At 38.8% G+C, this 72089-nt stretch overlaps 1 protein-coding gene across 1 annotated transcript; it reads left to right on the top strand.

The window, feature by feature from the left end:
• The first annotated feature begins 44125 nt into the window (after window positions 1-44125).
• On the top strand, window positions 44126-67508 carry UFL1 (UFM1 specific ligase 1). The gene is made up of 19 exons (XM_051614688.1): window positions 44126-44228; window positions 45059-45204; window positions 46265-46293; window positions 47039-47136; window positions 47969-48083; window positions 49594-49724; window positions 50394-50452; window positions 52669-52815; window positions 53988-54163; window positions 54860-55039; window positions 55420-55540; window positions 58272-58394; window positions 60194-60311; window positions 61298-61461; window positions 62992-63122; window positions 63265-63345; window positions 64106-64191; window positions 64636-64816; window positions 65525-67508. The coding sequence occupies exons 1-19, from the start codon at window positions 44152-44154 to the stop codon at window positions 65735-65737; spliced, it is 2376 nt and encodes a 791-aa protein (XP_051470648.1). The 5' UTR covers window positions 44126-44151; the 3' UTR covers window positions 65738-67508.
• The last annotated feature ends 4581 nt before the right edge of the window (window positions 67509-72089 follow it).

The raw sequence follows: 72089 nt of genomic DNA, 5'->3' as shown, positions 1-72089 counted from the left end.
TTGCAGCAACCCTGATTGTCCAACCTGTTGTCTCCCCAATCCTGACACTTGCATTCATGAAACCAAGTATTCAGATGAGTGAGCTGATCTAATTCAGCCTAGTTTTGTATAGGTATATATTGTGTGGAAAAAACAGCTATATAGTCAGTTTTCCACACAGCTTCCCAAGCACCAGCTGCACCAGAGGGGAAAGTGATAACTACATGACTGCGGGGTGAAGATGGGACCTTGGCATACCTACTATGACTAGTTTAAATTCTGGTGGGAAGACTTCCTGAGAGCCTGTTCCAACACAGCTAAATGCAACAGAGGAAAAGAATGTACAATATGCAATGGCAATTCTAGGTACATAAACTATTATGTTAAGCATTGTTCACATCCTCTGATCATGCTTGGAGAATAATTGGTCTCCATCACATATTACTTTTTCTAGGGTGTCTAATTCTTTTCCTGTTGCTAACATAGCCATGCTCCCAGTTGTACAACTAAGGTCTTTCCCTGCAATAATGAATAGTTCCTTTGTGATTTATGTGCATGGTTACAAGGTCTGGATAAAAGAGGTGTATTCTTTGATTCCCAGTCACACTTAGAGGTACAGTATAATTTTATTTTTGTATTTTTTGCATTTAAACCTCCTGTGTTTGAGCTTGTGCCCTTTACCTCTGGTCCTATCACTGAGCAACACTGAGAAAGCTTTGCCATCTTACGTTGTCACATCAGGTATTTATACACATTGACCAGAATCCCCCAAGTCTTCCCTTCCTCAGGCTGAACAACCGCAGCACTCTCAGCCTCTCTCCACTGGAAAGATGCTTCAATTCCTTGATGATCTTTGTGGCCTGCTGCTGGACTCTCTCCTGTCTGTTACTAGATGGAGTCATAATTTTTTTACATATAATATCAGAGAGGCAAGCTTAGCACACCTTGCTTTCCATATGGAAAGGCACAGAACAGGAGACTAGAGGACTGTGATCCACAGGAATTCATGTGGTGTTTGTTGGGTTTTTTTTCAAAATGACAATATTCACTCCCTCTCCTTATGGATATCTGCAAGTAGTTGTGGGGGTTTTTTGGAGGGGAGCTTTAATTTCAAGTCTTTTTTCATCTGTGGTGCTTGATTTAGGAATGATGTATCCACAGCTCAGTGCCATAGAATTGTGTAGAGCGCAAGGCACCAGGTAAGATAATATAGGTGGGATAAAACACGTTAAAGGTTTTTCACTTTTACATTGATGCTTTTATGATGAGCCTTGGAAACTCAGCTCTCAGTGCCTGAGGCTGCAGCTGCTGAGCAACTGTCATCCTCTCAGGCAGCTGGTGTGAAAGGTCTCAGGTTTAATGAGCCTTTTCAAATGACAGGCATGAGAAAGTTGTTCGTAACCATGGGGACCCATTGCAGTGTGGTGCTTCTGCCATGAAGACCCGCTCCTCCTTTGCTCACTCCTTCCCCCAGCAGTGCCCAGCTGCTCACCAGGACATGCTGCAAAATGTTTCCTGCCTCCCTCTTAGGCCTTGGAGAATGGAAAACCAAACAAGAATAACATTATACAGCAGCTTTCTAAGTGCTGTCCCAGATGCTTGAGTACAACTTTTCCAGCTCTTTCCATCTCACAACAAACCTGAAGCCAGAACTAGTAGGTCTGAGCATGGTGGCTTCCTATGGCTCTGTGCCTTCTCCTTGGATGAGCCAACATGTACTGAAAATGTGAATTTGGGTAAAAGCTTTTCCTGCAGTTAATTCCTACCTTCTTCTCCCATGCATATTTTTTGCTTTGTTAAGTTCATCTTTGACTTCACCCTTTTCTTTAGTGGAGAACCATTCTGCTTCACCTTCTTCTTATATTTCTACTTCATGGCAAGTACAGGGGAAAAATACCTTTCAGACTTTTATCTGTCTGTTTAGTTAAAAGGGGCCACAGAGATAACAATTTTTTCATGGGAGAGGCCAAGAGCAGCTGACAACTAAGCATTTTCTGTATGGAGTCTGGTTAGAAACATCTAAAAATCTGTAATACTCTCAGGAACGCTAAAGATAGATGATGGAATTAACTTATTCCTATTTTTTTAAAAGAACATTAGGAAAAAATCTAAATGCTCCAATTTCCATAAGCAATTATAATTTATTTTATTTGATGCCTGCAACTGTTGAGTGAAGCCACATTGGCAGGTTCATTTTAAAGGTGTTTGGGTTTTTTTTTCCCTGTCTTAACCTAAACCATGGAATGCTACTGTTGTTAGAAACCTTTATCCTTTTAACTTCAGCTCTGATCCAGCAGTCAAAACTGCAAATTGCAGACCAGTTACAAAAACAGAACTCTAGACTGCAAATGTTGAGCTTTTTAATCTCTGCAGTGTCACATTGCAGTTCATGCTACTATTCATTAAACAGGAGCTGTTAATGTTATTTGTTGACAGAAAGTTATCATTATTTGACAGTCATTATCCTGCAGCAAGGCTCTTCAGACCTTTCTGGATCCTTTTTCTGTGATTATGCTGTACTACACTTTATTTTTTTTTTCTGTGTGCAGTAGCTCATTTATCATTTCAATTGGGAATAACAACAGAAACCCAATCTCCCACTAAGAATTACTGGTTAGGAAGCAAAAGGCAAATAGCAGTTTTGAATTAAGTTTGTTCCATCATATTTTTCAAATAGGAAAAAAAAATAAATCTATGTATTCTCTATCTAGGCTGACTTAACAGAGCTTCAAAAGTGGCTGTGTTATCTCACTGACCAAAGGATTTTTTTTATAAAGGGAAGAATGAAAGGAAGAAAGGCAGGATGCCTGATGTCTGCAAAATTTATCACTTAAACAGTTGGAGGAAGACAATGAAAACAACTGGGGGGGAAATAAATAAATATACAAATTAGTGGGATGATGGAGAAGGAGGGAATAAGATGAACTAAGGGAGTCTGAGTCAGGCTGCCCTTTCAGTGGGATTTTCTAGCCCTTGGAGTACCACATTATGCTGCAAAAATAATATAAGCAAAAGTTTGAATTTCTATTCCTTTGGAAAAGCATCTTCTCATCCCAAATCAATGTCAAAATTTTGAGGTTTTTTCTCACAAAAAAGTTCAGAAATCTCTGATTCAGAAATAGCTAAATATTGTGTTCTGAGTCAGTTTGACATTAAACTGGATTATCTGCCATCCCACATGGTCTCACAGGAGCTGTATCATCACCAGCTCATAATCTACTTCATAAGCAGTGCTCACTATCAGAACTTCATCCTTCACAATGCACTGACACTTAGGAATCTTTACATATTTCAATCAAAAGGCTACTATGTGGCATCAGGAGAGTTATAATCCATCTGGGGAACATAGATTACAGACTGTCTAGAGGCAGGCCTCTAAGTACCTAATCTACACATGTTATAAAATTTCAGTGACAGGAGGAGATCCAAGCTGATGCTGAATTGAAGCTAACATTTCAAATTGGGCAACAAAAAGAGTGTTTCAGTATTCCTAAAGGATTTTTGTTCTAAATCACCAGCATAATAACATGGTTTTATAGAAAATTTATTTTGTGTAGAAGTTGGTCTCCTCTACCTAAAAGAAACAAACCAAAAATTCCCTGGCCATCTCTTGGTGTGAAGCACGTTGATGATTTTAGACTATGCAGGAGAATGGGAGATTATTATAAAGAATTAAAGAACTTGTTCTCTTTGATTCTGGCAGGAAATAATTGTGTAGAGTCTTTACAAGAGCCCCTGCCTCAGAAAGGCAGGACAGGCATTAATAGCTGGACTACTAAAAAGAGTCAGATGGCAGGACATAAGGCAACATGGAGTATTCTGATGCTTGATAACTTTGTAACTGGAATTATCTATTTCAGGCTAGACTACTAATTGATTTAAAGCAGCTAATTCATCTGAGCAACCAGTTTATCTGAGCTATACAGAATCACATCAGCAAAGAACTACTACATATCATAGAATAATAAAATTCAGGGCATGCTGAGAGCCAAGGGTCACTTTATGTTCTTGGTGTTTTCATCCTCTGTTGCATCATGTTTCCTATTTCATGTAATAAAGTAACTCATAATTTCTTACTCACGCCCCTCGACTTGCTGTTGGAAAAAGGCTGGAACAAGATGCAAGTGAGAAAGAATTAAAAGATAAGAGTACATTTAATGTCACTTGGTGTGGCTACAAGTAAAACAGGTCTTGTCAAGTAAGATTTCATTCTGGCTGAGATTACAGGTTTGACTGATGAAGATAACTGCAGAGCTATAATTGAATAGTTAAGTATTGACGTCTAAAAGTCTGATTTTAAAATTAGCTGTCTGTATGATCAATGAATTGAGAATCATCCAACTGACAAATCTCAAAAAGTCAGGAGACATCATCACTTACTGTTTCTACTGGAAAAGACTAGAAAAGATTTCCCCGTATCTGACTATTGCAACGCAAAAAGCTTTAGCATTTTGTGGTAGAAACTGTTGCTCTCATCAGAGAGGACTTTGCCCCTTTCACCCATTGATCAGATAAAGCAAAGAAGAGGTACCGAGACCCTTCCAAGAATTATTCCAGTATAGTGAGAGACTTCATCTGGGATGTGGGTAATCTAGGTTGAAATACAAACCTTTGGCTGAATAAAGAAAAAGAGAAATCTCCACTTGGACAATTCAAATTCCAAAGAGGTGTAGTTCTCATTATTCTGGAAGAGAACTGTGCTATCTTTAGTTTTCATTACACATTCCTGAATCTGAGAAATCTCTCTGTAAAATTAGAATCATAGAATGGTTAAGGTTGGAAGGGACCTTAAAGATCATTAGGTTCCAACCTATCTGCTATGAGCAAGGACAAATCCCATCAGACCAGGCTGCACAAGTCTCATCCAACCTGTCCTGGAACATCTCCAGGGAGGGGGTTTCTACAACCTCCCTGCGAAACCTATTCCAGCACCTTACTACCCCTATAGTGAAGAATTTCTTTCTGATGACTAACCTAAATCTCCCCTCTCTTTCAGTTTAAAACCATTATCCCTTGTCCTATCACTGCTCCTTCTGGTGAAATCTCCTCCCCAGCTTTCCTGTAGTCCCTTCAGGTACTGGAAGGCCACTATAAAGTCTCCCCAGAGCCTTCTCTTCTCCAGGCTGAACAGCCCCAACTCTCTCAGCCTGTCTTCATAGCAGAGGTGCTCCAGCCCTCAGATCATCTTCATGGCCCTTCTCTGGACTCTCTCCAACAGCTCCATGTCTTTCCTGTGCTGAGGGCTCCACAGCTGTACACAGTATTCTAGGTAGGGTCTCACCAGAGCAGAGTAGAGGGGCAAAATCTCCTCTCTGGCCACACTTCTTTTGATGCAGCCCAGGATGTGGTTGTCCCTCTGGGCTTCAGCACACACTGGTGGCTCATGTCAAGCTTCTCATCAACTACCACCCCCAAGTCTTTCTCCTCAGGACTGCTCTCCAGCCATTCTTCCCCCAGCCTGTATTTGTGCCTGGGGTTGTGCTGACCCAGGTGCAGGACCCTCCACTTGGCCTTGTTGAACTTCATGAGGTTGGCACTGGCCCACCTCTCCAGCCTGTCAAGGTCCCTCTGCATGGCACCCCTTCCCTTTAGGGTGTCAACCACACCACACAGCTTGGTATCATCAGCAAGCTTGCTGAGGATACACCAAATCCCACCTTACATGTCTCCAACAAAGACGTTGAACAGCACTGGTCCCAGTACTCACCCCTGAGGAACGCCACTCATCACCTTCTTCCACTTGGGCACTGAACTATTGACCACAACTTTTTGGATGTGGCCATCCAGCCAATTACTTTTCCACTGAGTGGTCCATCTGTCAAATCCGTTCTCATTGAAATTCTCATTGAAACTAGCATAATCTCTGAAAGATTATTAATTCCAACATATTGATATAATCCAGTCAAAAAGACCTCTAACAATATCAGCCTAAGCCTATTTTCCATGGAAATTCTGCAGGGTCTGACAAGCCAGCTGACACTAATCAGTATCTTCTTCAGTGGCATGAAAATAACGTAAAGTCACTGCTGATAAAATCATATTAAATGATGCAAAGGGGAGTGGAATGTTAAATAATGATGAAGAAACACCATTACTCTTGGTAAAGTGTTCAATAAATCAAATCCATTCAGGCAGGATTCATTGCACTATAATGTGTAGGAGGTGCAATATATATAGTACAGAAGGAAGGACTATTTTGTGGACAGAGCAGCTGTGAACAGGGCTTAGTATTCCCACTGTCTGAATCAACTACTGCAGTAGAGGCTAGATGCAGACCCTGTTCAGATGGCAGGTGACTATTTCAGGCTGCATGTTTGTTTCTGAATGATACCAGTTAACAGAGATCTCTCAAATCTAACAGAAAAAGCCAGTCACATTCAAATTGGAAAAAGTCTTACAGATGTAACAAGCTAAACCCCAGGGAAATTGTGAATTCACCTTCCCTCACTCTCTTCAAGTGAAGATTTTATGTCTTCAAGAACAATAATGTTTCAGTCCAACAATTTCCAAAGTTTTCTTAGATAACATTGCTTCTGTGTTCCTGATCTCAACTTGGATTACACTCCTTTAGCCTAGAAACCACTGAGATAGCTAAAAAACTAAGTAAATAACCTTCAACATTTCCAGCAGAATGAAATGTATTAGTTTGTAAAATACAGAAGCTTTTATGAGGTTCAGTTCTTTGAAGTTTATCAGACACTGGAAGTATATCATGTGCTTCAGCAGTCAGTTCAAGTGACAAATGTAGCACCTCAAGCTGCTCCCCAGGATAGGCACTTTGCCATTACTGATATGTGTAATTCTGCCATTCTCCATCACTGGTGTCAGCTAATGATGAATCAGCCTCATGACAAAGCAAAAAATCACTCCAAACCAGCACGTATTTCCACAGGCTCCAGCACTGAGGCCCCCCATGAATCTACGTCATAAGACTTTAGTATGTAAACAAATGCTAAAGCCAGCTGGAAATTCAATCTCCTTCCCACTTGAATCGTCCAGTGACTCCACTGGGTGAGCTCCCAGAGGTGCTTTTGTCTCGGGTATTCCATATATAAAGTATTTTTCTTTCACTTTATCTACCTGTTTTCATGAAACTGGAGGACTACCCTGCCATTTCCACCTCAGTTTTAGGTACCCAGTGATGCTGTTTAAATGCTTTAGCACAATAATCATTGAATGGAAAAGTGAGTATTTCTGAAGGCGTTTAGAAGCACTTTTTGTCCAACTAACATTCATGTCTAAACTATGGTCATCAAGGTCCCTCCTCTTGGAGATCTCTGAAGACACCCACTCCTCTGCCTTAACACTGCAGGGAATTCAAGCAGCTGCTTTAAGAGCACTTCTCTGCTAGAAGTGAAAAGATAAACACATTATGAGTTTTCAGTTGAGGAGACTTGACTTTGAATGTTAGTCATCATCAACTCTATGAAAAATTATCAGAGAAAAGCAGAACACCAGAGGCCATATTATCACACAAATATGCATATATTGGAGGATCCTAAGTCTTTTTTTTTTATTTAACATAAAATGTCTGATTTTTAATTTCTCCTTTACTTTTATCTCTAAAATAAAAGCTTCAGCGTATTTTACGGTAGCTAAAATCCAAATTTGTAAACACATTTCTATGGTGAGGAAATTTGAATAAAAAGATTTTCCCAAAATCTAGCAAAGTTTTATTTTATTATATGAGATTCTTATTGATGTATTTATTTGTCCAGAGTACAGTGCTTTATAAACATCAACACTATTTCATAATTTTTTCTCAGCTAACATTAGCACCTACCATTATCACTGAGATGATGTTAGATCTGGCTGAACTATCCAGCAGGAATCTAACTCATCACCCTGTTGGTCTTAAATATGTCAGTAGAATCACTGGCAGCAAAGTCTGTGCTCTGAGAACATACAGATCTGGTAGAAATGCACCTCTGTGCATTATAAAGCTCCACATTTTTAGTCAATGTACACAGAGAATTGTTTATCCTTGGGCTACCTGCAGTGAAGGATTGTAGTCGGATTTGTTTCCTCCCTATTCTGTGTGATAGCCCCAAAAACAGGTCTTCTTCTTCCCAAATTTTCTTGCTTTTTCCAGCATACTAGCCTATGAGGGCTATTTTCTCCATTATTCTCTTTGTCTTATTTCTTGTCTTCCTTTAGTTTGATACACCTTTTCCAAACTGATGGCTATTTTATTTCTCTACTCTCCCTAAAATTCAATTGAAGACATCTTTATAGAGATAAAGCTGCTCGTCTCATAAATCTCTCTAGTAAGTTGGATTCACACACTCCACAAAAAGATTCAGCCTTTGATTAGGGATTCCTTCACTGTGCAAGTTTTTGGAATGTCTTTTGATCTGCAATTTTTGTCTCAGAACTCATCAAATTGCTGTCTCCTATTTTATCTCATCAAAATACTTACAAAGTATTATCTCAATAGTTTTTCAATCTTTATCATGGGGATCTCTGTCTACAGACTCAATTCACACACCAATTGCTTTTATGCATAGATATTTGGTGGTTCAGGCTGAAGCTGTTTAATTTTTTTTTTTTTCCTCAGGACTGCAGGGTTCAGCTGTTAATCAGTCTCTTCCTCAGCATAAATATCAAAAACCTGAATATTGCTACTGTTTTTCTTGCATCACACGTTAAGTAATGTATAAGAGGATTCTTCTTTCTATTGTCCTGTTGTCTGTTTGTCAAGACTTAGAGATATCCTGCAACTGCAGCTAGCAGTCCAGCCATGTGTTGGCCTCTCAGTTTCCCTTTCAACAGCTTGATGCAGCAAACTGGATGGTTTCTTTCTCAAAGAATTTTCCAGAATTTGAAATTAATGCAAAGTTTACTAGAGAGTGAACAAGCAAGCACTGTCAATGTTCTGTACCTTTGGTTCTCCTTATGGACCACTAATTTAGTAATCATCCACATTACCAGTACATGACTTCCCCTCTGTAGTAGCAGCTGAAGAACAGAAAAAAAATTTCATTGAACTTTCCTGGAAATGCCACAAATCATTCAGAAATGTGAGTCTCCAAATAACAGATCCATTAAATTTATGACGTGAAGATTTATCACGGATCAGTCTCTCAACATCATTTAGTAGATCTACAATTTCTCTTGCTATCTCTGCACTTGAAGCACAGATAATGTGGACTGATTCATAAAACAACTCTAAAACTCTAAATCGCAAAACTAGCAGAAAAGGTGAGAATATGGGATTTATGATTACAGCAAACATTTGTGAGGTTATTATGTGTAAGATAATGAATTATTGTATCAGTATTTGAAACTCATACAACTGTTTGAAACTGCCAACACTTTGAACCTTAGGTATTTGTAGTGTTAACTAATAATTGCAAAGTACCTCAAGTTACTACAAATAAGTGCAAAGTATCTGCAGTACTTTCTCAGTTCCTGTCTCAAATTGATGAAACAAAGCATATCTCAGACATTTGAAGAAAATAAACATTAAGTACAAATTATTAGTAGTAGAAAGCCCCAATAGTGCCAAAGGGGAATGAAAGAAGGTAAAATACTAAGACTTGCTAGGAACAATGTTTGTTTGTTCAAAGGTAGGATCTAATTTGAGCTCATAAAATTGTACTCACAGTTAGGAGGAACGTGGAGCTGTCATTGGCAAAAGATATTTCATTAAAAGCAACAAGCAGCCATATGTGCAATTTGTTGCTTCAGCACATCTGTACCCTTTCTCAAGCTGATGGTGCCCATTTGAGTGTACGGCTGTGAGACAGCAATACACATCTTTAAAATGTTCGCCCAACTTCGAAAACAGTAATGCAGCAAGTCAGCTCCTCAGCTGGGATAAGCCACTGGTGGTCCTTCTCTGAGATCATGTTTTCAAGCTAGTGGCTGAAAATCCTCAAACTCCTTCATTACCAGAAGTTAAAAAATATTTGACTTCATTTCCATACCTCAACTTTATCCACTTCCATGTTTGAAGATGGGCAGAACAGAGGGAGTGGCAAGATCTTGCCTTATCTCCTTTCTGTTTGCTCTCTCTAGGTTTGCTCAACAATAATATTTGTTGTTCTTTAAGTGAAACCACAACAATGACCTTTGTTCAATAAGAACCACCAAACTTATTAGCACTGGTGACAGAAAAAGAGCCTGAGATGTAGGTTTTAGAAAAAAAATCAAGATGTATTGCTTGTTCTGTTTTTTTCTCTTCACTCCATTTTTTATCATAAAATTGTCACATCATATGTCTTTCCTTAAAAATAGTGCTTTTTGCCTCCAGGAACCCACAAATCACAAACGTAGATTGCTGATGGTGTTTCTGTCTTCCTTTCTGCCCCTCAGATGTAAACATTTTGCCTGATATTCTCTCTCACAGAGAAACGATCTTTTAGCAAGTGTGGTGTGTATTTACTCTGAGATAGTCTTCTCCTATCATGCACCTCTCCCACAACTGATTTTCTACTTGGTTGACTTTGTTTTTTATGTCTGTTAGGACTTCTGAGGGCTTACAGTAGGCATTATGACTTTTGCATGAGTGCAAATGCTGGTGGCATAAATTACATTCAAATCCCCCTGCTCAGCATTTTCAGTTCCCAGCTGGTAGGTGCTCAGAGATGAGTGGCTACCAGAAAGCAATGTACAATGAGACTGAAGTGGAATTCAAGTTGACAACCTGCATCTTTATCCTTACAAACCTGAGGCCTCAAGAAAACTCTTTTGAATTGAGAGGTTTTTGTACAGAAGTATAATAGTTAGCACCCTCCAGATCTACAATTAGCTTTAAATGAGCCAGTAACCTTTATTAAATTATATGACTTTTCAGGTTTCTCAGGGCAGATTAGGAAGGAGTACTCAACTGTTCAGTAACTCATCAAATGCCAGTTCCATTATCCCCACACACGCCTGTGTGGAGCATTGCTGAACCCTTAAGATCAAGCAGACATTTGGTATGGATTCATTTAGTGATGTAAAATATGATTGTGGGGCAAGTGAGACAGGAGAAGGAATTTTTATTTACTGGTCTTGTGCTCCTCGTAAGAATTGCTCCAACTTCTGCAAAGAAGATCAGGAATACAGCCATATTTTTGGTTTTCAAATCATCTGTAGTAGTTGGACAAGTAATTTTCTGCAAGGGCTCTCAGGAAACCAGTTTCTTTTTACAACATACTGGGTTTAAAGGATATTCAATTCACCACAGCACTTAAAGTCACTGAATTGGATGGAACTTGCTGCTCAGAAAGCTTGCAGCCCTACTGACTGAGAGATGGCTCAAAGAAGGAATAGTTTCTAATATTTTTTTTTCTTTAGTTATTCACTACTGGATAGCAGAAACAGGACTCCAGGCAGCCAGTCCATTGTTTTGGCCACTATGTGCACTTTAATTGTGAGCTACCTCCATACTTAGGCATCCTTTCAGCTTCTTAAAGCTTTCAACATGTGAACTGGTTTAGTCTGGTATGAAGTGGTTTAGTCTGGTTACTGACTGTTACATGAATGTGGTGGGCAAGATTTACAACAGAAAAAAGAAACAAGGGTCACATCTTAATAGAAGATTGCCACTTCTATCAGCTGGACACAGTGGGTTGAATTTATTTTTAATACATAGCAGATGAACTGTTGTTGGGGTTTTTTTCTTGTCATTCCTTGGTTGGTGGAACAGAAGAAAGTAAACAAAGAGTGTCAATTAATGAGAGGACATAGAATAAATTAACACTTGTGGTAAAAATAATAAAATTAGTGGGATCTGCAAGACTTTTCACACATACTGAAAATTCCTCATTTCTTGCAAATATTTAACATACAAAGCCACACCTAATACTTTATTCTTTGAAGTATTTAAGTATTTGAAGTATTTGTGACTTTCTTTTTAGAGCAGCAGAAGCCATATATCATGTTCCATTAGAGGAATTTCAGCATGTACATTTTTCATTTTGGGGTAGAAGATTGTTACAATTTTTCCAAAATCCCACCCTCACCAATACTGGTTGCCCAGTATCATGTTCAGATGTCTTCTGAGCATCTCTAATGGTGAACATTCCACAACCTCTCTGGGCACCTGTGCCAGTGCTTAGTCATCCTCACAATGGAAAAGTGTTTTCTGATGTTCAAGGGGAACTCCTCTGTTTCAGTTTGTGCCCATTGCCTCTGGTCCTGTCACTGAGCATCACTGAAAACAGCCCATTCCCTCTCCTCTTTGCACCCTCTCTTCAGGCATTTCCTTACATTGATGAGATTCCCCTGAGCTTTCTCTGCTCTACACTGAACATTCCTAGCTCTCTCAACCTTTCCTCATAGGAGAGTTGTTTCAGTCCTATAATCACCTTTGTAGCTGTCACTGGAGTCTCTCCAGTATGTCCATGACTCTTCTCTAATTGGCAGTCCAGAACTGGACACAGTATTCCAGATGTGGCCTTACCAGCATTAAGTAGAGAGTAAGGATAACCTACTGGCAGTGCTCTGCCTACTGCAGCACAGGATGCTAATAGCATCCTTTCATGACAATATTGAATAATACAAGAAGGGAATAGAGTCCTTGTGTTTTCTCCATGGCATACAAAGTGTTAGGTACTTCAATACTCTTTAAAAAAAGGAAGCATTATAGGAAAAAACAGCTCATCAGTGGTCGTTACAAGTGAATTAATCTTCTTTATTACCATCCATAAATATTGCTAATGCACTCAAGTTTCACACATTGAACTCAGAGATGTGAAAACATAAATCTTTAATGCATCCAGTATTTTCCAGACACCTCATAACACAAAAGCCTCGTGTATCTGTACAGTACCTTGCAAAAAACTGAGACTCTCCACTTCCCACAAAGCTGAGAGGCCTATGAGAGATTATTTGCAGCAGTCAGCTGGAGGACTTCTTAGTAGATTCATTTCCCAAAGGACAAATTCTTCAGTGTTCATAAGCCTTGTGGCATTAAAAAAAAAAACAGTTTACTTCTCCATATGGAAAAGTATTCTCAGGTATGGAACCACACAGGTGTGAAGTGTACAGCTGTGCTGTGTTTAAGGGGGACACATGTCTTAGTCCTCCAGCAAAATCATGCAGCTATCCATTTTTCACTTTCATCTCAGATCTGGCTCTGCCTCTGCCTGTTACACCCCTTTTATGCTCTTTCTACTCCCTTCCGTATTTTTCCTCTCTCCCTGGGAACTGTCAGCTACTCCTTTTTGGTGGCCTTTTGCTGAGCTTTGCCCAGCTGATGATTCAGACAGATGCAGCAATCCAAGATCTGGCTCTTCATTTTGGCCATAAGTAACATGCCAAAGGTCTGGATTTAATAAGAAAAATGAAACTTAACTTGGAACTCCTGCATGTATTTCATATATATCCGTAGTAACAGAGCTCACAGAAGACTTTTTCACCTGGTCAGCCACCCTGACAGTGGTTGCTATGGGTGTTTTGATAGGTTCTTTCTGACTACCTTGCAATTAAAAGATTTTGTAGAAACTGATTTCTTTGACAGTATGTAATTTCCCTGAGGTGAATTTCACATTTGACTACATGCTATTCTGGCATTCCTCTAACTACCACAATAATCATTACACATGCACACAAATATAGGCACAAATCAAAAAGCAGAAGATGCTTATTTCAGCCAGGAAGTTTCCAGTGTGTAGTTAATGAAAACACGTCACATGCAGCTAATAACCAAAAGTTAATATGGGAGGTCTAGTTCAATGTAATTGCAACTCATCTTCACTATAATCACTGTCTGCATGGCAACAAGGCATCACACAGCCTTGCAGTAGGTCAGAGCTCTAACCATGCCTCTAAAGATGAAAGAAAATAAAAATAAGACATTGCTTATAGCAGCTGATACCATGACCACATTATTGTGTAGCACAATGGGACATTTTGTGGCTTTTCATTCCAATGCAGAAATTAAACTGGAGAATGGTAGTACCAAAGGATGTGTTGCAGATCTGGAGCACTTACAGATGAAAAAAACCAGTCTATATGGCCTTTGGATAAAATGAATAACACCACAGCTATAGAATACTGTCATTAAAAGGTTAGTACACCAAGAGCTTAATTAAAATTTTATTTTACAGAATAGATACCTTTTATTAGTTGAAATCTTGCCTGATTTTATTCACTTATTTCTAGATATCCAATTTAAATAATATGAGTACTTAATATTAACCAGATAAAAGATTTTAATAATTCAATCAAATAAACCTTGTACATTTTCCCTCTTCCTAATAGGTTCTTTTAATGTTTCAGCTGAAGAGCACAAGAATAATTTTGCATTCAACCTTTGCTTCACTTACATGTCAGGAAAAAGTGAATTTTTAATAATAAATAAAAACCCATTACTGTTCACAGATATAGCAAAAACAACTATCAGTCATTCACGTCATTATGCAAATAAGATTATTTCCTCACCATTTATATTTTAATCATCCAAGAATAACTACAAACATCGAGCATAACAGATAATCTGGACACAGATGACATTTTAGTACTGTAAAATCCAGCAATTTCATTATCACTTGTGGTCATAAACTGATAATGACAACAATAAATTAATGATTGCTAACTTCCATTTTTTATTTCCATTACTGTATTCATCTTACTGTGTCTCAGATACATATTTGCAAACCATGTATGGAAGCCAGAGCACACATCAAACTCTTTGTGATGAAACTGAAATGTACTCTATACTGATACAGAATCACAGAATGGTTTGGTTTCCAAGGGATCTAGAAGACCATCTAGTTCCAACCCTCCTGCATGGGCAGGGACACCTCCCACTAGACCAGATTGCTCAAAGACCTGTCCACAGCACGCAGAAGACTGACTTAGAGGCATGCTGCTGATTTCAGGAGCCAGTTATGGAATGGCTTCATTCATACTTGGAAATTAGAAAGGACATGGGGGAAAAAAAGTCAAACTGAAATTGGTTTGAGGAATCATTCAAACTGGGTAGTGTAAAAATAGCTATTATGTGGTTTAACAGAACCTAAACAGGAGTGAAAAGTAATGGCCTACTGATTGGCTTTGGAGATCAGTCAGTGCTGGTTTCAGTGAGCTCTTCAGGGATGATCAGGTAGATAGAGTAAACAGGACAGTAAATTGAAAAGAGTCCTGTTGAATGGAGCTGTGAAAAGTGATGTTAGATGACATGACACAAAGAGACCTAGAGAGATTAGAAATCTGTGCCAAAAGGTGCAAAATGAGTTTCCTCTTCCGAAAAAATTGCAAAAATAAAAAATTGTCTGGTGGAGAGGTCTGGGTAAGATTAATGATAAAGAAGTCCCATAGGTGAAAGCTGAAAGTGAATGAGACAGGGGCTGGCAATGCTGTATAGCTGTAAAGCAGATTTATGCAATTTAGGGTTGTATTCACAAATGCAACACAATATGAAACATGGGATAGAGACATGGGATTTGGATAGCACATGGTGTACTCCATGCTCATCTCCCAGGACTTTACTAAAAGAGATGCTGACAAGCAAAAAAAAAAAGAGCACCTGAAATTAAAGATTTAAAGAGCGTAACAGGAGACTGTAAATACCTTTGACAGGTTCAGGTTTAAAAGGTTGCAGTGCCCATTCTTTCACACTCAAAGAGAGGTAACTTAACCTAGAACTACAAGCAAAACTTAAAACCTAAAGAGACAGTGTTTCCACATACTCATACCATGCCCTTTTTTAGGACTGTTCTCCAGTCATTTTTAGAAACATAAGTAATCAATTAACTCTTCCTATGAAATAATTTGATAAGTAAAACAAGACATTATTATTACTCAAAAGTACAAGTGTTCATATGTGTGCATCACACAAACATATAACACATATTTCCTGTGTAATAGGAGATACAAATTTACTCCAAAGCCCTGTGATAAAAGCACTCTCTGCACACACTCCTTGCAAATGTAGCCCTGGAAGTGGTAGTGTCTTTTTAATAGATACAGAGGTTTGGTTGGTCACCTATTATCTGAAACTATTCAAATATTCGAGTCATCTTATATGTGAACTGTAATTCTACAAATAATATCTAATTAATATTTCAGGCCATGAGAAATTAATAGCACAGCATATATTATTATATGGACATAATTAGTGCGATAATCATTCTCCATATTATGCTTGAAATCAAGAATATATTTCAATTTTTATAACTAACCCCTTTGTATTATCAGGTGTTGCAGAATACAGGTAATTCAAGTGTATAAAGTCCTATGGATCCTTGGGAAAAGGGGAGGATCAAAATGGAACGTAGAGAAGGCTGAAATCCCCTCTGCCACATTACTTAAAATTATAATAGTAATTTGTGTAAAAAGTAAGTTTTCCTGAGTGCAATCCTGGCTAATCAAAAGCAGCTTAAGTTCTCAACTCCAGACACTGCATGAAATTCACAGTGTAAATCTTTCATACCAAGAGAATGAATGTGCCACAGTGATATGGCACTTTCATTACAATCTTGAAACATTTTCTAAGGGAAACAATATGCATTTGTAGATTGCTTCCCTGAACAGATTCAATACACTGCAAGGTTTCATTGAGTTATATCTATTTTGTGATGAAATCACATCTAATATTAAAAGTATCACAGCAAAAGTTGTCTCGGTGAAAGCTTCAGATTGTCCTACTTGCTTGTCAAGTGTTTGATCCAGCTTATAAATAAGGGAAATCTTCAAGGCAATGAAGGATACAGATATATATGGCTTATGTTAATTTAGGTTTGATTTTCATTTGAGAATCCTTAAATAAGATTATGTGGAAATGTAGCATGGAGGAAAGATACACAGCATTCCCAGTTTCCAAAGACAAAAGTCCATTCTTCTTTTGCATTCTTTGAACTAGCTTTCTTCATATAAACATTGACATATTTTTCTGTGTTTCCATGTACCTGCTAACAAGGATAAACAGCTCTGTCTCACAGTTGAGACAGTGTATAGAACTTGCAAGGGTCCACATAATTCAGGAAAACCACCTACTTGCTCAAAATAGTCACTTCTGCCAAGAAGATAATGCCACCTGGAAAAAAATAACGTATTAAAATATGCAGGCATCTGAACAAGTCCTGCAAGCTTAGGAAGGGGTGAAATGACAACTAACTTAGAAGTCACCTCACTGTTGCTGAAATGCTGACTCCCTTACAACCATGGCAGGCAACTACTGCACTTCCAGACAGGGAGATTGTATTTTGAAGGAATCTAAAGGGATAGAGAAGAGGTAGAGAAGGGAGGCAGGAAAAGGGAAAAAAAAAAAATCCTTGTTTAATCAGCCATATTCTCTTAAGTTCTGATCAAAACTCCTGCTGGCACTACTGAGGGCTCAAACAGAGATGAAACTACACCCTTCCTTCAGTAAGCTTTTAACAGAATTTTATTCCTGCCACTGACTTTGTCTAATGTTTAAAAGGAAAGCTTTAAATATGCCATCTGGCACTGCCAACAGCCACAGTCCAACTCCTAAGCTTCCAAATAGTCAAGCCATTTAAAGAAAATAAGACATTGTAGTTAGCTATGTAGCAAAGAATAAAAATAAATTGCAAAGACTATCAATGAGGTGCCTAACCAGAGAAAAGTGTTTTGCAGAACATTATTTTGATGCAATACAGAAGAGAAAAAAAAGAAGTGTTGTTCTGTACTCCATTAAAAACTCATCCCCCCAAGTCAAATTGAATATACTATAGATTCAAATTTATGGACACTTAATTTTTTTCTGTACTGACAGCCCTACAGGTCTGGGCTTTGTGCAGATGTGAATGTAACTTGCTGGGAGTTAAATGAAAAGTGCTATTAACAAACAATTTATCAGTGGAAAACCACTCATAAGCAGGTAACAAAAGAAGCAAAAAGAAAATAACTAGGGTTTTTTATTTTAAGAAACATAGTTTCATACTTCTCTTCCCAATGTATGAAGGCAGCAAGCAGTGTTATTACCCAAAAAAAAACCAGCACCATTTTCCCCATTTCAAAGATGGCCCTTATAACTGAGTACTGCAGCATGCTGGCCTTATGACTGACTGATTTAAGGACCTTGCTGGAGCTGTCGAGGGCTCCCAAAAACCCCACATGCATGTTTGTCTTTCCTACAGATTGCAGTCCATAATGGAATTCAAAGACAGTTTTTCCCTAGGGGCAGAGATGCCAAACCCAAACAAAAATCTATGCTTCTCTCTCAAATGTTTCTTTATCCAGACTCCTCAAGACGGTATCCCACAGTTTTTCTTTTTCTCTTAATGGTAATTTTACTTCTAAATACAATCCCAACCATAAAATAAGCCTAGACACTGCCTTCCTTCATCTTACCCAGTAGAGGATTTACTCAAGGGGGAAATCTAGCCTACAGGATTTTCTTTTCAGGCAGCCCTTCTCCTGCACCACTCAAGCTGTAGCTCTAGGCTCTTCCACTCAATCATTAGAGAGCTGTTAAATGAACTGAGTGGTGCAAAAATAATTGTTTCCTTAGGAATTTTTCATTTTCACTGGCATGTTTTTTCTAAGGTTCGTTTTAGGGACAGGGTTAAGGTTATTTTTGACTGAAAGTCCACAGCAGCTGACAAAGAAACCCATGAGCATACTCTAATATCTTCTTCGTCCGAGGAAGCTTTTGGCATATGCATCAGCCAAGCATTTGTGATAGGGCTAGAGGAGGTTAGAGACAAAGGGAATCCAGAGATGAAGTTGTAGTGGGGCTGCAATGTATCCTCCACTGTTAAATAAGAGCTGGTGCAACAACTGGAGAATTGCATCATATTTATCTAAGTATATTTCTGAACGGAGAGGGGTTTCTCTCCTATGGCCCAGGCTAGGCATCGGGTACACAAAGTTAGGTTTATTGAGGAAAAGAAGTTCAGAGCTACAGAGGGACAAGGTCTGGAAATGAGCTTCCAAAGAGAATGTGATACTGAAGCATTCAGCCAGATGCAACTGGAAAGTTCCTCAGACTGTTTGCTTATTGCCTAGGGCATAAGATCGAGGCGAACATAGATATGTGGCATATTTTGTTGTTCTTCCTGCATAGGAATCCAGGGGATTCCAGTCTGTGAATCTATGCACACCCTCCCATGTGCTAATCACAGAAGAAAAATTATCAAGATGGAAAGTCTAAACAGATGTTAATAGCTGGAAAAAAAATTATGTGCCATTTTCAAGTCCTTGCCTGCTTGGCATTAATGAGAATTAGAGAGATCTCCTGAGATAAAAGAAATTTTTAAGGACAGATATGAATTTTAGCAGAGGCTATATTTCATATTTTATAGGTTACAGAGAGTAACTTCCTATTTACAAAGATGTGGAGATAGGTGAGAAGGAGTTTTGACTGACGGTAATCAAATTTGAAGAAATTTTCCTCACATAACAAGCTCACTCCCTTCTCAGTGCCCATTCTGGAATCAAGTGAGTAAATTCAATAATCTGTTTTATTTTATGTGACTGTAGTGTGTATACACATGTGGATAAAGGTTTGTATTGGTGTCCTATTTACACATTATTTTTTTTTATTTATTTTTTCTGAGTTCCAGTAGTGCAGGGTAGTGCAACACCAGATCACTACAGAAAGATTATTTTGGGGCTGTAGTTATTGCACCCAGGGATCCAATTGTCCAGGCTGAAGGCAATATCTGTACAAATGCTCTAAAGAAGCAATTTAATCACTACGCAGTATCACTGGAAAAAATGCCCAAAAGAGATTTACCCAGGTAGTGAGAGTGGTCATGTTTAAACTGTATCAGGCCACAGGCTTGTCCATGTATTTGCACTGTGGCAACAGTGCTATAATTAAAACTGTAGTGGCTGGGTTAAAAGAGATGCTGTTACACTCAAGCTCTTGTTATTGGCAAAGGGGCACATACCATATAAAAGAAGCTAAGAATGTATTTTTATTCCAATAGAAATTTTAGTAGTCTAACAGTCTGAATTATGTAATGAATTATCATGGCCCTCAGTGAATCAACAGGTTTTGATTGCTTTGACTGCCACTCACGTCCACTGGGCCGGCAACTGCAGTTGAGCTCCTTGCTTGAATTATGCTGTAAGTAAGTTTGTGCTCAGTTCTGTTTCTAGCTTGTTTTGGCTTGCTGCTTTGTGTATCTCAGACCATCACTAGACTGTAAATGGGTATTCAAACGATCACCACCCTGACACTTGTCTGCTCTGTGCCTCTGTTGGAATGGATGCTGCCCTTCTTCATATTGCGGTTCCTGGCTTGTTTTCTCTTGTGGAGAAGCCCTATGCTTCTTATTCCCCAACTGTACTACCTCAGTCTTTTCCATAGTAGTCCTAAAATTATTTTTTTTTTAGACAAAATACATTTCTGTTATCTCATACTTTGCTGTTATTCTCACCCTGCTGATGTCATCCCATATCCTAGAAGTGAGGAGTGAGTGACTGGATGAGTGCCCAGCTGCTCGCTGGGATTGACCCACCACAGACAGAAAAGGAAGGTCATGTACCAAAAGCACAGTGCATTGCTACTGCTCTAGCTTAATCATGTGTCTTTAAAAATGTTTCTAGCCTTTTTTGGTAGCTGCTGGTACCCAAGTACACTTTGCACTAGTCAGACCTGGTTCTACATCAGATAAGACAGATACATGGTGAGAGCTAAGAACAAAGGGAAACTTTTTTCCCATCCCAGAAAAAGCTTTGCATACTGGGAGGAAAGGATGAACATGGAAAGAGATCCCTGCATCTGTAGTTCCAGTCAGCTTAATCCCTTACATATTCCCTAAGGCTCTTTCTTAGAGGAGATCAATCACCTGCCCAACCTAAAATCAGGACATAACTGTGGCTTATACTGTGCAAAAAATAGGCCTCAGACATTCTCTAACCCTCCTTCACTTCCAGTATGCTTAAACAGAGACAGCTAAAAAAGCCCCTGGGTATTGGTCTTTGTGGTGGAAAAGACTTGCATAGACATGCCCTGGGCCTTCTCTACTCCTGACAAGGCGTCATCTGCTACAGCATAAGCAGCTATTGAAGAGCCAAGGCACAGAGATGCACTTCACCTTCTATTTCAGCAGTAAAAATGCACATTCTCTACCCAAGCCTTGTCCACTCTGTTCCAGACTAGGATGGCTCAGTGCCCTGTGCTGCCCTCCTTCATGTGGGCCTTGGGCTCCAGTAAAGAACAGGAGTCTGCTCTGAGCTGTCATGAAAGCTCCATTAACACGTCAATCAGAACTCGTTCAACACTTATACATTAAGTACAGTGCTGGGTTTTGTAGGATGACAGTAAAGACTAAAAGCAGCAAACAGTAAGTGGTTTTAAGGAGACTAGTCCACAATGGTTATCGACCGAGACATGTTTGAAATTTGTAGCTTAGCACAAACACCGAATATTCACTCACATATGCTGCCACCTAGAGTCCAACGTTGGGACATTATGAAAACAGGGTTGGGAGGCTAACTTCGAAGAAAGATTCTTGTATTCATGCGTTTATTTTAAGAAGTATAGGAAGTTGGAGGTATTTATATTCAGGGGAGTACATAGCAGGAAAATGTGAAAGAGTGGACAAGCAGGCAATCTTAAATTTTGCAAATGTTTTCCTTACTAAATCTGTAATGGACAAATTCAGATCTTACCCTGAAAGGCAGAACGGTGGAAATTACCACAGAGAGCAAGTCAGAGCTGCCGTTCTATACATTTATCAGAATAGAATAATAGAACTATTCAGAGAATCATAGAACTATTCAGGTTGGAGAAGACCCTTGGGATCACTGAGTCCAACCATCATCACTACTCTACAAAGTTCTCCCCTAAACCACATCCAACACCACATCCAAACAAACCTTAAACACATCCAGGGATGGTGACTCAACCACCTCCCTGGGCAGCCTATTCCAGTGTCTAACCACTCTCTCTGTGAAAATTTTTTTCCTAATGTCCAGTCTATACCTCACCTGTTGCAGCTTGAAGCCATTCTCTCTTGTTCTGTCACTAATTACCTGTGAAAAGAGACCAGCACCAATCTCTCTACAATGTCCTTTCAGGTAGCTGTAGAGACTGATGAGGTCTCCCCTCAGCCTTCTCTTCCTCAAACTAAACATTCCCAGCTCCTTCAAGTGTTCCTCATAAGATTGATTCTCTAGGCCCTTCACCAGCTTTGTTGCCCTCCTCTGTACTCGCTCCAGCACCTCGATATCTCTCTTGAATTGAGGTGCCCAAAACTGGACACAATACTCCAGGTGTGGCCTCACCAGCGCTGAGTACAGGGGGGACAATCATCTCTCTACTTCTGCTGGTCACACTATTTCTAATACCAGCCAGGATGCCATGGGCTTTCTTGGCCACCTGGGCACACTGCTGGCTCATATTCAGCCACTTGTCAATTAGAACACCCAGGTCCTTTTCTGCCAGACACTTTCCAGCCACACTTCCCCAGGCCTGTAGTGTTGCATGGGGTTGTTGTGGCCCAAGTGCAGGACCCAACACTTGGCCTTGTTGAAGCCCAGACCATTAACATGAGTCCAATGATGTAATATATCCAAGTCTCTCTGTAGAGCCTCCCTATCCTCATGCAGATGAGGATAATTTAAAAACATATTTATTTCCAGTTCAGTTTCCAGGTCTGCAAAATAAGGGCCAGCAGACAAGAGATGTTCTAGTTGAGCAGCCTTGCCTTCAATTTTAATGAAAAAATCCTGCCAGTTTTCAAGAAAGCCTTAAAGAAAGTATATTTAAGCTTCTCTCTCTCCAGCAGTAGAATATTGCAAAAGACAAAATATCCCCATGAGGTACCCTAACTGGAAATCCAAGGCACACTGGGAAATCGGTTATCCTGCTATGCTTTAGAAATTGCAAACAGCAGCAACCCAGTTTCTTAGTTAACCTGAAGGACCTGGCAGCATTTGCTACAAGATGCCTAATTTAGTGCCTGGACACTCATACTGTGTGTAATTTGTTTAGAAATGAGCTATGAACTTGGATCTCAATTGGCACAACAGGATATGGTTTGATTAAATGTGTCCGGATGCATTTGCAATGGGATTATAGATTTCAATTAGGAGTAAGTAACAATCATTACAAGCTGAATCGGGGCAAGAAATAGGAATATGATGGAAAAGGCTCCTGTTTCTTTCTCCCCTACACAAGATCATTACTGCTTCTTCATACTGGTTTTTCCAACATTACTTTATCTTTCTTCCCTTTCCCTTTGTTGGCCTATTGTCAAAGTGATGGCTTCTAGGTCCCCTGAGCTCTGAATCACAGAATCACAGAACTATTCAGGTTGGAAAAGCCCCTTGAGATCACCGAGTCCAACCATCATCACTACCCTACAAAGTTCTCCCCTAAACTACATCCACCAACACCACATCCAAACGACCTTTGAACACATCCAGGGATGGTGACTCAACCACCTCCCCGGGCAGCCTATTCCAGTGTCTAACCACTCTTTCTGTGAAAAAAATTTTCCTAATGTCCAGTATAAACTTCCCCTGTTGCAGCTTGAAGCCATTCTCTCTTGTTCTGTCACTAATTACCTGTGGAAAGAGACCAGACCAACCTCTCTACAATGACCTTACAGGCAGTAGTAGAGACTGATGAGGTCTCCCCTGGCCACGCTCCCAGTAACAGGCTGGTCTGACACTCTTCTGTCTGCTAATGAATAACACTGATTAGATATTTTCTGTATTTGATTGCTGATCCAGGAGGCTGAAGGCAATTGCTTCCAGGCAGTTTCCATGCTGGGGTACTGCTTGACTGAACTGGTCACTATTCTCTTACCTGGGCTTCTGTCTACACTGCGAGGTGGAGAACAGGCTTGAGAAGAAAGTGTCTGTTCAGTGAGTTCCATGATCCTCACAGCTGGTGGCAGTGGAATAAGAGAGCTGACACAGGGCAAAATCATCCTAGAAAGAGTATTAACAGTGCTGGATTTTTTTTGGAATTGTGTTCTGCTCTTGAGTAGTTTTGTGTCCTCAGAAACCAGGAGCTTAAGGCTGAGGTCAAAGTTGGTATACAACTGTTTCTGAATAGGATGCTGTTCCTCTGTTAAGAAATAGTTTGTTAACTGGTTTAAGTGCCTTGATTCCTTTTGTGAAAATCAGGAATACTCAATGGAGAAGGTGAAAACCAGGTAAATCAGATTATTCTGCTTGTTTCTTTCTAGGAGCTTGATAAATAACCATTACCTAGACAAATAATAATCACTCATGACAGGCAGGAGAGTAAGTTTCTAGGATATGTTTTACGGGCATGCTGTCAGGAAATCCGTTCAGTTCCATACAATACCATCCACAGGTTGCTAAGAATGGGACAAGAAGGCAGGCATTTATCTTAATAAACTGTCAACAATTTACCTGATATATTCCTTACAGGACCTGGGTGAAGACAGGATGTCAGAGACAGCAGATATTCCTTTATCTTTCTCCTTTTCTCATAAACTCTTGGAAAACTAAACTCCCTAAGACTACTAAATGTAAGAAATCATGCAGGCTGATACCTAAATATATATAGAGAGAGATACAGATATAGATATACATTGACATAGATATATATATAGATATATGCTTATTCTCCTGACAAAACCGATACTGCCACTGTCATTTCTGAAAGTCACATCTCACCTTGAGAAGTACATAAAAACCAAAGTGCAACAGATGTGTCTGCTCAGTTACACCACTTACCTGAAAAACTCTTATCCTCACTGCCTCATAGAATGTGTGGGGTTGGAAGGGACCTTTAAAGGTCATCTAGTCCAGCCCCCCTGCAGTGCACAGGGACCTTTTTGGCTAGAACAGGTTGCTCAGAGCTTCGTCAAGCCTGGCCTTGAATGTTTTGTCACATCTCTGGGCAACCTGTTCCAGTGCTCCACCACCTTCATTGTAAAGAACTTCTTGCTGATATCCAATCTAAATCTACCCTGCTCTAGTTTAAGACCATTGCCCCTTGTCCTGTCACTACACACCCTTGTAAACAGTCCCTCCCCACCTTTCCTGTAGCCCCTTCAGGCACTGGAAGGTGCTATAAGGTCTCCTCGGAGCCTTCTCCTCTCCAGGCTGAACAACCCCAACTTTTTCAGCTTGTCTGCGTAGGAGAGGTGCTCCAGCCCTCTGGTAATTTTTGTGGCCCTTCTCTAGACTAAATGAAACAGGTCCGTGTGCCTCTTGTGTCAAGGGCTCCAGAGCTGGACACAGTACTCCAGGTGAGGTCTTACAAGAGTGGAGTAGAGGAGCAAAATCACCTCCCTGAGCAGTTAACTGTATAATTTCCTTCCTTAGAAAGTGTATAAATACACAGGAGAAACTTTAAAGGACATGGCAAAGAGTCTTACTTTAGCAGACTCTTCATTCTAGATAATAAGGCCCCCAGAGAATGGAGAGGAGAAAAAGTGAATAAAAACAGGTTTGGCTGGGCAATGATTAATGCACATATCTGGGTAGAGTTATCTTTTTTCCTTCTATATCACTGTGGTAGTTTGATGATATTTATTATTATACAGACACCTGGCCTGGTCATGGCATAATGGATTGCACATGCTCAGACTCAGTTCCAACCCACAGAACCAGTCTGCATCAGTTTGCACTGTACTGGAAAACACCATTTGCATACAGTGCCAATGCACTGCCACAAACACTATGAAACTGATTCATAGACAATGCACAAGTGCTATTTTTGCCAAATGGAGCAAAAAGATTGGCAATTTTGTTGCATCTGCCATAATATTCAGGCCAGCTTTCTCTCCCACATAGGAAAGCAAACAGTCTTCCACACCAGATTAATTTTAAAGGCAATGTGACAAATTCTGCTCATTCATTCCATTCACATTATTTCTGTTCACTAGTTACAGTATATTCATCAGTATTTTATTTATATCTTGTTCCTCTTTGCACCAGACCTGTGTTCTGGATAGCTATTACCACCCTACAGAATTGAGCAGACTGAGATCAAGCTACTTTTCTACAAGAACAGCCTTACTTAGCCTGTACAGATCATCTAGTCTCTTGCCAATCCTTGATTTGATGGAGTCCTAATCTGAGTACATTTCATTCTCTGAAATGCAGAGGAAAAAATTGGGAAAAAGGTTGGAATTAAGAGTATAGACAGAGAAACAGCCAACTGAGGAAAGAAGGACAAGAGAAAGTGAGACATGGAGGTAACATTTCCAAAACCTCTCAGCAGATTCTCAGGAGGAATTATCATTAACTGTGAAAGGAACTATCTATATCCCAGAGATATTTTCAAGGATCACAGAGCACATAGATGCTAGAGATACTACTTTAGACATGATTGTCCGAGGCCATAAGCTAAATGAGTTTTCGTTAAATATAGGGTTATTAGATTAGACAATATTACTGAAGGCATTTTCTTCAGAGGGTATTTCACTTACATCTGAAAATGAAACCTGACCTGCAGATCCTTCATTCTGCCCAACCTCCTAACTTCTTCTAGCCATGTTGTCCAGTCACAGAAACCCTGCAGGAGAAGGATGTCAAAAGCTCCCGAAGCAGAAGGAAGCCTGAGTGTTTGACATGTAGTGTGGCCAATAAGTTCAAAGGAACTCAAGCAACAAGCAGACTGATAGAGAATGCCTCCAATGGCCTGTGTGATTCAATTTAAACTAAGCTGTCTGCCTTAGCTCTGACACATCATCAGGGAAAGATGAGAGGCAATGGATCCCACCTGGACAAGTTCCTGTGTGATGTGCTCCAGGTGACCCTGCCTGGCAGGGGGTTGAACCAGATGATCTTTCGATGTCCCTTCCAACCCCTAAGATTCTGTGATTCTGTGTTATCCAGTCGAACAGGTATGAAAGTGACCACTCCTCCTCTCCTTTTCCTCTTCATCACCCCTCTAAACTCCTATTTCCTATTTAGCATTTTCCTAAGACTTTAACTGATAATGCAATACTGTTTGTAACAGATGTTCTCACACATTGTTTATAACACACACTTCATATTCAATTTTTTTCCCCAGAGTTAAAACCAAGAAACAGGGAAGTATAAATATGATTAAATTCACACAGTGACAGAATCAACATGTTAAATCCAAAAGGTAGGTGCCTTGGACAATTAAATGCCAACACTGGTAAATTCTCAAAACACACAGACAAGCTTTAATCCTTTACATCAGAGTACCTTAAAGTTGGGTTTGTTTGTTTGGGGTTGTTTAGGGTTTTTTTGGAGGGTGGGATTTGGGGATTTCCTTATTTGTTCAAAGAAAATAGAAAGTATTTCTAAGATTGCATGCTGGAAGGAATATTAATTTATCTTCAACTTACAGGATCAGAGAAGAGTCTGTGTTCCCAGTAACTCTTATCTGCTTCCACTGAACAATGCCAGAGATGCTGTATTCCATGTGTAAGTATAATGAAGTTTCTAGAAACTCACATGGTTCATATTTACTTCAGCACATCATTTTTTACTGCTGTTCTAGATAACAGTTTTAATCTATAATTCCCTGGGTAGTTAATAGTCTTTGCTCTTCTGATGTTTTTCACTAGCAGTTGAAATCAGCTAAACCATCAGCCACTCTGGTGTGTTTGTCTAGATGCACAGCTGGGTTGTTCTTTCTTCAAGGGATTGGAAAGCAATTTCAGTGGGATTGCAAGCATATAAGAGAAAACATAGCTGTGCTTTCTCCAGAAATACAATGAACAGGTTATGTGTATAGGATATTTCATGGACCTAGATTCCCTCTGCACTCTACCCTCAAGGAAAGGGTTTCACTGCCCACATGGCTAGAACAGCAGAGGCAAATCCTATGCCAGGTTTATAGAGCCAGCAACTCCCCAGTAAGTCTACACCTGTAAGTCTTAGTGTGGGCAGGTATGTGCATATTTAATCTAACTACAAAAAGGGCTGTTTTCTAAACATGTCCTTACTAAAGCATTTTAATTGCTCTTTACCTCACATGCCAACTACTTCCAAAGGTTAAAAGATTTTAGCACACTTATTCTTTCTTCCTATTCACCTTTGTTGAAGTTCTTTATTCAATAGAGAACTGGAGAACAAACAGCACAATAACATCAGTGCCTTTTGGGCTTGCCATAAGGGGAACTGATATGATCAGTATTATATTCCTGATGAGCACTCTGTCAAGAACGGGAATACATTAAAAAGAATAACCAACATTCTGCTCTAGGTCAGCTGTGCCTGTTCAATGGTCACAGCTTTACTACTTCTGACAATGCAGTGCTAACAGGAAACAAACAGTGCTACACGCAGAGCATCTCTTCTGTGTCTTCTGTATATCTTTGTATAACTTTAGACTGCATGATCCAGATCCATTCACTCCCACAGGGACATAATACACCATTGCAGAAATTACAAAATCTAACTTTTGATCCAAAGGAACTTCAGCTGGAGAGCAGTCCTGAGGAGAAGGACTTGGGGGTGGTAGTTGATGAGAAGCTTGACATGAGCCACCAGTGTGTGCTGGAGCCCAGAGAGCAAATTGTGTCCTGGGCTGCATCAAAAGAAGTGTGGCCAGCAGGGCCAGGGAGGGGATTCTGCCCCTCTACTCTGCACTGATGAGACCCCACTTGGGATACTGTGTCCAGTTCTGGTGCCCTCAGCACAAGAAAGATATGGACCTGTTGGAAAGGGTCCAGAGAAGGGCCACCAAGATGATCAAAGGCCTGGAGCACCTCTGCTATGAAGACAGGATGAGAGAGTTGGGGCTGTTCAGCCTGGAGAAAAGAAGGCTCCAGGGAGAACTTACAGCACCTTCCAGTACTTGAAAGGGGCTACAGGAAAGCTGGGGAGGGGCTTTTCATCAGAGAAGACGGTGATAGGACAAGGAGTAATGATTTTAAACTGAGAGAGGGGAGATTCAGGTTAGATATTAGGAAGAAATTCTTCGCTATAAGGGTGGTAAGGAACTGGAATGGGTTGCCCAGGGAGGTTGCTGATACCCCACCCCTGGAGGTTCTTAAGGCCAGGTTGGACAAGGTTTTGTGCAACCTGATCTAGTGGTGGGGTTCCCTGCTCATGGCAGGGGGGTTGGGACTTGGTGATCTTTGAGGTCCCTTCCAACCTTAATGATTCTATGATTCTAACTTCTGTGACAGGTGTCACATTCTAAGTATTTCTGAAATTTTTCATTTCTCTTCATATTTCCATCACATGTTCATCTTTCCATCATACTAATGTAAGATTTTGCCCAATATCTGTGGCATTAGATTTCCCTTTCTATTCTTCTAACACAATGTCAGTCCATGTGATTTGGCAGTCATACTACTCACCTCCAAAGACATTCTACTAAGGCAGTTGATTGGCCATGGAAAACAAAAGAAAAATAAAAACAGCAACCCAAAACCTGGAACGGAATACATCCTACACAGGCAATGCAACTGAGATGCACAGACTGGGAGAATCCAAGCTTTGGCTCCAATTTGCAGATGTTGCCTCAAGCAGAAAAGCAAGTGTATTTAAGTGGATAACTATTTGATTTCAGAATCAATTGGTGTCAATTTTTCTCTACTTTTAAGCAGTCTTCCCTATTGTGAATTTATTCTCTGTAATACATATATACCAGTTTCTGAAAGGTTTGGGGATGAAAAGGTACTATCAGTGTTGAACTGCAGCTACTCAAATTCCTTAGCATTTAAGTTACAGCTTTTTTTCTGTGCAAAATCCAGGAATAAAGTAGTGGAACTTATTTATAAACCATCCAGCCTGCTATCAGTTGGATGGTTATAGGCTATGCCTTTGGTTTCTGTGCCCTCTGCACTCCAGTCTTTTAAAAGATTATTGCCTCAGCTACCTGGAAGCTGCATTCCTGTCATGTCACCTGCACATCTCATAGCCCACTGAAGAATAACCAGAGTTTTATAAAAGCATATTTAATCCTTTGGCACACATATTTTGCTTCATTAGGTATTTCATACCTCATGCTATGCATTTTTTTTACTATATGAAACCAGAGTGCCTGCCTTAAAAAATGTCAGGGTCCCTGAATTAATTAAATAAACTTTGTTACAAGGAGAAGAAAAAAGGTTTTAAAAAGTCACAGCTGACTTCTGACATTTTGAAGTGGCAGCAAACAGATCTGAGTTTATTTTAGGGCACTTGAAGTGAAATATCAGATTTTGCCTCCACAATTAGGGTTCTGCAAGATCCACTTCACTTATTTTCTCCCTTAACTTAAATTTCACTCCCTAAAAGTTCTACCACTAAATGGTTTTGCCTTCACATGTATTTTCTTTTTGAACATGAAAAGTTGGTACCAACACTACAGGGAACCCTGTAGAGGCTAATGGAGGTTTCCTCTACTCAGACTTGGTGAGGCCACACCTGAAGTACTGCAACCAGTTCTGGGCTCCCCAGTACAGAAGAGATGGGAGCTACTGGAGTGAGTCAAGTAAAGGGCCATGAAAATCATGAAGGTACTGGAGCATCTGACAAATGAGGAGAGGTTGAAAGAGCTGGGATTGTTCAGACTTGAGAAGGCTCAGAGAGGATCTAATAAGTGTGTATAAATACCTGAAGAGAGACAATTAAGAAGAGGAAGCCAAGCTCCTGTCAATGGAGCACAAACTGGAATACAAGTGATTCATTTAACAAAAGAAAAGCCTTTTTACTGCAAGTGGTCAAACTTGAGGATCTCAAGAGGTCTCTTCCAACATCAACCATTCTGTGGTTCTGTGAAGACACCTGCCACTGAGATGGAGGAAGCCGTCCTTAAAAAGCAGTCTTTAAAAGAAGTTTGGAGTTTCTCTGTTGCTTCTGACTTTAGAGTCCAGAACCATGAATGCCATGAAATCTGGCATCTTACTTACACCTTAACTGCATGAGAGAAAATTTTTATTCTTGGAAAACTATCAACCACCATAGCTCTGACCTCCACAGCTTTCCTGAAAACATAAGGAGTGAGCCAAAAAGACTGTTAACCAAGACAGCAGATAAAGAACTAAAAAAATAATAAATAAAAAAATAAAAAAATTAAAGAATGGCATTAAAAAGAGAAAAATATAGATAGAAAGGTAAAAATCTTAATTTGGGGACTAAGCTTGGGTTTTGCTGAACATCAGGGACCCCTATTGCTTGCCCAAGCCCCTGTGGCTCCTGTCAGCTCTCCATGTTACTGCGCCCTTGAAATGCCACTTAAAGAGCAAACAGAAGCCACACACATGGATCTCCCACTCTTGTGCAAGACTTCCCCTCAGCAAAACTAAGCATGTCCCCCACAAGCCTCCTGGCCACAGCTCACTTAGCTCATGAGCACCATTACCACCACCACATGCTTCTTCTGCCCATGCTGACTTCACAGCAAACTCAAGTCTAATAACAGGAATTTCAAAGGAAGGGAGGCATCAGTTACAAATTGAATGGACACTTCTCAATTTTTATCTGGTGTGATAGTCTCAGGGAGTGCTGACTAATCAAACACAATATTTTATTTTTCCAGAATACATTTAAGCTGTTCTAAGCAGCTTTGTTACGGATTCTCACGGCTGAGTAATGGACAAACTTGAATAATTTCCTGCGATACTGCTTTGGAGGCAATACCAAAAGACCAGGAGAAACATCTACCATCTGTAAGCTAAATCCAAGCACTCAGTATCAGTGCAGCTTTGATGAAAAGCCCAAGATCTTGTCAGCACATTCTCAGCTGTGCACATTCCAATTACAAAAGGGAAGATAAATATCATCAACTTCAGGCACCTGAAAGTTAGTTGACTACTTCAAAATGAGTAACTTTAAGCCCTTTATGTGTCAAAGGAATGAATGAGATACCTCCAGAGGGTAATTCATCTCATCCTAAACCTGGTGTTTTAGACAAGATTAGTGTCTCCCCACAGACACTTGATTAATTTCACTTACTACAAAACTCAGAGTTTAAACTCCAACAACTTCTAAGATTGTAAGTCAGGTAGGTTAAAGGTTGCATAGAATTTCATTATTTGAATTCTGTTATATCAGACATCTACATAGGCATTTTCATCAGGAATATTTGTCCAGAAATGCCTAGAAAAGTAGGCTCCATAATGACAAACAGGTTCTAGGTGCAAATGTTCAAGAACTCAGCAGAGTTATTACACAGCTAGGAGTTCCTACTATCTGAAGACATTATATAGGACTATATAATATATATGAACCTTCAGAAAAAAAGCACTATTTTTCAGAAACTTTTCAAATATCCTGTTTCAGACACTGCCTAATGAGCAAACATAAATTTCCAAGGAGAGGAGCTGGAATGCTTGGATACACAAGACAAGGTCATTTTCCAGTCTTCTTATACAGCAAATGATAAAAGCACTGATACCATAAGCATGTGTCATGAGAGAAGGAACAACCATGTAAAAAACCAAAAGAGTACAAAGATGTTATGGAAACAGTGTGGGAGTTGGCTCATGAACCCCTCAGACTGAAGCTGTTAACTTGTTATGTTACATTAACTGGTGTTATCCCTTCTGTTAAAAGGTGGACCATCCTCCCCAGTGTTTTCATCAGTGCCCACTGACAGGAACTGAAAATTTAATTCTGATTGCCACATTTTGGGTCCATTTTAGGAAATGTTTTTCTTCTTGTCCCTGCATATAAAATGGAGATTAAGGCTGGCATTAAGCTTCAGATTAAAAAAGCTGGAAAGTAATTCAGTTGCCCAAGTGCAGACATCTAGTGCACAGAAAATGCTTTCAGCTGATCAAAACCAGCATAGGGCTGATAAAGGTGGCATGATGCTTGAGGAAGACACCTTCTTCTAGAGAGAGACCAGAGGAAATATCCCACAGAGCCTAAATGACACTAGGCATGATCATACACACAACTGAATCCTTCCAAATTGTAGGTACCTACAAGAATGCTGTTTCCTTAAGCTCTCACTGCAACCAATAAAGATCTAATCAGCATAATCAAGGAAGCCTCACAAGCATCATCTCATTGAGTAGATACTGACAGCTTGATTTAGTTGCTCATCTGTAGACATCTGGTATTATTTCAGATGTCATAAGGTGTTTAAGACTCATGCTGTCAAACATGATACAGGACTTGAGGAAGACCAGTTTCCTCTGGAGTGGTGGCTGGAGGCCAGCAGGGTAGCTCTTAGTATCACAAATAGCACTAAATGTCTGTGCAACCACCCTCACAGCTGGTCACCTGAAGCTTGCTCTGAGCTCCATTGACGGTATTGACTAGATGCTCACTTTAGTTGCCTAAGCATAATAACCTAACATCATTTGAGATGTCTAAAAGTCTTCCACGTAACTTCCAGAAATGCTTAGGCATTTCGTCATATTTATCAGATTCGTGCAGATATTCTGGATACTTTATACCATCTCAAATACCTCTTCTTCCCCTTATTTAGGTAGCTGAACCAAGCCCTAGCTGTCCACTGACTACAGAAGTAGCACAGCCATCTAGGATACCTACAGGTACCTACATGCAAACGACAAATTTAGGTATGTTAATCTCAAACTGAATTCAATGCAAGGTCCCTTAGCTGATACTTAAAATTAACTACCTGAAAGGTTGTTAGAAGACAAAAAAACCCAAGCATTACATGATCTGTCTTTCAGTTGAGGGCATTATTCATGAGCATTATGCTGTTACTAGTCAGAAGAGTGAAATTTGCACCTGTTATGGAGACAATGTTGTGCACAGAGCTCCAGTTGCACAGCAATGTAATTGTTGGCTCTTCTTTAGACAAGAGTGCATTCCTTCATTTCTAAAACCCCAGTAACATTGTTTTCCTACTTTACACTCTCACAGTTATTAGGTAGCCTTTCCCAAACCATTTTATTATGTGATTAATATAGCCAACAAAAGAGAAAACCTCTGCTCTAGGAATTTGTAATCAATTAATAAGATAGGAGATAGCAGGTGGAAACAGGCTGGCACAGAGAGGAAACACAGTGACACCATGACAGTGGAGAAGACTGAGAGGGAATCTTCTTAATGTTTACAAATATCTAAAGGGTGGGTGTCAAGAAGAATGGGCCAGACTCTTTTCAGTGGTGCCCTGTGATAGGACAAGGGGCAACAGACAAAAACTGAAACACAGGAAGTTCCACCTCAACATGAGGAAGAACTTCTTCACTGTAAAGGTGATGGAACAGGCTGCCCAGAGAGGTTGTGGAGTCTCCTTCTCTGAAGACTTTTGAGACCCATCTGGATGTGTTCCTGTGTGACCTGCCCTGGGTGGTGCTGCTGTGGCAGGGGGGTTGGATTAAATGATGTCCAGAGGTCCCTTCCAACCCCTACTGTTCTACGGTTCTGTGATTCTATGACAAAGCTTTATGAGGTCAAGTGCTCTCTGTATACTGACAATCTAATCATTAAATTCTGTAAGAAAACTGAGAAATTCTTAATTCCTAAACTGATCTAAACATTTTGTCCTTATTTTAAAGTAGATTTAAAAAAAAAAAAACAACAAAAAACAAAAAACAAAACGACCTCAGGAACAAAGACACGAAGTTAAACAGATGATTTTAAAAAAAAAAAAAAAAAAAAGGATTATCCAGTTTGTACCAGAAAACTCACTACCTTTACATGATTTCACACTCCAGAGTAAAGGAAAAGGTAAAATGAACTCATGAATTCTGAGACTGGGGTGAGGCTTTTAATCCTCCTATCAACTTCCAGCAGCAGTTTCCTCTGTGCTCTTTCATGAGGCCGACACTATGGTAAAAGGATGACTTCTGTAAGGGAAGAGTTAATCATGTAATATCCAAAATACTGAGAGGCTATGACATGGTGAAAATAGAAGAGGAAAATCTCTACAAATGAATTTTTTGAGATCTAAAGTTTACATCAGTCCTGAAAAAAAAAAAAAAAAGAAAAAAGAAATAATAAATAAACAGTGCAATAGCAAACACATTGTGCAGAAAGCCAAAATCCAAGAGACATTTTTCCTACCTATATATCTAACTCTTTAGCTTCAGTGGTTATCATATGAGCACTTAAGAATAATTTTTTTTTCCCCTCAAACCTAGTATTTGCAGATGGAAATTTAACAAAAGAAGAATTGGATTTTTTTTTCTGTGTTTTTTTCTAATAGAAAGATAAATTTGCATCTCAGAATGCACTGGCATTTCATAAAGAGACTTTTTTATCCTAGCATATCTGTGCTATCTGCAGTGTGTGCAAGATGAAGGCACCCTGTAACACAATGATGCAGAATAGAATGGATTAATATGTTGAGCTAAAATAGAACACAGTTGTTCTGCTCGAGCACGCCTGTAATTTCAGGGTCTTGGTGCACGACTGAGTTGAAACAAACAAAAAATCCATATAAAAACAACATTAACCCTTTGAATGCTTTTTCCACAATGACTTTTATTTCTTTGAGTCTGTTTAACAGTTTTCTAGAAAGATGTTAAAATTAACTTTTTCAAAGAATTTCATTGTTGTGTTCATAAAATGAAAGCCAAAGTGTAGGACTTCTTATTTAACTCACAAATGTATATGGAATTTTGCTAAGAGCAGTCAGGATTAGCAAATAAGATACAAGAACACAATCAGAAGTCATTTGGGCAACTGCAACTTGGCAAGTTATTACACATTAGCTGAGATGTGATGTTTCACCACTCCTGGCCTGTCCCAATTGCAATGTAAGATACAGTTGTTCCAACCCCGAGCTGACTTTTTCCAGTTGGATTGAGCTGGAGCACATTCATCCATGGATTTAATCATGGAGTTTCATTGTGTCTCCACTCAAGGAACCTGATTTAAATATAACATGAAGCTATGCAATTTATTTATATAATTATATTGATTTACTAGGGAATTCAGTCATATCACATTTCAAATAATCATATTAGAAGAGATTTTGAAATGTGTTGATCACCTTCAATTTCCTTTACTCACATTTACAAAATGATCAGATCTCGTAACAGCTCTGAATCATTTGTGATTCCTTTTTCCTACAAAACCACTTAATTGCACATAAGACCACATAGAAAAAGAGAGATCTCCTACAGTGATCTAGAGCCTGAATATTTTAGACAACCAACTCTCATAATTCTCCCTTAGAAAATTTCAACTGAAAACCAGTGCAGCAATTTGCCTTATAACTCATATCTTGAGGTGGTTCCAGAACCTCATTGTTCTTGGGTTTTGTGCCAATTTTTTTTCTAACTTAATTATAGCTTTTCCCCTATGTATCAGTTGTTTACCTTCTGATTAAAAGCTCAGCCATATTTCAGCCTTTTTAAATTAGACAAGACAGATCTCTCTTGTAAAACAGACCCTCCATTCCCCTGTCTTCATAAATTGTACCTAGACGTCCTATAAGGTTGTTTTTTTCTTTTTAACTTGGTCCCTTAGAACTGTCCATGATTCTGATAACCACTGTCTCCCTGTAGCATTAATATTTCCATCTCTACCAGAAATATCTCACACCAAGCACCTTGCATCATACTGATCCTTTTCACAAATATTACACATTTCTAGGCCACACAGATTCCGTGATTGACTAATTCAACTACAGCACTATGGTGACATCAACACTAATAATGCTCATAAATTAATTCAGTCTGGAAATTAGATGATTTCTAATCATCTATTATAGACTGCCTCCAAAACAGCTTTCCAGAGGGAAGAGAGCATGAGGGAGCAGCCTAATTACTATTCATAATTTGAGATGAGAAATCTGTGAAGTGACACAAGAGAAAGCAAACCAGTGATCCAAGTCCCTCTTCTCATTCAGGGCTGAAAGCAACCCAATAAGGTTGGGAGAGAAAGAGAAATTGCAGTCAAATGCCTGCTCCCTTGTAAAGTGATGGAAACTACATGGTTCAAAAGGGCAATTCCTGAGGTCAGGAGGTGATATAGAGGCAAGCAGGCTTGAAACCTTGTTCCTTTCTTCCCATTTAAATTCCCTCCTCACTATGTGAAATAGAGAGTGCTATACTTATATGAAGTACCATTCCACTTTACAGTAATGGAATTCCAGCACCTTTAACAGCTAACCCAACAGAGTGCCCTGAGCTGGCAGCTCTGCTGATGCTTCAGTGCCTGCCAAAGATATGCAAACCCTCAGTTCACTGCTGCTTTGGGATGAGATCGAGGACACCTCAGCTGCAACATAAGCTTAATACAGAGGAAGCATTGTGAAAAGCTATTTGAAAATATATCACTGTAAAAAAAAAAAAAAAGTATTCTGGGCATAAATATATGTTTGTTTGGGGTTTTTTTCATAGAATCATAGAATGATTTGGGTTGGAAGGGACTTAAAGATCATCTAAATCCAACCCCCTGCATGGGCAGGGACACCTCTCACTAGATCAGGTTGCTCATAGCCCTATCCAACCTGTCCTTAAACTTTTCCAGGGATGGGGCAAATTTCCTCCTAATGTCTAACCTAAATCTCCCCTCTTCCAGTTTTAATCCATTACACCTTGTCCTCTCACTACAAGCTTTCCTGTAGGCCCCAGAAATCTTCTACTCAGAAATCTTCTTCCCTTCTGCCATAAAAACAAGCCAAACCAAGCACCTAACAAATGGTATGTGTTAATTCTAAGACATGTGAAAGAAGGAAGAACTGACGTTTCTATATACATTTGTTAATAGTGCATTTTTAAATTATTTTTTTAAAAAAGTTGTACTTTCCTTCTGCCTTTATGTATCTTTATTATTTTGGTCTTAATTTCTGCTCAAGTGTTTGCTTGGCACTGTACTTTGAGAATGTCTGTTGACAGACCCCTTAAAGGTTTCTCTATGCCTTAGATAGTATAAATGCTTGTTTATTTATGCAACAGCATGTATTTTATATAGCTTGCAATATTTTACAAGTACTTCTGGTTTACTATTAATAAAAAATGTATATAATACTTCAATGCTCTGTTCCATGGCAGCTCAGTATATCAGAGTAAAATACACTTGATGTTTGCAGTATCTGACCATGACAGGCTACACTGTTACTGACAAATTGATCCTCTATTAAGCATTAATCAAAATATTCAGTTGAATAGCAAAATATGGATATAAGCAGTGGCTTTTTGTTCTTTTGAATTTGTTCTACAAGTACAAGAGTACATTTGATTTTTAACTCAGCATAGGGTTGAAAACATGCAGAAATTTGTCTCTCCTCAAAGAGAGGTTCAAAGCTCAGGTGAAAAAAGTGGTTACTCTAAATTCTGTCTATGATGTATAACCACTCCTCAAAAAATATCTAAGTGGGTTTTGTCAAACACAGTGGAGGAATTTGCTCACTTGAATACTTTGGTACCTTTAGACTTCTAATCCAAATAGAGAAAACAACTTTGCTAAACAAGGATATAGACTGGACTTAATATTTTTAAGCAGAGAAAATTTCATTATCTCTGTACATTTGCTAACAAAAAGAAAACAGTTACTTAAAAGAGTAAAAAAGAAAAAAGAAGAAAAAAAAAAGGTATCTATATAATTTCCTGAACATGTCTGAACCACATACACAAAGTGTATAAACAAGGCACCTGCCAACGCATTTAGTATTCAGTTTTACTTGTGAGGTTTTCCAGGTTTCATGCTCTGTACATCTATAAATATTTTACTCAGATAAAGCTTTATTATTGATACGAACATTCACTGCAAAAGAAGATTCAAATGAATACCAAATTTCTCCTATCTACAGATGGGTAGGTAATCACACTAATTAATTGAAAATATGGTGTTTCAAGACTGATCCAATTATGTTGAAAAGGCTGCCTGAGGCTGAACTAAGCAACCTCCCATTAGCACACAGCACAGCCACTGTGCAACAGGACAGCAAAAGAGAAAAGAGTGCAGTAAAATGTAAAATATTTTGGTATTTATAACTGTGCATTAAAGAAGGACTGTGAAAACAAAAAGAGCCAAAGCTCCCCATGGCACACACAACCAGGGTGAAAACCCTGTCCTTCTAATACATGTCCAATATCCCTTACCAATTTCAAAAAGCTTGTGCTCTATCTTGCCAGCTCACTCTGATAAAGGAAAGCTTGTTAGGCTTGTCCCTTCATCAGAATAATCCCTCTGAATCACCACATCAAAATTGTTACTTAAATTTTGTACACCAGCATAACAAAGACCAAACAAGACACGAGCTTTTTAATTGCTAAAATCACAGAGAGCACACAAATTAACAAAACCTAATAGTGAAACCTTTTAAATTCACAAATTCAGCTTTTGGAAGAAAAGATGACCAGCAAGTGATAAAGATAGCAGCATAGCATCATAGCATATGTAGAATTTAATATCGTAGCATATGTGGAATGAAGGAACCATTTAATAAAATTCTAATATATACACCATTCCATCTACTTTACAAACTATTTTTACACATCCTGTTGGGCAAATATTTACTCATTTCCACTTGCATCATTGCTACTTTCTCATCATTGCAGTGGTTACACTATTATATCCTGTCTTTGCAGGTATCTATCTTAAGAAAAATGGCCCAGATTAAAAATATACAGCCTGTACACAGTCCAGTCCACTGGATAATCACATTCTTATGCTTTATTCCCCTGTTATTATCAGATCAGTTCCATCCCTAAATGAACAAGGTGTGGCAGCGCTGTTTCAGAATGAAAGGAAAATAAACTGTCCGTATCACAATTAGTCTAATTAATATTTTATGCCAAGTGAAAAGTTTTCTGATAAACCACTCCTCTTACAACCTTTGTTCTTCTCTATATTACATCATTTGTTCTTTCTAAGCATTTTCTATATACTGCTAAAAATACTTAAAGGCTGATAGACCTGGGGCTGTTTAGTCTGAAGAACAGAAGACTGAGAGGGGATCTTATTAATGTCTACAAATATGTACACAAATAAGAATATAAATATCTGACGGGTGGCTGTCAAGAAGAATGGGCCAGTCTCTTTTCAGTGGTGCCCTGTGATAGGACGAGGGGCAACAGACAAAAACTGAAACACAGGAAGTTCCACCTCAACATGAGGAAGAACTTCTTCACTGTAAAGGTGATGGAACAGGCTGCCCAGAGAGTTTGTGGAGTCTCATTCTCTGAAGACTTTCGAGACCCATCTGGATGTGTTCCTGTGTGACCTGCCCTGGGTGGTCCTGCTCTGGCAGGGGGGTTGGACAAGATGATCTCCAAAAGTCTCTTCCAGCCCCTAACATTCTATGATTCTATGCACTATGTGGTCAAAAACCCCATCTACAATATCAGTTTCATTTGTTTATTCATTGCATTGATCATATCCTTTGCATGATATTTTTACATTGCAGCATTGTCTTCTCATCCTGTGGATTTTCCTTTATATATCTTGAGAAGAACAGGAGCTACACCGAGTGACACAGAAGTCATTTAACATATCGTCCCTAGCTATTCAAATTTTAATGGCATTAAAACAAAACTTTTTTTTTGCTGTCAGGTTTAATATGGGAGGCCTCACTACACCTTTAAGCTCTTTCCTTTCCTAAATAAATACGAATTATTTCACAGAGGATCATCAAAGTTTGAAGAGTGTTCTCTGCAGCAAAGGAGAATGCACAAGGGACTTTTTTGCTGGATCACTAATTACTTCAAACAGGCTTGCTATCAATGCCTTCGTTCAATTTATTTTAATTCATTAATCTCTTTTTCAGGAGAACTGCTATAAACCAACCGGAAGATACCATAAAATATGCAACCAAAGCATGTGTGTACACAGAGATGGAAAATAGAAACCCAGAAATTTTTCAGAGCTTTTGACTTCTTCCAGTAAAGCTTCTGGAATTGAAAGGTGTGTTCTCAAAATATTGAAAGACACTCCTATTCCACCTTAGGAGCCAATGCTTCTAAGTATGGAAACACACATGCCCCGACTCTTTTGACACAACTCTGAAGCAGAACTAGGTGTTTCTCCTAATTTTGCCCTTCTATTCCACTCTGGTAAGACCCCCACCTGGAGTACTGTGTCCAGCTCTGGGGCCCCCACTGTAAAAAGGACATGGACCTGTTGGAGCAAGTCCAGAGGAGGTCCATGAAGACGATCAGGGGGCTGGAGCACTTATTCTATGAAGACAGAGAGAGTTAGAGTTGTTCAGCCTGGAGAAGAGAAGGCTCTGAGAAGACCTCATAGCAGCCTTCCGGTACCTGAAGGGGCTAAAGGAAAGCTGGAGAGGAATTTTTTTAGAAGGGCTTTTATTGATAGGATGAGGGGTAATGGTTTTTAAGCTGAAAGAGGGTAGATTCAGGTTAGACATTAAGAAGAAATTCTTTATAGTGTGAGGGTGGTGAGACACTGGAACAGATTGCCCAGGAAAGGTGTGGAAGCCCCATCCCTGGAAGAGTTCAAGGCCAGGTTGGATGGGGCTTGGAGCAACCTGGTCTAGTGGGAAGTGTCCCTGTTCATGCAGTGGGGTGGAACCAGATGATCTTTAAGGTCCCTTCCAAACCAAATCATTTGATGATTCTATGATTCTGTTTCCTACTCTAAATGTTGCAATGACTGTAGGAACCTGTACTGGAAAACAGTATCTTCAGCTGACTGGAATGGAGGACCATTAGATTCTACTTTCTGTAATACTTGGCAACCAGCAGTGACTCAGTCTGTATCCTCAAGTTTTGCTCTTTTGGTGGTTAATGCATTGCATTAGGAAGTAGGAGCAACCACAGAAATGAAAATCCATTCCTTTAACTCAGGCTCCTATAGTGGACTGATAGAAATTCCAAGTTCCCCAAGGAGAGTTCAGAACAATGCCTATGAAAATAAATGAATATTACAAGATGAACTTTTATAACATACTTTATGTCAAACAGACAACATTGATTCATTTTGACAGGATAAATAAGCTCACAATTTTCTTTTCTTGTCCCCAATTTAAACAGGGTAATTGATACTCTCAGAGCAAATCAATGCAATATTGTACATTGCCTTAATAAGAAATTATTTGCTTTGCTTTGTGTCAATGAAATTTGGCCATCAATCTATGTTATAATTGTTATGCAAAGGTTTATTTAAACCTTTGCTACCATAAGAGCTATAAATACCTTCACATTTAGCTTATATACCTGCAATGGAAAATCAAAAACATTTCTGTTCCTGTGGTGGCTCTGGAATCAGTAAACTTTGGAGTACTGTAGTAAAATAAATTGTATCAACTTTATTTTTATGCAACATAATTTTTTGATTAAATAGATGCTAATAACACTAGAGTTGAGTTAACTGCCAGAGATTTGTGTATGTGTAGTAAAATGAATTAGTTACTACCTTTTTAACATAAGATTTAACTTAATCAATAAACTGTCTAAGGAAAACTGATTTCTACAGCAAAAAAATAATCTGAATTGTTGCTTGAATAACAATTAGATATAGAATATAGTAACACGTGTTGTGCACATGTACATATATCTTGAAAAAAAGGGTCCTTTTAAAATCTCTTTGGTTGTAGACTCAAAACAGAACCTGCAATTTAGAAATATTAATATGCTTATAGATATTGTGTGATTATATGATTCATCTGCCCCTTCTATGCACTCTGGTAAAAAACAACTCGAAACTTTAAAAAAAGCAACAACCCAGCTTTGTTTACAGATGACTGCTTCAACAGATGTTGAAGCTGTGGCTTGAAGTACACACAGAAGTGAAGGTCATATTCATTATACTTCACATTTGAATCTTAACTACAGTGCCCAATTTAGGCAGCCCAAAGAGCGATGCAGATTTTAGGTGGGATTCTCCATAGCCTGTAGACTATACCTATAATTGGAACAGTTCAGATGCATTTAAGGTTAGGCAGGAGGAATCCAGTTCTAAGTTCCCAGTTCTTTTCCGGATGTTCCCCATGATGGCCTGTTTCTGTGTCATTTTCAAAAAAGTTGTCCCCACAGTTTCATATGTTTTTTACCTACCCTTCCAATACACTACTCATTCCACCTGAGTGGTACCTGAATATTGGTACCTAAATCAAGGATCTAGCTAAGGAATCTTCCTTGTTGTCTTCTTTGGCAATGGAGAAGAAGAGGCACCTCCAGTGAGTAATTAGTAAACTTGACACAGTTGTATGTTTTAGAAAGAGCTTAGCAACAATTTGAGGAGCCTGTCTCACTGTCTATGAAGGGCCTCAAGGCTAGACTCAACAGCTAACTTCAGATGCCTAAGCTAAATGAAACCTGACCCTAGTTTCTCATCACAAAGAAAATGACCAGTAAAACCAAAGCCACACACTTATCTCACTATAAACATGTTGTTATAATTCACTATGTCATTATCTTATTAAGTATTTGTTCACACTATTTAAACTGCACCCAGTATGACAAACTATGCCTGTGACATTTTTCCACAACTTCTGAAAGGATGAGAAAACAGCGTCTTTAAAAAAATAATAATTAAAAAAATATATATTAAAATGGCTCTGCAGGATCTATGTCCACACAGAGAATTTTACCAGCAAGAAACAGAGAAGGACCTTGGCAGAACCTCAGCAGCACAAGGCACTTTCCCCACCCGGGGTATCTCACAGTTTCCTGCCGCTGCTTCGGGGGACGACAAAGGTCCCTGGTGACCGACCTTCCTCCACTCTCCCTGGGGCAGCAGCACTCCCGTGTGCTGTATGCTCAGTCACCACCACAGACCAGTCAACCTCATCTAAGGCCTTTAAAACTGTGTGGCCAGCCTCTGATCCCACAGCTACATAACCTGAGCTCTCCCCTCTCTGCACAACAGCGGAGCCACTAAATGGTGATGCTTCGAACCTCATGCCCCACAGAATAACAGAATTACAGAATGGCAGGAGGGAGTTGGGACCTCTGAAGATCATATAGTCCAACCCCCCTGCTAGAGCATAATCACCCACCACAGATCACACAGGAACACGTCCAAATGGGGTCTGAATGTCTCCAGAGGCAAAGGCTCCATCACCTTTCTGGGCAGCCTGTTCCAGTGCTCTGTTAAAGTTTTGAACCCCCGTGTTCCAGTGTGCGATCACTGCCCCTTGTCCTGTCACTGGACACCACTGAGAAGAGTCTGATCGGGGCCTCCTGACACCCCCTTTGGGTATTTGTGTGTGTTCCAGAGCTTCTCCCCCTCAAGTCTCCTCCTTCTTCAGGTTACACAGGCTCAGCCTTTCCTCACCGGCAGCCTCACTGCTCACAGCATGTTTCATCCCGCTCTCCAGGCTTCGTCCTCCGGGCTCCAGCTGCTGGAGTCGGGCCCGCGCGGCAGCACCGCTTTTTGCCTTTTTTTTCTTGAGGGTGTTTTTCGGTTTTGTGCTGTTGTTTTTAGGAACGTCGCCCCGGCGGCCGCGGCGGGTCCCGGCAGCGCAGGGGCACCTCCCGCCCGAGAGGGGGCGCTGCTGCAGGCGGGCGCCGCCAGGAGGTTTGTCCCCGCCGGCTGCCCGTAGCCCGCTCGGCGCGGCTGACGTGTGGCGACGAGGCGGCGATGGCGGCGGCCTGGGAGGAGATTCGGCGCCTGGCGGCCGATTTCCAGCGGGCGCAGTTTGCCGAGGTGGCCCACAGGTGAGCGGGGCGGCGCCGGCACCCGCTGCGGCCTCAGGAGCCGGCGCCTGTTGCTGCGGGGCGCCTGCCGGCCGCCTCTCCCCGCGCAGGCGGCCCTTCCTCGCCCCCAGGCCCCAGGGCGGGCTGTGCCGCGTTCCCCGGCCCTGACACACAGCAGGGTCCAGCCGAGCTGTTGGTGCCCGCTGCAGACCTCTTCTGGTTGGCGTTCATTGGTGTGTCAGTGCTTCTTAGCCCCAAAGGGGGCAGCTGGGACCCTAAGAGAGTGTATGCGGGGCCACCGAAGTGCTTGGGCGTGTAATCTCTGTTAAATGAAAACTTCTAAACGTCGTCACAGCTCCAGTGCTTTGTTTATTCCTCATGTGTTGTAGAGAAAAAAATTACGCCCCTCCAAAAAAAACAAAAAAAAACAAAAACAAAAAAAAAAAAAAAAAAACAAAAAAACCACCACCAAAAAAAGAAAAAAAAACACCACAAAAAAAAACCCCAACCAAACCCCTAGAATTAGAAGTACAGAAGACACAACTTCTGTAAATACAACCATTCCTAAAACCACGGGCAGATGCATTCTTACAGCAAAAAGTGCTGACAGCTGTTCAGGAAAAGAGTAAAAGTCGTTTTAGAGAGATGAGCCACATAAGCCATATGGATGATTGGGGGGGGCAGTAAGTTGGGCCTTTAAATTAGTTTTTTGTTCTAAAAAGGACTCACATGGAACAGCAAGTAATCTTCATTGCATTCCCTCAGTTTATTATTTTTTAAACATCACTTTAAAGATAATTTTTAGCAAATGCTTACTTAGAATAACTGATTATTCTTTATGCTATTGCTAGATTGTCAGAACGGAACTGTATAGAAATTGTCACTAAACTGATTGCTGAAAAGCAGCTGGAAGTAGTGCACACACTTGATGGAAAAGAGTATGTCACTCCAGCACAGATTAGTAAGGAGATTCGGGATGAGCTTCATGTTTCTGGTGGTAAGTGTGGCATATGCTTTCTTCCTCTGGATTACAAAGTTAATTTTGAAGCCTATAGAAGTGGTTTGAAGGTTTTCTTTGGTACCCGTAATCTTGCAAAAAAAGAAAGTGAACTTGTTTCTTCCTGCTTCATTGACACGGGAATTCACGGGAATTGTTTTATTATTACTTTAGATCTGTATTAAAACTTTCAGGTAAGCCTAACAAGGTGTGTTACTTGGTTCATTTTCACCCATGCAGAATTTCTGAGGTAGAAGTGGTCCCAAGAACCCTTTTGAAGGCACTGTAGCTTTTTAGTATGGTTAAGTATCTGATGCAGATGTTGGCCCCTTGACTCAGAGTTTCAAAATCATTCTCCTTTCATGTAGTAATAATTATATTTTTAAGTTGTCATTGACAGATCTTTTATTTTACCAGTGTGAAGAGACATTGGCTGTGTAAGATCTGACTTAGATATATGAGGAAGCAAATATGTTTCAAACTGCTTTTTGTCAATGGTTTTAATAAGAAGACAGTATATTGTCCTTTAGTTATATTTAAGGGTGAATTCCACAGCATCATATGTTTTGAAAATTAACTTCCTTATTGTGTTCATACAGATTAGTTATTTTCTTACAATTACCACAAATATGCCCCAGTTTGTATTTTGCCCTCCTGTATCTCATCAGAATGATAGTTTGAATTTAATTTCAAGTTGCTGGGTTCTGTTTGTAGCATCATGCAGAGGCAGAAAGTTTTTGCAATCTCCATTTTTATACTTTTGGACTAGTGGTCAAATCCAGGTCAGCATCAAGGCAAAAGTTGGGAGGGGATTGAAAAAGTGTTTTTTACTTCCAGAATGTCTGTATTGGATAGTGAGCAAGGCAATAGGGTAGAAATAATAAGGGATGTCCTGCACTGACCACCTGTGATTTCTGTGATTTAACAATATGTAAATCTGATGTTGGTTTAATTTGTCTACAAAACAGTAACGAAGAAATATTTTGTGCACGATGGACTATGCTGTGTTCTAAATCTGTTCAAACATGTACTAAAAGTATATTTTTATTTCTTTTCAAAGGTCGAATAAACATTGTTGACTTACAACAGGTAACTTTTTAGTAATAAAAAACTAGATACTTCTTTCTTTCCTTCACCATGCATGTTGTAAATAAGGAGTTCATTAATTATTCTCGAGCTAAGTTATTTTCTATTTAAAGAGAACAGACTTTATGAAGAGCTGGTAGCTCATGCCAGAATACTGCAGATTACTTCATCCATGCATTTACTGCTTTATTGAAAGCTTCTCTCTGCTTCATGATAATCTATGACTTCTGAAATCACCACAGATTTTCTTTCTGACTCTTCCTTTGTAAACTAAGGGAGACAAACAGAACAGAAATATGTTTCCTATTTAAATTTAAAGCTGCAGGAGCATGCATAATTTACTTTGCATGCTTCTTTGGATCTTCCCTCTCCTTTCATTAATCTCATCTCCACTAATCTTTATCCTCCAGTAGTCTTCCTCTGTGACTAATTTCCCCTTCTGGCTTGAGCAAAATTACTTGGAATAAGAAAACCTTTTTGAAAGACAGTTTAGTGTTTTCTGTTCATAGCTTCCTGGAATTTTTTTAGAATATGGATTTCTTTTAACCTTGTCACAGCTGCTAAGAGAATTTTTCCCCTAAAGCATTGTGGCTTTATTACAGATCATAGATTAACTGCATAAATATGCAAAAAATAAAAGCAGCTTTCTGCAAAACATAGGAATGTGCAAGTATCTTATCTCAATGTTTGAGCATTAATTTCAATTTGAAGTTGTGATAAGAGGTTTTGTTGGTGGTTGGTTTTTTAGGTCATAAATGTGGACCTTCTGCACATTGAAAACAGAGCTAATGACATCGTTAAATCAGAGAAATCGATTCAGCTGGTACTGGGACAGCTTATAAATGAGTGAGTACTGTTAGGAGCAACATGTGTAATTCACACTTCTTGTCTTTTTTAAAATGCAAACTAAAAGTGATGGCCAGCTATTGTTGCTTCTGGAGTGAAATAACTCAGCTGCTAGGTGATCAGTGGTTCTTTCCCAAATGGCAAGTGCAGCCTATCTCAGCAGGGCATGCAGTGAATCCATGGAGCAAAGGCCTTACTGCATGTCTCTCTGCCCAGTATCCTCCATCTGAGAGGCTTCATTTCCGACCCGGTGTCTTTGTGTACAGCAGCCAGATCTCATTGGCTCTGGCTTTGCTCTCTGCCTCAGCTATTGACAAAACCTCTCATTTTTTCCCACCTCGGGCTTGACTTCACAAGCCTAAGATGCGTGAGCAGGTTATTTTATAGCTTTAAACAGACTAACCACCACTGAAGTGATACTCTTATGGGGTTGTCTCACTTGTTGATTGTATGCAGGATTTATTCTTGGCAAAGAATGTGAAGTTCCTGGTTCTCTTGAAATGGTTAAGACTTATCTTGCTCACTAAAACCCTTTTCTAAGTCTCATTGACAGAGTGTTTTCCTGTTGCTTTGTGACAGTTTCATTCTAGCAGATAAATGAGCTATTTTAATACTAACTACCTGGTTATCAGGCTTTAAAAAAAAAGACCACATTTTCACTGACATTGTTCTCCTTTATTAATTTAAAATAACTCCATTTATTTTTGCAAAGATGCAACAGAAAGAAGTATAGTGCCAGGTCAGTTTATAATTCATCATGTGGATAACAGGTTGATCTTGAATTTCACACTTAATGTGTTGGGATCTTTTTTTTTTCTTGTTTTTCAATAAGGAGTTACCTGGATCAATTAGCAGAAGAAATAAATGATAAACTACAGGAAACTGGCCAGGTGACAATATCAGAACTCTGCAAGGCATACGACCTTCCGGGAGAATTCCTTATACAGGTGATGCAAGACACCAACCTAGCAAATGTGGAATTGGTTGTGTTCACCTTCTCTTGTCGTCTTTGATAACAATATCAATGGCTTTAATAGCGATGAGCTGCTCATCATTCTAAGCAAAACAGTATTAGATACATAAAGGCTGGAGTGTAACAGCTACTCACGAGTTGAAGTTGATGTTGGCCTTTTCACTTCTGGTCAAAATTTCTTCAGAATCTTTATGGCTGTTTAGGAACAGATTAGGATCAGGAATGTTAGGAATAGGTTAAATTAGTGGAAGATTTGAAAATGCCTTTGAAATATCTGGGAGAAGACAGAGGGGTAATTTCATCAGTCTCATTAAATACCCAGGAAGCAGAAATAGAGGGGTAAACACCTTTGAGTTTATTCAGAACAGGTGAAATAAACATTCCTTTCTAGAAGCTGACACCAGACATTCTGAATAGAAACATAAAACTGTGTATCATTGTTAGTGACTATTAGAATGTATAAAAGGCTTAGAGAGAATTCTCTTATCATTGTAGACTTTCAGTCAGGGTTGGATTCTGTTTGGAAGGTACTTTTTTCAAAGGGTAATCCTGTGGGAACAATAATATTAGGTACCACAGACAACCTTGTTGACTCTCTGTTTATTAACACATTTACTCAAATAGTTGTTGCACAATCAGCTTCTACAAAACATTTCTAACATGCAAAAAATACGGCTTGATTTCTCTTTGTTTCCTGGGTAGTATTTCCTGGGTTTAGTTCACTTTGCAAGGATGCACATTTAAAAACTATTTGCACCTCCTTCTTTTGTTTTTATTGTTGCTACTCTTTGTCCTGTTTGAAAAAATGCTCAGTGAATTCCTCTGCCACTGTTTCATACAGAAATTAATACAAAGATTAAATGTTGGGTTTTCACTGTGCATTTCCAAACCAATTTTTTTTCTTTTGCAAAGTTTTTTCATCACTAGATAGACATATAGCTGGTAGAAGAGGGCACTGTTAGGAAAACTGAATTCCCTCAAGTTTGGAGTGTGGGCCATCATGACATCAACTCACATGTAGTAAGATACATTCTCAGTATACCTGAATAATAATTTTGACTTGTAATCCTCATTTCTGAATATTTTGTCTGTCTTAAAAAAAACTAGAATTGTAGAAACATAGAATGGTTAAGGTTGGAAGGGACCTTAAAGATCATCAGGTTCCAGCCTCTCTGCTATGAGCAGGGACATCTCTAGACCAGGCTGCTCAAAGCCTCATCCAACCTGGCCTTCAACACCTCCAGGGAGGGGGCATCCACAGCTTCCCTGGGCAACCTGTTCCAGCCCTTACTGCCCTCATGATGAAGAATTTCTTCCCCATATCTAACCATAATCTCCCCTCTTTCAGTTTAAAACCCCATGTCCTATCACTGCCCTCTCTGGTGAAAATACGGTGATCTGTTAATGCAGATTTTTTTAAAATTATGTTTTGCTACACATCATTAGTACAAAATTTTAGCAGTCATCCCAGCTTCTCTTTACAGGCATTATCCAGGCGTTTGGGTAGAATTATTCATGGACAACTAGACCAGGAAAACCGTGGGGTGATTTTTACAGAAGCCTTTGTGTCCCGGCATCGAGCCCGCATTCGTGGCCTCTTCACTGCAATTACTCGGTAAATTGTAACACCTCCAACCACGTACTGACATATTTTTACCATAGGTCTGTATGGATCAAATTCACTTGCAACTGAAAAAGAAAATAAAAAAGACAAGACCTGTGGTTAGATTTCTTTGAGAGTAGTTCAGTTCCTGGGGTGAAATATTTAGTTATATTAGACTCATTTTTTTGAAAGGGTGACCTTGTTTTTAAAGGAGAACCAAGAAAGTATAACAATATATGACATACTTAAGTTTTTTGGCTGAAGAAAATATTAATCAGCAATTATTTTATTTGTTTGGAGAGTGTCTCTCTTCATTGTCATTTCACTGCTCCACAGTCAATTGCATATTGATGTCTACCCACTAAATATGATTATAGTTAACCACTGATACAGATAACTTTTTCTTATTCAATCAATAATCTTTTGTGTCAATTTGTATGCAGAAAAAAAATTGGGAGAGCAAAAGTTTCCTTATGATAATTACCACTGCTCTGCTAGGAGGTATAACTTCATAGTAATTCAAAATTAAGACCTTGTAAGTTGTGTTGAACATCAGTGTAGCACCCTGGGGCTAAGATATTGTGTAGTTTTGTCCATCTGGCTTAACTTCTTTTATTTCTAGATGCTCCACACTGATTTCAGGTCATTAACTGATACTGTTTTGTTTTTCTATTTTCCAAGGCCTACACCTGTAAGTAACTTGATCACTCGGTATGGATTTCAAGAACATTTACTTTACTGTGAGTTTCATTCAGACTGTTTTGTATTTTGTTATTTAATTAATAGATTCTTAATTACTAGAAGTATACTTTCATAGAAGCATTTTCATATATAACCTTACTTCTGGAATAAAGAGCACTATATTTCTCACCAGTGTTAAGAGTGTTAAACCTTCTGTGCTATCCATAACTGGAGAGATGTTCTCTGTATCTAAAGCAATGAAAGCATATGTTGATGAAATGCCTCTGGGAGCAGAATAATGCAAGAAGCATAGTACTAATTTTGTCATCTGTTTCATTATTTGCCCTTAGCTACTGGCAGTTTTATCAGTGAGGAACACAAAAGGGGACAGATTTTATGTAGCCAAATAGCATTAACTGCTCTGGATTTTATTTATTGACTTTTCTCTTTGACAGCAGAGGCAGAGCTTTTGTTATGCTCTTAGTAAAATGTCTTTATATGCTGAGAGATAAAGCATATCTGAGCATATCCTTAAACTGTTTGCTTTTATTTTCCGCAGTTCCTTTTAAAAATAGAAATTCATAAAGATTTCCTATCCAACTGCTGAAACTTTTAAGCAGTACTTAATTCCTTAATTCTTTCTCAGTTCTAATGTTGCAGCTTTTCTCTGACCATCAAGAATCCCCTCCTGTGTGTCCAAAATGCTGCTTCGAGCATCATTAGTCTTGTGTGCTGGCTGACCAGGTGCTGCTGGTCTTTGGATTCCTTTAATGGTTTTCTATTTCTGCTCATGAAAGTTAATATTTCTTTTTTGTTTGATTGGGTCCTTTTGCCTTCAGGGCATTGCACATTTTAGCTCCATTATAATACCTCTCTGCTTACCTTAATGGTCTTTGTGACAAGCTTATTCATTAAAAATGAAAATATTAGCATTTAAATAAAATCATATAAGCACTTTAATGTCAGATAATCAATTTAAAGTTTACTCTTTTTTGGCATATGCCACCCGAGTATCCATACATGAGAAGGAAAATCTGCTAGACTTCACTATGGTGATGTTGCAGTACCCAACAAATTTTTGTACACAGTTACAGACTTTTTCAAACAGATCCTGCAAGTACCTGTTCATTTATTGCTCTTGAAGAGTGTTAATGTGAATTTAAGTTCTAGAAATCAACACAGGCTGAAGGTTGAAAAGGCCATCTAGCAAAACTCTGAAATTCAGCTGAGCTTGGCAGTTGATATCACTGATTTTTTTACTATATCTAGTGACTATTGAAAGGGCAACAGCAGAACATCTAAAGCAAATCAGATATTCCTATGAACCTTTAATGGATTGAAAACATTTAGTATCAGGAAGGGCTTAGTTCTTTGATATTACCAGTTACCAATACATTCTTTGTCAGCAATATTTGTGCATTATCAGAAGGTTATTACTGACAACAGTGTGAACATTGTAAACCATGAAGATGGTCACCAGTAGAAGGTGCTCACACTTACGCAGTTTAGGTACCAGTTTTTCATGCTATTTTATTGTCTTCAGATCTCTTTTTTCGATCTTGGTTATCATACCTAAAGGGGCCTACAAGAAAGCTGGAGAGGGACTTTTTATAAGGGCATGTAACAATAGGACAAAACTGCAAGAGGGTAGATCTAGGTTAGATATTAGGAAGAAATTCTTTAGTGTGAGGGTGGTGAGACACTGGAACAGGTTGTCCAGAGAAGTTGTAGATGCCCCCTCCCTGGAAGTGTTCAAGGCCAGGTTGGATGGGGCTTTGGACAACCTGGTCTAATGGGAGGTGTCCCTGCTCATAGCAGGGGGGTTGGAACTGGGCAATCTTTAAGGTCCTTTCCAACTCATTCTGTGATTCTATGATTAGTAATAAATGCCTATATATTTTATTGTCTGGCCAGAGATAGATTCTTTTTATTACTACATTTTCTAAATTAAAAGCTCAAACTGTGCAGGTATACGTTCAATAAATGTGTTGTGGTCCTGCCATTGTGGCTCTCTCTTTTGAAACATAGTATGGTTTCCAGAGCTTTTATCAAGACATTCTCATGAGTGTTAAAAATAATTGTTAGAACTTGGAAATATTTCACTAGAACAAGCACTTGTAGTTTGGTCTAGTTCTTTCAATTAATAGTAAAAAGAAAGAAAAAATTAATACCTGGGGAAAAAAAGAAGAAACAAAACAGGGAAAATAATTGCTGTGCTTTGATTAATGGAGATACTGAGATGGAAAATGTGAATTCATTTATTTTCTTCTTGTAGCTGTGCTAGAAGAACTTGTTAACACTGGTCGTCTAAAAGGTACCGTGGTTGGTGGGAGACAGGATAAAGCTGTATTTGTGCCAGACATCTATGCCAGAACTCAGAACAACTGGGTAGATTCCTTTTTCAAGCAGAATGGTTACTTAGGTAAATAATCTTTATTCTTGTAGATAAAATATCTTTTTAAAACTAGTTTAAGTAATTGTTCTGACCCCTAATAATGTCTAGAGTGAAGCCTCACAAGAATAAGTGGGAATCAATGCAGTAGTTGATACTGCTTTGTTAAAGGACTATTTTGCTTATATGATGTGTGTTACTTTATCACAAAGAGCCATATTTCAGCAGGGAAAAACATACTGCAAAACAGTAACTTTGTTTCTCACAGAGTTACAAATGCTACTTTTATTACTGTTCTGAAAACATGCCTTAGACTGCTTGCTCCCTGTAGACTTTTCAGATGATTGTTCATGTTTGACCCACGTGGTTAGAGGTTTCCAACCAGGAGTCCAGATTGCAACCACACTTTGGCTGTAAATAGTCCAGATATCCAAGTGTGTGGTGCACAGGAAGAGCTTTTTCCAAAGCAAAGTTCTCTGTAGAACTGGTGTGGGTAGCACTAGTGTCCTGATCTGAATCCAAACTTAAAGCTGTGTGATGCTGAACAGTGGTGTTTTAAAACAGGAGCTAAGAGAAAATGTGGACCTGAATAAACAAGAGGAATGTCCTCTAATGGTCCCAAAGGGCCAGTCCTTAAATAAGTTAGTCTTGCAGTTTGAAAAGGTTCAACGTAGTTTACTGTAGTAGTATTAAGTGTTTCTGTAATATTGTTTGACTGATAAAGTATCTGTCAAAGTCCTTACATGTTTTCAGAACATCTAAGTATAAACTGCCACATAGTTGAAATGCTTTGCTTGTGAGGCACTGCAGGATTCTACCAGTATATTGCAGTAGCTTTTGGAAACAAAACATTTTGACATTGTATTTATTGTACATGTTGTTAATCTTATATTAGAATACTTCAGAAAGGTAATTTGCAGACATAAATTTAGTGGTATAAGAATCTGAAAAAAACTCATACTTTTTTCCCAAAGCTCAGACCAAAGTCACATCCATGATGTAATCTTCATATTTCTATTAACTCTGCTTAGGTGTAGCTTGTACTGCACTAAGTTGCAGGTCAGCATCAGCTTGAAGCTGCATTTACTTTCATAAAAACGATATATAATTATTCATTTCCAGTTTTCAAATAAGATTACCACATAAGATCCTGTCTGCATATGAAGGTACTTAAATGTAACACACATCTATTTGTTTTCTAGAATTCGATGCATTGTACAGGCTTGGCATCCCTGACCCAGCAGCTTACATTAAAAAAAGATACAAGTCCACACAACTCTTATTTCTCAGAGCAGCTTGTGTTGGTCAAGAAATTGTGGATCAAGTTGAAGCCTCTGTAGAGGAAGCAATCAGCTCTGGAAACTGGATAGATGTAGCAGTAAGTAATCCCTGCAGTTGTTGTATTTATTTTGTATCTTTATCTTTTTGTATCAAATGATACTTTATTGAAAGTAGATAGAGGTATAAAGAAAATTCCATGTTGTCAAAGAACATTCAATTTAAGTAAAATAACAAGACAGAAAGGCATATGAACTTAAGCTGGTCTGAACAAAAGCAGGGGAAGGACATAGCAGTATTCCATTGACAGATACCCACGTCTAACTTTGATTTCAAAATTTGTGCTAGTGTATTCTGCTAGAGAGCAATATATTTCTGTGGGGCTTCTTTTTGGAAAAAAAGTTTAAGTTGAACTCTGATGACAGTTTGGTAAGCAGAGGGATATTAGGGATGTTGTGCTGGCTAAATGCTAATTTTAGGCCTTGCAGCACTATGTCACGTGGTTGGTTGGTGTTACTCTGGATATGTTGAGCTGCATTTTGAAGCAGTTGCCACATATTTTCCCAGAGATAACACATGCTTTAGAGCATTGTTGATTTGGGAAGTTAAAAGATTTAAAATAGTGTCTACTCTGAAAATAACAGTTTAATTTTAAAGTGCAATATATTTTAAATAGTTAACAGATGTCAAATGGGGTGTCTATGGATTCTTTTTACCCATGTACAAGTATGTCTGTCCATTCTAGAACAGATAACTGTAGTAAATAATTCTGATTATTTTTTTTTTTTTACCCTAGACTCTTCTGCCCAGTTCATTGTCAGTAGAAGATGTTGGGATTTTGCTTCAGCAAGTGATGAGATCTTTAAACAAAAATTCTTCAGGTTTAGTCTTCAGTGACACCATTGTGGTCAGTGAGAAGTTCCTGAGCAGCTGTGCTGATCTGTTTTCCGGTATGATGCAACAGAAAGCTGAAAAGGTACAGGGTTTTTATTGGTCAAGATGCAATGTGTGTTGAGTGTTGGAGTGTAGTTCATGTGTCTTCCTATTTGCTGTTGCCATCTCTTTACATCTCATCTGAAATACAGCTTGAGAAGACAGGCAGAAATGAAGAAAAGGTTTGTATATATAGTCAGTGGAACATGTAGTCAGTTGTGCACAGAGAGCACCATCACACCAACACTGTGATCAGATGCTGAATTTCCAAGAGAAGAATAAATGTCTCTTCATGTCTTGCACAAGGAAAACACTGTGTTAGATTAATATACTTAAAAATGGCCAAATGGCTTAAATGTTTCCATATGTATCATTTGTGCTGTATGTATCTTTGTGTTATTAAATGCATGTTCTTCATTTTAGGAAATGAAAAATAACCCTGTTAATTTAATCACTGAAGAAGATTTAAAACAGATTTCTGGTTTAGAGAATTCATATGCTAATAAAAAAGACAAAAAGGATGAAAGAAGGAAAAAAGCAACAGGTAAGGCATCAATATTTAGTTTAAGAAAAAAAAACAAAAACAGAAGCTTGTTTAGCCAAGAAAATGTTAAAATATAAAGTTACTACATTTTGTAGTCCATTATTTGCCTCCAGTCTATTGCTGAATATATTTAAGAAATAGTACAATCACTTCTCATCATTATCATGGAGGTGTAGTCATATCTAAGCTATGTCCATGACAACTAATATCAGATTTAGAAGTGCAGAGGAAGTGTCAATAACTTGACTGAAGTTAGTCCAACAAAAGTCATTTGGCTTTAGAAGCAAGGAATCCATATTGGTTTATTATTGTGTACAGGATGGTCACATACTGAGTTGTGCAGTAAGGACTGACCAAACCAATATTAACTCAAGGACCTCTCTACCATTCTTTATTACACAGCAGAGATACACTTTTACTCTCCACTTCTCAGGGATACAGAAAAATGAAAATATTTCTTCGTAGTCTTGAGAGGTTACTTCAAAAATCACTCTAAATTGAGAAATGAGGTATAAAGGTGGGGGGTTTTTTAAGAATATTGTACATCTTTTCTGAGACTCCCATGCCAGAGAATTTTTTGTCTTTGCACATACAGCAGTTATTTGGAGATTCACACAGTTTACTTAAGCCATATTCTAGGTTAAATTAATCTCAAACCTTTCTCCATTTATATGAAGTGTTCAAATAGATCTTAAGCTGAGGAAGAATAAAAATTTGTGGATATAACCCTTTCAAATCCTGCTGAGGCTGTTATTTTCAGTTCCAAAAACCTTGTGGCTCTTGTGTTGCACCAGCACAGCTGAGCAATCTATGTGGAACTCACATGCAGAGTTTTATGTGTTAGTGAAAGTAACAGAATTAGGGCACTGATGCATCAAGCTTGATTGAATATACATGTCTGAAAAATAAAATGTTATATTTAAAAAGGCCATGATGGAGATGGCAGGGCATCTAAACATATTCTTGCCACAAGAGACAGATTTTTCTAGGCCAGAGCCGAAGCAGAGAATCTTGAACTTTAATTGAACCATCATAAATAGAATTACTTCAGTTTCCAACCCTCTCAGGAGTGAGACTCTACTGAGCACGTACCATGTGTCTAGATGCATTCATATCCACAGGTAACGTGTGCTGCACCATCAGCAAGCACTGCCCTGAAGTGGGTTTTTTATGCCCTGTTGGGTGTAATACCTTAAAACAACCAACATCACGTTTTAAGGATTAGATGGTGTTGCCTGATAGAAGAATGTGGCCAGTGTTACATGGCCTGTGTTTAAGGTCTGTGAGTGACTATATCTGTATCTATTGTTGTGCAACCTGATGTGGCCTAGTGTTAATGCAGTTCATTGTAGATATTACAAGGATTCTACCACATGTTGGATTAATGAACATTTGCATGATAAATTTTCTGTTGTCTAATTTTAATACCCCATGCAACAGCCTCTTAGATACAGTTATCTGTAGAGGCATGTACTCTTGTAATCCTTTGTGTACATTGCAGTCCATGTGTCCTGTTGTCATAAAAGATGGATTTTCTGGCAGTAGTCTCTCCTTCATCTCTCTGTGGATAAGATCTAGACTACATATTGCAGCTTTTTCTGTATGTTCCAGAAACAACTAGCACAGGTGACAGACAACTCGGCTCAGCTGAGTGCAGTCACATTTCAAATAAGCTTGTGAAAAACACCAGCTTTTTTTTGGGGGGGAGGAGGTCAAACTCAGAAGGTCTCACAAGTACACCATCCACTGCTAGCTGCGAGTGAACTAGTTTGCTGTTCCTGCAAAGTAATACTTAGAAAAACCATCTGTACCATGTAACAGGTGCAGTTAGCTTTGTGAGTAGTAGCATCTTGTATTTCTGTGTCCTTTTCTCAAATGATAGTACTGTTACCTAAAGTAGTTACTTGAAATACTGGACCTTATATTTGAAGTGGAAAAATAATTTATTTCAGAAGACTTAGTGCATATATAGAATCAGTTATTCTAGAGTTTAAATTCCTTTCAAGTGAAAAAAGGGGAACACACTGTAATAAAGGAAACAAGCAGCAGAGCAGCTTACCCTGCGGAATGAGGTTGTGTTGCAAATTGAGATCCTGTCTACAGTGTAAATATGTGGATTACAGAACCTATGAACTAGTTTGTTCAGAACATTTGTTAGAACTGCAGCATCTCATTGCTTTATGGTCATTTAAGAGTAGTCAAAAAAAGAAAATTAATGTTCTAGTTAATTGAATGAGTGCTTCCAGTACTATTTTTGATAAATACTATGTAGGATTTTTTATCTGAAAGTTTACAAAGTTACATTATCTGGAATATTTTTTAATAGCTGCATTATTCATCATCACTGTATAAAAATGCTGAATACTTACTAAGATGCTATTTTCAGCCAACAGAAATTGTCCTATTACATTATGGACACTGGTATCTCACCTGTTTTCAGCTGTGAAAAAAATACTGCCCTTTTTTAATAATATGTTCTTTTTACAGGAATAGTATTTGTATTTATGACATTAACTTAATCAAAGCTTTGACTCAGATGCTTTTTTTTCTTAAGAATTAAACCTATGGCCCTGAGATTCTGGAATATACATTTTAGGTTGCATATAGATTCAAGTTGTGTGGGTTTTTTTTAATTCAGCATTAACAAGAAATGCAGATAAATTACCACAATATTGTAAACTTTTTAAGTGCTAGAACTTTACTGTGTACTAAGCAAATTATTCTCCACCAGAGGGCAGCGGAAGCGTGAGAGGAGGAGGAGGCGGTAACGCTAGAGAGATCAAGATCAAGAAAACCAGGAAGAAAGGAAGAAAGGATGCTGACAGCGACGAGGAGTCACAAGCAACTAGCACAGGTTTTTCGTTTTCCTTTGGGCACTGTCTATTCATTTCGACCCGGTTTTATCACTTGCTTTTCCACATCTATGTTTGTCCACACTGTATTCATAAGGTCAGGCGAGATAGTAAAGAAGATGAGAATACTGTTTAGTTAGAATTGCATCAGTGGGTATGTTGTTGCTATTTAAATGGACATACCATGTTCACTGGAAAGTATAATCTAGTCTTTCTTGAAGGAATTTAAGTAAAGGAAATGAGAGCATTTTCATTTTTCAATTCGATTTCAGTGCAGTAGATTTCAGGATGAATATTATACTTGGTTTCTTAACATCTGCTGAGTAGTGTATGATAATGGGAGAAGTTCTCATCCAGTTCCAAAGTTAAATTAGCTTAAATTAACAAATGATAGCAGTGAAAGAGTTCTTAGATGCTTCTCTCATAAGGATATAGTCAAAATAAAGTCTTATTATTTTAAATTACTCATCTTGCCTAACTGAGACTTCTACATATGAGCTATTTACCTTCACAACTATTGACTTCGTAATGGAAGAAAGTAGGTACTTTGACAACCTGATCTGTCTCACTGGTTTCACATGCATATTATGGGATGGTTTTGATTTGCTCCCTGCTGGCGCCTGTTTCTCTGCCTTTAGTGTTAGGAGGAGCTTGGATTACTTCCTCAAAGCAGACTAGACTTCCACTACTGACTGAAAAATACTTTTAAACATAGTACTAGAAGTTGTGAAGTACAGCATCTTATTTTTTTATGATACTACTCTCATAGGTGATGGTAATTTACCTATAAATGAAGTTATTTTTCGAGACTGCTCAGTTGCTGAGTGAAACAGTGTTACATCACCTTTTTTTGTGTAACCTTTCCTGTGTTACAATTGTTCCTGCTTGTATTGCTATGTAGTAATAAATAGATTGAAGCAAAATCCCAAGATAAATTCAAATATAAATAAGACCCTTCCAAAACCTGATTTAAGCTCCCTTTCCACCTGTTTTTATATAGCTTCATCCATTGCTCATTGCTGCTGTGGCACAACTCAGAACATTGATTTCCATTCATTCAGTTAACCTTCTGTGCAGAATAAACCTGGTTTATGCTGCATCTGGAACATGGAATGCCTCTCCTTTTCTGCTTCCCTGTCATCATCCTGATTTCATTCTTATATGTGAAAACTCAATTCTGCAGCACACAGATAAACTTCATATTTTGTCCAAAACCAAAATACAGATGCACTAATTCATGTGCCTTTACAAGCAACATGTAAGTTGATTTTATTACTGGAACTTCTTATCTCGCTTAATACTCTTGTTTTATCCTGTACCCTCAGGTTTATGATAGTCACTGCTACATAATTGTGTACCTTACTGAATGGGGTTAAAAAAACAAAGAAACAGCTATCTTGGTATCTGATATCTCAACTGATATCCTTTAAATAGGAACATTCTATTCTGTTCTGTCATTTTTAAAAAAAGCTATTTGGTATTGGTGACATCATCATTTCTAAACTAATGGATGGGCCAGGCAATTCAAAATCTCTCACCAAAAAAACATGCCCTCATATACTACATAAGTTGTCTGTTAAGAAAATAGCTTCTGAGTTATCAAAAGAGAAATTTTGTCAATTTTTCCTGTGTGTAAAATTTAACTGTGCTGTAGTCATCACTTTTTTTTTGCTTTGTTGGTTATTTCTTTCTTCTCAGGATGTTTGGACTTTGAGGCATTTCAAGGTCTCATGCCACAAAGTAACTGCAGCAAAACTAAATAGAAAGTTTTCTCAATGAATGTTGCTCATGACCTCTACAGGTAGGAAAAAGCAGGAGTTCCCTTTCATGTCACAAGAGGAAATTGAGGATGTTTTGAAGACCCACATGCAGGATTGCCCTGAAGAGCTTATTACAGAAATTGCTGAACATCTAATAAGGTAATTTCAGTAATTCAACTGGAGTTAGAAACACTGTGATTCCCTTCAGGTGAATCTTATCTTCAGGCTATTTTCCTGCTTAGAAAAAAATGTTTTGCTGGTGGAAGTGAACCACAATATCCTTTTTCTGTGTATCTCCATTTTATGTACTTGCTTATATGTTAGAAAACTGTTCTGACACAGTGATGAGAAGTAATGCTCCTGCTTAGCAGTAGGTGGTTCTGTGTCCTCTGTCAGTGAGTATATTTTCAGGGTCATGGTTTTATTTCCACCACATTACACTGATCCATGTTGAGGTTTCACCCGTCCCACCTTCTGTACAGCCCTTGGTATATGTTCACGTTCCCTGTCTTTCGTGGCTCTGCTGATTCCTGTGTGAACTGGGTACTAAGCTTAGCCAGCTAACTGATCTAAGCAAAGTTGAATTACTGTAAAAGATAGTCCATGCAAGAGAGAGGGTGTGAAATGTGTGTGTTCAGGGCAAAAATGTCATGATAGGACTATAACAGCCCAAGCTTGAACAAACTTGGAATGCAATGGTAACTGCATCTTTAGAAGGGCCTGTGCTATTTTAATGCCACTGAAGTCTTCCCCTCTTGCAGTTCTTATTGATCTGAAATCTGTCCACAGACCCCTGAAAAAGTCTGTAAACAGCTTTGCTTCTGGAAATCTTTTCTGTCTTCCTTCTTGTTCCAGCTTAGCAGTTGTTATAAGTCAAATCCATGACATGCTTTTACATACTGTGCATACCCTAACCAATAGTACTTTTGCAATATTAGAAAGTACATTTTAATTTCCTGGTGCTTTTTTTCTGATATCAATTATTTGACTTTTTTTTATCTTGCCATTTTGTGCCATTCATGTCCCATTCATTTCCTGTCCAACGAGGTAGATTTCTGTATCCCTGATACAGTTAGAAAAACCTTCTACATTTTTACATTTTGCTTAATGTTCACTTTTTCTCCTTTCTTCTTTCCTATTTAAAGACCTTTAACAAAAACCTATCAGGAAGTTGTACGTTCTGTTTTTACGTCTTCGACATCTTCCTCTGGAGCTAGCAGAAGACAGACAATGAAGGACTTGCAGGAGGAGTTCTCAAACCTGTACAACAACATTCGGTTATTTGAAAAGGGAACAAAGCATTTCACAGGTACATAAAAAAGAAGAATGTGTTTCTTCAAGGATGTTGAATTTATTCCGGAATCTACATTCAAGGTCAAAGAAGAGCAGCCGTTTAAAAAGGAAAACCTAAGAGATGTGGTTTCACTGCCTAGCACTGACCTTGTGCTGGAGTGCTTTGCTTTGCACACTCACAGAAATATCCGTAGTCTGTTATATCTTCTGTCAAGATAATTGTGGGTTCTTGTCCTTCCTTCCAAAGTGTTTGCGTGTCTTCCCAGTTTTTATTGTCTGAGGGGAAAAAAAAAAGGAAAAAAATACAGTAATCTTACTTCATTCATAGAATCATAGAATGGTTTGGGTTGGAAGGCACCTTAAAGATCATCTAGATCTGACCTCCCACTAGACCAGGTTGCTCAGAGCCCCATCCAACCTGGCCTTGAACACTTCCAGAGATGGGTCTTCCACAAATTCTCTGAGTAACCTGTACCAGTGTCTCGCAACCCTCACACTAAAGAATTTCTTGCTAAAGTCTAACCTAAATCTCCTGTCTTCCAGTTTTGATCCATTACCCCTTGTCCTCTCACTACAAGCCCTTGTAAAAAACCCCTCCCCTTCTTTCCTGTAGGTCCCCTTCAGGTACTGGAAGGCCACTGTGAGGTCTCTCTGGAGCCTTCTTTTCTCCAGGCTGAACAACCTCAACTATCTCAGCCTGTGTTCGTAGGAGAGATGCTCCAGCCCCCTGATCATCTTCATGGCCCTCCTCTGGACTTGTTCCAGAAGCTCCATGTCCATTTTGTCACCTGTGCTACTAATGAAATAATTGAATACTACCTGGTTCTAAGAAGTCCCTGTTATAACCTGTTTTAGGTTTGATACTGAAAGTAGCTGCTCCATGAGGGTAGTTTTTCTAAAAGGTGTAGATTCATTCTGCAGGGAGTTAGTTTGTGAGGTGTCTTCTTCAGCTATCTATATTTTGTGACAGAAAATAGCACTAGGAAAACAGGTAGACATTGCCAAGGTTCTCTGCTGTATTCAGCTTTCCCTGCAGAAGACTTATACCAAAGGGAAACACTAGCAAAAAAAACCTTGATATTCCTATGTTTGGGAATAAATATAATTCTTTCCCATTAGCCTCTGTTCTTGTACGTGTGTTCTGTAACGTCCTCTTTTTCTGAAATTCTGCTGCTTCAATCTTAAGTCATGTACCTGCTCTTCTGTTTAACTGCCTGTCCAGTAGACTTGTCCTTCATATACTTTTACCTTGTTGATGAATAGCAGTGGTTGTTAGTGATTCAGGAGAATTGCCCAGGGGCTGGTTTACTGCTTGTACAGATGCAGCTTTGAAATACCAACAGTGCATTAAAATGTCCTTACAGACAGGAAGGCTCATATTTTTCACTGATGAATGTTGCATAAACACCTGCAAATGAAAGATGTGAGCATCTTGTATCCAGATACTTACAGCGGATAGTTCTCATTTAGTAAGTGCTGTCATAACAGCCATATGAATTAGATAACTTATAATAAGTTACTTTTAATCACTTATTTCTTTTAACAGATGAGGCTCAGACTAACCTTGCCAAACACCTGTTGAAGACTGTCTGTACAGACATTGCAAATCTTATTTTCAACTTCCTAGCATCTGATTCAATGATGACAACAGAAAATTATTCTACAATCACAAGTGAGGTACAAAGATAACAGTTCCTTTTCAACACTCTCAATTAGATCAATGATGTTTATTTCATATTTAATTATTTTCTGTTCTAATATGCCTACAGCTAAAATGATAATGAATATTATGGAGTATTTCCATTCTTGTCTCATACAGGTCCGGGCCAAGATTTTGGGAAAACTGCCAGAAGACACCAAAGATCCTTTAACCAAACTGCATACTTCTCTGAATGGCAAGGTAAAGTGATCCAGAATTTTTTTATTTCAGTTTTTCTATTCTGCTGTTAGGATGCTAGTAAACAGCTGATGTACATAGTGTAGTACATAACTGCTTCTGCTGTGATGTAAGATGAAGGCAAAGTCACCTTTGGAATTTGTGTAAGTCGATGAGACTAAGTACATTGTCACATCTGTGAATTTTAAGAGGTGCAAAGGTGATCTTTCATTTTGATACTGATAGTCACCTAGCTCTTTGCTTCTGGATGGAATCTAGTGTATCTTTTATGTGCAGGTAAGAAAATAAAAGCTGAAAGGGAATCTGCAGTTTAAAGTGGTTGATGTTTCTTGGCTTTTGGTCCTGAAGTTCCTGATTGTTCTCCTGTGTATTTCTTAACTAGTGAAATCCTTGATATTTAAAATAAAACCTTCAGTTTATGGCAGTGTTAAGTACAAAGGAAAGTAATTTAGCAATTCTTTTATGCAAAATGCTGTACTGATATGTTTCTTTAGAAAAGATACATCTGTAAATAATTGTAGAACATGTATCCCACTTTTAATTACATTTTTAAGATGAATGGATTGTAGTTTGTTTTAGTATTTAACTACATGGAATATTGGAAAACTAATGAAGTTAAATTCCACTTAATGCTTTCTCTTTTCTTCCTTAGTTGATTCCAAATGTATTCAAAGTCATCTGTTTGTGTAATTAATTGTGAACAGTAGTTGACCTTTTTTATAATCCCCTACTGCACTTTAACTATTTATATCGTTTTTAATAGAGTGTAGAAGATTTTCTTTCATACCTTGATTCTGCAGTGGATATTTGTGGTATTATGGTGAAAAAAGGAGACAAAAAGAAGGAAAGGTATGTAAATTATGAATTCTGTGCACAGGATGTGAAATGTAGCTCTGTTGCTGCACAAATGGCAGATGGTTAGTGTGGCAGCAGCCACACAGAATGTCTAAATGAGAAGCAGTCCTTCTTTCCAAACTGTTTAACTGAAAAATACAAAGCCAAGCAGCCCTCAATCCATGGGAGAAGAAGGAAGGGAAAGTTCATATTTAGCTGATTTGCCTGACTGACTGCTTGCTACAACATGTCAGTTTATAATTTCTTTCAAAATCTGATCTACACTAGTGCTAGTTTTGTTTGTTGTTTGGTTTTTTTTAATGTGGAATTTCATATAAAGAAATGGTCATTCAAAGGAGAAAATTAAAATTGATTGAAGTTATGTATATTTGGGGTCTGTTACCAGCTACTGTTACACGGAATGATAAACATATTTTTATATGTCTTCCTGTTCATTAGGCAAGTCCTGTTTCAGCATAGACAAGCTCTGCTTGAACAGCTCAAAGTCACAGAAGATCCAGCTCTTGTTCTACACCTGACATCAGTACTGTTGTTTCAGTTTTCAACCCACTGTATGCTTCACGCACCAGGAAGATCAGTGCCACAGATCATTAATTTCCTAAGTGGAAAGATCCCAGAGGTATTCTTTGCTAGCTTTTTAAGGGGAAAGTACCTTTTTTTCTGTGACAAAACATAAAAGTTGTGCCTTATGCTATTTCTGCTGCGTAAGCCTGGCACCTTTCTGTTTCATGCCTGGTCATTATATACAGGATATACAGTTTCACTGATCTGTCTTGTATTTAAAACCTACAATTTCAGGGATCTGTCTTCATTATGGTTTTAATAAAACTGAAAATTAATATCTTGCTAGTATTGTAGCTTTTGCCTATATCCATCCAGACAGCTTTGTACTGGGGGATGTTATTATGCTTATAACTAAAGATTTTGACCCTCTCTTTCCTCCCAGCTAAGGGTGGTTGCTTTTTAAGTTTTTCTAATTCAGTGTTCAAGACAGACATACCTCTTCAAAAGTAAAAATACTGAAATTCTGTATTCTAAACTGCCAAAACTGAAGGTGTTTACTAACTGCATTGCTTTCCTGCTTCAATGGTTAATTGTTCTGTTCTTGCAGCATGGATGCACTTACATTTTTCCACCTCTTGGAACATCTCTCAGAATTTGGGTTGCACAATACCTTGATGGAAACAGATTTATGTCTCACTAACCCTCTTCAGACAAGAATGAGAGAAAGCTTGTTTTAAGAAACAGAATCTTTAATGAGAGGTCTTTGTTCTTGCTCCATAGCACTGACATTCCTTCTGACATTTCTTCTGTTTTTTTCCCTCAGGATCAGCATTCTCTGTTAGTCAAATACCAGGGATTAGTAGTGAAACAGTTGATCAGCCAGACTAAGAGAACTGAACAGGGAGACGGTGACACAACGGATAACCTGGAAGAGGAGGAAGGAGCAGATACCATTCGAAAAGAGCTCCAGGAAATCACTGCCTCTATCAAAGATCTTGTTCTTAGGCGTAGAACATCTTCTGTAACAGAGGAATAAAATCATTATTTAGTGCATCCACGTCCATGATACAGTCAGAATGTATTTTTTCATCCAGAAGGGAAGGCTAGCAGAAAATGCTTGACAAGCTTGATAATTTGGCTTGGAAACACAGTTGCAGTCACAGCCAGGGAATACAGCTGTTGGGTGATGGTGGCAATGGAGCTTTGCTACTGTTGCAGTGTACGTGTTACACACATTCAATGTAGGTGGGACAGCACAGTGGTGGGTATGAAAAGTGGATTTTAACTGGCATCTTCATGTGAGGCCTCAGGAAATGGTCATTCAAATAATAATGTAGTCTGTTCCATACACACACAGGCTTAGAGTTTTACTTCTCTGATTTAGACTTACAGTAATCTAACAATAGCATATAAGTGTATATAAGCCTGTGCATCTTAATTTCAAAGACTAGATTTGAAACAGGTACTGATACATAATAGTGTACAAATGAAAGGACATTTATATATGTATACATCTTTAGTGGATATTTTCAGCTTCTGTTCACTGGACTGCAACAGTAAAAACATTGAGTAGAAGTGTATATTTCTAAGCTTAAGAGAAGTGGCCCAGTACTAATGTGAGTTTCTAAATGTACTGAAAGGTTATGAAAATCAGCACACTCATGCTATTAATGTATTCTGTTAGCAGCTGTAATATCAGTTTGTTTGAAACTTGTAATTGGGACAGAGGAGGTGATACCCTTTTGCATTGGTGTTTTAGGAGTGGATTAATACTGTTATGCCTGCCATATTTCACATGCTACATAATCATTCAGCAACTTGTTGAGTTCTTAGTCCAGTTCCCACAGCAGTTGGAAGCACTTGCCTGTGTTCTGTTCAGCTCCTTAAGAGATCATGTGGTATTCTGTTTATCCTGAGTTCCTTAAAAAGGATCTAGTTAATGATCTTTCTACATAAACTTTATAGACCAAAATATTGGGTAAAGTGTTTCCCTCAAGTATTTTACCAGCCTTATTTTTACATGAGAAATACTTAATGTCTTCAGGAAAGTGGAAAAAGGTGTAAAATAGAGTCTGCCATTATTAGTGACACAATTCTTGTGTGTCAAATATACTTCTTACTTCTAAGAGGAGGTAATTTTTAAACCACAAATATTTTACTTGTGTTACAGCAGTAGTGCCCATTGATTTTGTGTGTGTAATTTCAGGTTTTTGCATAAAATGAAGTTTGAGTAGTAACACAAGAAATAGAGTTCTTTTCACTGAAAATGTTGCTCACCCATTCTTGCCAAAATTCTTTGATTCTGAAGACAAGCAAATTCTGTGCAAGCCCTACTCTGTTTTCCGACAGTTCACATATAAGCTTTTCAGTTTCAACAAATGAATGTTGAAGAGGCCAAGTAGGGAAGCTCAATTAACAGATTAATTAAGGTTTAATTGATTCCTATACACACATAAAAGGCAGTAATGTTTAGCAGTGCTCATATCAAAGCTCTTCTTTTGCCAGTTGTAAGGCAAAAATAGTTGTTTCTCTTTCCTTGGCTGGAGGCTGTCATAGCTGACAATAAAGGACAGAGAGGAGTAAGATGAAAAATATTCAGGATGTTTAACTTTGTTCGAGAAACAGATTTTGCATTCAGGGAATAGGTTTGATTGCTTGTTATTTAGCCAGAATAATCAGCAAGTTCCTGTACTGAATGTAAACAATTTTATATGACATTGAGTTATTTTGTAAATAATATGCCCGTATTCTGTATGCAAATATGAAATTATTTTAATAACATTAAATGATGAAGTATTTAAAATGCATTCTGTTGCCTTAACCAGTGGTTGATCATCTTGCAACGTGAAGCTTTCAGACAGCAGTTGGTGATATGCACCATTTGATTTAACATGCCATTCTCAGTGTTCTTTTGTTTGATACTGTTTTATGCTGGAATAATAATGATCTTACTATAAAATTTACTACGTCATGTTAGACTTGCTATGTTATAACCAGTGTTTCAAGAATTTTCATCAACGACCTGGATGAGGGAACAGAGTGTGCCCTAAACTGGGAGGAGTGGCTGACACACCAGAAGGCTGTGCTGCCATTCAGTGAGACCTGGACAGGCTGGAGAGTTGGACGGGGAGAAACTTGATGAAATTCAACCAGGGCAAGTGTAGAGTCTTGCATCTGGGGAAGAACAACCCCATGTACCAGTATAGGTTGGGGGCTGACCTGCTGGAGAGCAGTGTAGGAGAAAGGGACCTGGGGGTCCTGGTGGACAGGAGGATGTCCATGAGCCAGCAATATGCCCTTGTGACCAAGAAGGCCAATGGCATCCTGGGGTGTATCAGAAAGGGTGTGGTTAGTAGGTCAAGGGGACCTTAATACATTAAGGGTGAGTGTCTGAACAACAGAGCCAGGCTTTTTTCAGTGATGTCCAGTGACGGGACATGGGGCAATGGGTGCAAACGAGCGTAGGAGGTGCCATGTAAATATCAGAAAAAACTTCTTTACTGTAAGAGTAACAGAGCCCTGGGACAGGCTGCCCAGAGAGGTCGTGGAGTCTCCTTTGCTGGAGATATTCAAGACCCACCTGGACACGTTCCTGTGTGATGTGCTCTGGGTGATCCTGCTCTGGTAGGGGGGTCGGACTGGATGATCTTTTGAGGTCCTTTCCAACCCCTAAGAATCTGTGATTTAAGAATTATTAAATATATATATATTCTTCAAAGCAGGTTTGAGGGAAGCACTAAAATTCAGAGATGTCTTCTGAATACTAAAATAATTCAAGGAGGCATAGGTTGGAAAACCTTCCCAGTTATTTTTATTGTGTCTTAGATGTGGAAAATCAGTCATTAGTTTATGAAAGAGAAGTATTTTGAAAGATAAAAGGAAAGGAATATTCAGTTACCTCAATATTTTGCTAGTTCATGGGGTTTTTCCTCTGTCTAGGAGGAATGTATGCAGGAGGAACAGTAACCTTGTCTTAGAATTCAGAGGTCCAGTTCACAAAATAAAGCTGCCCTTTGGAATATCTAGGAAAACAAAAGGCAATGACACATATACAAGCAACGCTTTTATTTTTGTTTAAAGTATTTAGTATCACTGGTTTATGCTCTTTTGGTGGTATTTAAATGCCACCAAGTATTTTTATAGAGTCATAAAGCTGACACGTAGAGATGCAGGTGTGTATATATACACAAATATTTATATACATGCATCTCATAGCCTCATTCTCTGCTGGCAGGCAGCTGGCTGAACATGAGCCAGCAGTGTGCCCAGGTGGCCAGGAAGGCCAATGGCATTCTGGCCTGTGGCAGGAACAGTGTGACCAGCAGGAGTAGGGGGGTGATTGTGCCCCTGCACTTGGCACTGGTGAGGCTGCACCTCACCTGTGTGCAGTTCTGGGCCCCTCAATATAAGAAGGACATTGAGGTGCTGTAGCATGTCCAGAGGAGAGCTACCAAGCTGGTGAAGGGTCTAGAGAACAAGTCATGAGAGGAGCGGCTGAGGGAACTGGGGTTCCTTAGTTTGGAGAAGAGGAGGCTGAGGGGAGAGCTCCTTGCTCTCTACAACTACCTGAAAGGAGGTTGTAGGGAGGTGGGTCTTGGCCTCTTCTCCCAAGTAAATAATGACAGGACCAGAGGAAATGGACTGAAGTTGTGGCAGAAAAGGTTCAGATTGGATAATAGGAAGAATTTCTGTACTGAAAGAGTGGTCAGGCACTGGAACAGTCTGCCCAGGAAGGTGGTTCAGTCACCATCCCTGGAGGTATTCAAGAAAAGTGTAGATGAGGAACTTCAGGGCAGGCTGTAGTGGCTGAGTTTGTAGGTTGTGTGTTTGTGGGGTTTTTTGGGGTGTGATGTTTTATTTTGTTTTTCTATAGTTGGAGTTGGTGAGCTCAGAGATCCTTTCCAACCATGACTATTCTGTGATTCTCTCAGCAAATTGGAATGGTAGAATATTATCTTTCCCAGCAACAGCCTTTCCCTTCTTTTAAGTGGCAAAATTAACTTTTGTAGCTCTTTATTTGCAAGTCCTCTGGCAATAGGCAAAGTGGTGTTCTGTTAGAACTTGCAGCCTTCTTGCCAGTTCTGTTGGCAAAAAAAAGAAGCCCAGATTTCTAAGTCACAGCAGTGGGATTTGTTGCCTGTGCAAAGCTGATAAAACCAGTACTTCTCTGTGTAGGCTCTATGAGCAGGCTGCTGGTGCAGTGGTATCTCCTTGATGTATTTTTTTTATTATTTTTTTTTAAGTAACTATTACATTTTCCTGAGGCCAGAAAAAAAGGAATTTTTATTAAAAACTGGGTAGATTTTGGGTTGTAGACACCAGTGACTGTGCTGTGTCGGCTGGAAGGCCTGTGTAGCCCAGGATTCTGTCTCCAGCAAGGCCAAAAGTGGGTATCTAGGGAGGAATAAAAGAACATGTAGTGATTTTTCCCTCAGTGATTTTTGAGACTCCAAATATGTGCTGCTCAAACGTTTTGAATGATGACTGTAGTTTAAACATAGAAAATGGTAATTATCTGAAGGTTTTAGATAAACAGGATACTTGCGAGAGCAGAATTCCTTTCTCTGCTGACCCAAATAGCAGAAGATATTCAGTAAATGCCAAAGATGTTTTCTCAGGAAAACAACAAATTGATTTTTTTTTTAAAGGAATTGTTAAGGAATTACTTTAAATTTAAATTCAATTTAAATTATTTTAAATTAATTTAAATTAAATATTTAAAAATACTTTTAAAAAAAAAAAGTTTGAAGAACACCTTAGGAAGTTTAAAGAGAAACACCATTTGGTTGATGAATTTCCCAAATCCTCAATGTGAAGAGGAAGCTAGGTCAAGACAGGTCATGTCTGGGAACAGATGAAATGAGCTGCTTTCTATTTCGGGAAGTTCAGGGAGAAATGTGGGAGCCGTGTGAGACATCATCACATCTAGACTGAAGGAGCAGCAGAGTTTTTGTTGGGCTCTTGTACTCCATTTGCAGCTGTTGACAAAGAGTGACTCAGTTTTGAGTGCTTCTCTGGGTGTGTCATCTTTTAGCATCATTATGATCTCTACCTACAGTTAGACAAATTTAAGGATAATCTTTGAAGGTTAAGGACTATGATAGGCTAGTGAAAGTGTCCTTCTCCTTTCTGAGAAGAAAGTGTAGTGTTAGAACTATTTTTAATCATCCTTAGCTCTTTTGGCAGATGTCTTTTAATAATACTTTGGTCTTGCTCTGTTTTGAGATCTTCAAAAGGTTCTTGGTCAAGAATTGTAATTTTATTTTTTTCTTTTTGGAAGTAAAGACAACAGGAAGCTGTTAATTATTCTCATCCTGGACTCAAATTCAGACCTAACTTACCCTCTCCTCAAGCTGAAAAAAAATAACAAGGTTGAAAAATCACTGTAGAAGTGCTTGGTATAAATAAAGCATATAACAATAGGAGGAAATAATCTAGTTTAATTAGATGATAAAATGTCTGCAGAGGTTTAATAAACCAGTCAGATAAAAACAGAGATGATGAATTCTTGGCAATAATATCAAATGACCAATCTGATGTATTGCAAGATACTGCTGAGACACAGATAACCTCTGGAACATGTCCAGATTTGGCAATTTTACCAAAGTCTTTGGATAACGTAATGCATCTTTACACTATTTACATTTTTACTTCTTCCTTCCTTCTATGATACAAAGCCGTTCCCTCTCACTTTACATTAGAGTGAAATGATTCAGATCTATTGGCTCCTGGTTGTGAAAAAAAGCTTCCAGGAGATCAGTCATGGTTCACACCACAAGCAGCCATCCTTTTCATTTCATTCAGCTTAACTTTAGACTGCCTTTTTAAATGGACATGACATCCTTCCTTTCAGCTGCAATTGATGAAAGGTCTGCATGGAGTCTTACACAAAGCAGAAGCACTTCTCTATGCTCTGTGCAAGTGTCAGACTGTGCTGGTCCTTCTTTTCTCCAAGGAAAAGTAGAAGAGGTGACTGCAATTTAGAGAAGGCCAGAACTCAGAAATACTGTTAGAAAATCATAGAATAATGAAAGAATAGAATAGTTTGTGTTGTAAGGGACCTTTAGGGTCACTTACTCAACCCCAAACTAGAACCTAGAGGTGGCCATTGCTGCCACTCCGATGGTGATGCCATGCTAACACCTTCCTGTGTGCTGAAGGAGTGGCAAATTGTTCTGCAGGGTCCCCAAAAATCTCTTCTGAAATTGCAGAACTTGTCCCTGTCCCTCATTTCCTGGATGTAAAAGCCAGACATGAGTAATCACAATTTTTCTGTTTCTTTTCTGAATTACAAACCCACATGAGGTCTTTTTGATTCATTATGCACAGTCCATAGTGTGTATAGGGATGATGATCCTATTCCTTTTTTTTTTTTTTAATTTTTCCTT

This window comes from Apus apus, chromosome 3 (assembly GCF_020740795.1).
Source record: "Apus apus isolate bApuApu2 chromosome 3, bApuApu2.pri.cur, whole genome shotgun sequence".
NCBI lineage: Eukaryota > Metazoa > Chordata > Aves > Apodiformes > Apodidae > Apus > Apus apus.
This window is presented reverse-complemented; position numbering and strand designations above follow the sequence as displayed.

Excerpts from the sequence above, each read along its gene's own strand:
- UFL1 (XM_051614688.1), top strand. The coding sequence starts at position 44,152 with ATGGCGGCGGCCTGGGAGGAGATTCGGCGCCTGGCGGCCGATTTCCAG. Across the intron at positions 47,137-47,968 it reads CTGGGACAGCTTATAAATGA|GAGTTACCTGGATCAATTAG; the intron begins GTGAGTACTGTT and ends TTTTTCAATAAG. Across the intron at positions 55,541-58,271 it reads AAGAAGGAAAAAAGCAACAG|AGGGCAGCGGAAGCGTGAGA; the intron begins GTAAGGCATCAA and ends ATTCTCCACCAG.